A 72,089-nucleotide genomic window follows, 5' to 3' on the forward strand; every position below is an offset into this window, starting at 1 on the left:
CGCTCACTTGCCCAAAGGTTCCTTAACTTAGTTAATTCCAATGCCCTGAACCAGCTGGTTGACACCACCACAAGAGGCACCAACATCCTGGATCTGGTGCTCACTAATTAAAGGGATCATTGTAGCACCCTCACTGACCACAAATCGGTCTCATTCAAAGTAACTATAACACCTAACACCCCCCCCCCACCAGCAGCAAATAAACTAAAAAACTTCTCCAAAGCAGATTATAACCTCTTACGGGATAGTATAAATAGATTCACTGCACCTTTTCCCTCATATGGAACTGGCAACTATGCCAAGCTCTACACCAATGCTTTATACAACTACCTGTATAACTGCAATGACTTGGCTGTACCTGATAGGAAAAAAACAGGCTCCTTAAGGAAGATCAAACCTGCCTGGTGGACAACTGACATTAACAGGCTTTAGAATAAAAGGAAGAAATTGCTGTCTAACAGTAAGAGGGAGTGAGCCCTCCTAAACTGGAAACACTCCCACATCAGCATAAATAAGCAAATATGACTTCTTGTGAAGTCCTTCATTCTATAGTTACATCCTTAACCTAAAAGGAAAGGCCCAGATTTGCACAGAACTGGTAGTTAATCTTCTTCTTTCAGCTGCTCCTGTTAGGGGTTGCCACAGCAGATCAACTGTCCAGGGGTGGCTCGTGGCATCGGACTGCCGGACTGCAGCCCCCTCAGCTAAAAAGAAGAAGAAAATGTAAAAAAAAAAATACCTTTTCTTGTGTGTAGCAGATGTTTTTTTTTTAACTTTAATACAAAATTCGAGTCCGCGACTCGGAAGTACACGCATGCGCACTTTAACCGCCTCGGGCTGCGGCGGTTTTAAACAGATTTTTTTTTTGTTTTGATTGCAGCCCGGTGGAGTAATGAAGGCATCATTGTGATGCCCAGAAGTCTATGTGGTTCCAAACCGCATAGAATTGGAAGGGGCTCGGACTGCGACGTCCGCAGGCACGTCATGACGTGCTTGCTGGTCTAAATGCTGCTGATTGGTTGTCACTCTCTTCCTGGGCTTTATGTGCTGGGAAAAGAGTGAGAATCAATCAGTCAGTTGTGGGCTTGACTTGTGGATTGATTCGTGACCAATTTAATTTATTTGGCTTTGGATTTTAATTTTTTTTATTTGGGTGGATTTTGTCAGCTGTGCAGCCTGTGCTAGCCTGAAGGAAGAACAGAAGAAAGAAGAAGAAAGAAAAGAAGTTAGAAGAAGAACAGAGTGAAGGGGTGCAGAATTAAAGTAAGTATTGTAGCTCATGATTCACTTTTCCAGCTGCAACACAATTGTACATTTTTAATTTTTGATAATATTGGTTTGTGATTATGATTAATATTGTCCCTAATTCGGAATTCCATGTATGGTGAGTGTTTCATGTTATACAGGAAAGACCTCCAGAGGCATAGTGAACTGTGAATCAGCACATAACTCTGGGTTCTAGAGAGATACAGCACCAGTATGAAAGGCAAGAAACACATTCTGGAAGACTATGAGTATCAATGAGACCAGGGTGATTGAGGTATTACCTCTTTTCCTGAACCCTGACAGGTAAGAAGATGGCAGACCACTTAGAAAAAGCTTTACTTTTTAAGCAATAATGGTTTGAGATACCACCCATTAGTGCAGAATAATAATACTGAAATATGTGCTAAAGGAGATAAACTGCCAGGCTAGTACAACTTAACAGTGCTGGGCCACATGTCTGGCTCCCCTTCAACTCACAGCCACATGCTGACATTTCCAGTGCATGTTAATAATTTTGCACAACTAATACAGAACCAGCACAGTGGCAATCACATTTCATCAGTTTACAGTATTATATTTTAATTCATTGTTCCTCAACCAGCCATAAATGTCAGTTTACTAAGAGTGCTGGCATTCTCAGCACTGAAAGACTGTACAAGTTCAAGTTTATTTATGTGCTTATCTACCAAGCACCATTATAAGCATTACTTAAAAACACTCAGACACGGATCACAGCAAATGATAAAATAAACCATAAAAATAAAAATGTTGAAGTTTACAACAGCATGGCAAACCACCTAATTAATTATTTATGAAGATTTTGTTTGGAGCTCTCTTTCTAAAAGTAGATTAAGGGGAGACACTCATCAAGAGTGCCCATCTTCTGAATCCTATTCAAAATCTACTCCTTTTATTTGGAAAGGGTGAAGAGCAGCTTGGTTTTAGCCATTTGTCTTCAATACCTAGCATGTAGTCGCAGCAACACATCAGTTATACAAACCAGTATTACTCAGCAGACATTCACTGTTTAGGAAAGCAATTCTGAGAGTGAAGTGACAGCAATGGTTAACTCAGAAGTTATTGGAGATGTTGTCTCCATGGCAAGGAAGAATAAAATTCTGACTATGTTGTAGACTATTTAAGTTCAATTACCAGCTCAGTTATCCGTGGGAGCTGGCTGAGTAAGACTGGCATGACTGTCCACTGCTGGTTTGCCTATCCTGGGGAGTAGGGAGGTAACTCAGGACTGCAACTTTGGTGACACCCAGCAGAACATGAGGTGCCTCACCCATGGAGTATGAGCCTAAGCTGACTGTGAGGTCATGAGGCACCTGCTAAATCTTCCTCTGGAAAGTCACATTTGTGGAGCTTGGCAAGTCACCAAGGAGGAATGGGGTCCTTTGCATAAGGAGAGGGTAGGTTGTCCTACAGGAACATCAATGTGGGCCACTCCCTATTACCTGACTCTCAGAATCAGGGGAAAGGATGGCCCAAGCAGAAGGTTGTTGGTTCTACTCCCACAAGTGGTGAATGCTGCCATACTGAAAAAGTTAAATATGAGCCTGTTATCAGTTTGTCATCCATTTCCTATTGCAATATTACTAGCTTATCATTTTTAGTGTAATATAGGCAATTTATTCCTCAGGGGCATCAGACACTTTATTTTTTGATGAAACCATGAAATATAAAGTTGTTTGCTAGCAGCAACCTCTTCATTAATTACAGATTTATTTAATGTGTAATTATTTAGATGACTTTTTTACTTCTTCAGAGATTGTGCATACTTACTGATAATGGTGGACTGTAGAATTGTGCATATTTACTGATAATGGTGGACTGTAGAATTGTGCGTATTTACTGTTAATGGTGGACTGTAGAAGTTTGAGTAGAATTATGATGGAAATGTTCTGAACTGGGCAGTTTTGTCATTACTGGTGCATGCATTTTGTTTCATTGTTTACTGGAAAATGTTCAAAACAATAGGAAGGTGTATCAAAGAGCACATGTATGTTTCATATGCAAGGGGCCTATGATTTGAAAACAGCCCAGAATTAATCTTTATCTGCCACTGGTAAAATGTATTTTCTTTGAATGTGGGTTTCAATGCTGTTTCAATGAATGTGAGTTTCAAGGGCAGAGAAGTTTTAATGCTAAGTTTGTTTAGCAGATGTCTTAGTGTTTGTGCTGTAAAATGCAAAATAAAACTTTCAAACGAAGTCCAAATCCTCATAGAAGTAAATCAGTATGCACATTAGTGTTTATGGTAAATGGAGTGAAATAGCCAAGTAATGGATCATTGGAATGGCTGCAGGGGGAGGCTCCATGATTTTGTGAGGGGGAAGGATGGCAAACTTAGACAGCCCCAGCTGAACTATACCTCCCAACTGTCCAGATTTTCAAAGAATGAATAGATTTTTGCTTCTTATTTTTGGTTTGTTCCTCATAAAATTTGTGGTTTTCTTTTCTGGCAAAATCATTTAGGAATTAAGTCACTAAATGACACACTGAGTTTCAGACTTCATAACCTTCAGAAAAATGCATGCTAAAGTAAGACCTGTTGTTCTATCAACTGTCTCAGTTTATACAAGAGCAATTTTTAGTACTGTTTATATGTTCCCCCAATATATTTGGCCTTGTCCAGATTTATTGCATTAACAGGTTGAGAGGTACATGCAAATAAATTGCTTTATAGAATTAGGCATAGCCAAACCTCTCAACTGTTCCTGATTTTGGCTCAAAATGTTGCTCTTCCCCTAATAATCCCTCCGCAAAATAGCAATTTTGGAAGAAAACATGGGGGGTTTACAATTAAGAAATAACTGTAATAATCAGAGTTATAGATTACTTTTATTTCAGAAATGCATATAGATTCTTTTATTTTGTCAGCTACTCAAGTTAACAGTACTAATATTGAAGTGTCTCTTCTTTGACAGGTTCCCAGCTGTATTGCGTGGTTATTTTATATTTTGACATCACATTTTTGGTTCATTTTTTTTGGCAAATTAGTGACAAATCATTAAAGACTGAAGATAGAAAATAATGACAGACATTTGAGTTTCAGATTTTATACCCTTCAGAAAATTCATACTAATGCAAGACCTATTCTATTATCTTTCTAAGTTTATAAGAGCAATATTTTAAAAATTGTCCTTATTTTTGGGCCTTTGTCTCACTTCTTTGTATGGCTTTGTCCAGATTTCTTGCTCTGAGGTTGAGAGTTATGACAAATGTGTCAGGGCCATCACAGTTAGCCAGAGACATTTCAAATTATGACATACTTGTTGCATCCCACTCCCCCATGTAGTGACTCTGGATGTGTCAAAGCAAGGCAAGGGGTAGTTATGCAGTGTAAATGTGCAGAGTATCCCCCCCATCCAAGGTAGACACAAGTACTAGAGTGGCTTTTCATCTGTCCTTGATTTTTGCAGAGTGGTCTGGTTTCTGTCATATTTTTTGTACTGTTGATTTATGCTTATTACTCAAAGTGCCTGTTGCTCTGTGTTTAAGTAGCAATACTTTAATGACCATCATCAGGTAAGCTTGGCTGAGATTGTAAGATGCAAGTAAGCTTTAATAAGCATACTGTTAAAGAATTGCCAACATTGAAAGCTTTTCTGTTGTTGCCATGTAGAGAATACTTAACTAGATAATGTATAGGCCTCGGGTATTGAAATGCATATGATAGTATTTGTAATAAAGGATAGGATTGCATTACTTTAAGAAGCTCATTACACTGGGAGACTTCCAGTCATCTCTGCAGGTTTTACCCATAAACTAAACAGAATGCCAATTGTGTGGTCCATAACCTGTACAGTAATCCTTTTAAGCAATGTATCTTGAGCTTATTTCTTGTTTGCTTTTCATTTTTTACTTTGATCATGTTTTCCCCATGAAACAAATAGATAGTTCTCAGGCAGCAGGTCTTTTTTTGGATAAGAAAATTTTTACAAGTGGGGGCGTCAAAGATTTCTTCTTTCAGCATGTTACTTGGTACTTTAATAAAGCTGAATATAAATTAGAATTAGAACTGCAGTGCAAGAAGTGGTTTGAGTTGAGTGCTGCTTGTTTTTCTTATACTTGATTTTGACTGGCATTCCATTAATGTATTTAAAAAATAATTTATTTTTTCATGCCTCACAACCTTTTTGTTTACATCTAGATATTAAGCTGTCATGCAGCCAATGCATTGAAATATTTTTATTCTTCTGCACTTCATTTTGTTTTGATTGGACTCTCATAATGATGGTTTGGCACCCAGGGTAGTGTATTTAGTTAGTTTTTGTGGTTTTGAGCATAGCTCCTCCCCGTTCTAATTGGCCACACCCCTTCCCATTGACTCCACCCATTCAGCTGTCTCCTGCAGCCACCCTTTGATGTGAAGTCACCAGCCGCCACTGCAACTGTCTCCATTTCTTCCTGTCCTCTGCATCTTGCTCTGTCACACCAACCACCTGCATGTCCTCTCTCACCACATCCATAAACCTTATCTTAGGCCTCCCTCTTTTCCTGGTACCTAGCAGTTTTACCATTAGCATCTTTTTCCCAATATACTCTACATCCCTCCTCAGCACATGTCCAAACCAACGTAATTTTGCCTCTCTGGCTTTGTCTCCAAACCTTCCAACCTGGGCTGACCCTCTAATATACTTATTCCTAATCCTGTCCATCCTCGTCACACCCAGTGCAAATCTTAACATCTTCAACTCTGCCAAGTCAAGCTCTGACTCCTGCCTTTTTGTCAATGCCACTGTTTCCAACCCATCTAACATAGCTGGACTCACTACCCTCTTATAGACCTTCCCTTTCACTCTTACTGGTACTCATCTGTCACAAATCACTCCTGACACTCTTCTCCACCCACTCCATCCTGCCTGTACTCTCTTCTTCACCTCTCGTCCACACTCAACATTACTCTGAACTGTTGATCCCAAGTACTTATACTCATCCACCTTCACCATCTCTACTCCCTGCATCCTCACCATTCCTCTATCCTCCCTCTCATTCACACACATATATTCTGTTTTAGTCCTGCTGACCTTCATTCCTCTTCTCTCTAGAGCATATCTCCACCTCTCCAGGGTCTCCTCCACTTGTTCTCTACTCTCACTACAGTCATCTGCAAACATCATAGTCCACGGGGACTCCTGTCTGATCTTGTCTGTCAACCTGTCCATCACCATTGCAAATAAGAAAGGGCTCAGAGCTGATCCTTGATGTAATCCCACCTCCACCTTAAATGCATCCATTATTCACCTCACGGCTGTCACACTACCCTCATACATATCCTGTACCACTCTTACATACTTCTCTGACACTCCCGACTTTCTCATACAATACCACAACTCCTCTCTAGGCACCCTGTCATATGCTTCCTCTAAATCCACAAAGACACAATGCAACTCTTTCTGACCTTCTCTGTACTTCTCCATCAACACTCTCAGAGCAAACATCGCATCTGCAGTGCTCTTTCCATGCATGAAATCATACTGCTGATCACTAAGCATCACATCCCTTCTTAACCTAGCTTCCATTACTCTTTCCTATAACTTCATGCTGTTTCTGATCAGTTTAATCCCTCTGTAGTTACTACAGCTCTGCACATCACCCTTATTCTTAAAAATCGATACTAAAACACTTTTTCTCCATTCCTCAGGCATTCTCTTGCTTTCCAAGATTTCATTAAACAATCTAGTTAAAAACTCCACTGCCATTTCACTTAAACACCTCCATGCTTCGACAGGTATGTCATCTGGACCAACAGCCTTTCTGTTCTTCATCCTCTTCATAGCTATCCTTACTTCCTCCTTGCTAATCCACTGCACTTCATGATTCACTATCCGCACATCATCCAACCTTCTCTCCCTCTCATTCTCTTCATTCATCAACCCCTCAAAGTACTCTTTCCATCTGCTCAACACACTCTCCTCGTTTGTGAGTACGTTTCCCTCATTATCCTTTATCACCCTTACCTGCTGCACATCTTTACTAGCTCAGTCCCTCTGTCTAGCCAATCGGTACAGGCCCTTTTCTCCCTCCTTAGTGTCCAACCTTTTATACAACTCTTCATATGCCTTATCCTTAGCCTTCACCACCTCTCTCTTTGCCATGCACCTCATCTCCTTATACTCTTGTCTACTTTCTTCATCTCTTTGATAATCCCACTTCTTCTTAGCCAACCTCTTCCTCTGTATACTCTCCTGTACTTCTTCATTCCACCACCAGGTCTCCTTGTCCTCCTTCCTCTTTCCAGATGTCACATCAAGCACCTTGATAGCCATCTCTCTTACTAGCTCTGCTGTAGTTACCCAGCTATTCAGTAACTCTTCACTGCCACCCAGTGCCTGTCTTAACTCTTCTCTGAACATCACCTCACAATTACCCTTTTTCAATTTCCACCATTTGAACCTTGGTGCTGCCCTCACACTCATCCTCCGCTTCTTGATCACCAATGTCATCCTACAAACCACCATCCTATGCTGCCTAACTACACTTTCCCCTGCCTCCACTTTACAGTTTCCAGTCTCCTTCAGACTGGCCCTTCTACATAAGACAGAACTGGTAGTTAATGATACCACATATACTGAGTCTGTGGGCATAGCTAACTTGTTGGCTGACTTCACTCACTCCCCTGTCCCCGCCACATGTACCCCAAGACACCATAACATCCTTACCACCTGTCCTCTACCTTATATCTCTAAAGAGCAGGTTAATAAATGCCCTCTCTAAGGCCAAAAATACAGCATCTAGGGGACCTGATAACATCCCAGGCTGTGTCCTACATGGGCTCCAACATAAATTAGCAACACCATTGGGTACTCTTTTCAGTTATAGTCTAAGCACCGGCTTCATACTAGCTGAATGGAAAACAGCCACTGTTATTCCCTTACACAAAGGTGGTGCTTCCACTGACCCCAGAAACTATAGACCTATTAGCCTGACTAGCCTTATCTGCAAGGCCATGAAGTGAATCATCATTGACCTTATCAACAAAGATATAGGTAATCTCCAAACACATGACCCTACTCAGTTTGGATTTGTCAAAGGGAGATCATGCCTGTTAAACCTGGTGGACTTCTTCAAGACAGTCACCAAGGCCCTGGACAAGGGAAAATCTGTGCATACAGCCGACCTGCACTTAGCCAAGGCTTTTGACACTATCTCCCACTCAGGGATCATTGACAAAGTCACTTAACTAGACATCAAACCTTATATCATTGGGTTGCTAACTGGCTCGCTTATCGAACTCAGAGACAAAATAGGGGAATCCACCTCCAACTGAAAACCTGTAACAAGTGGTGTTCCATAGGGATCAGTTCTGGGGCCTCTACTGTTTGGAATCTATTTCTCTGAATTACAAGCAAAAACTATAGGTCTGTGGCTGACAAAGTTTGCTGATAACTGCAAACTGGGAGCGGTCATAGAATCTCCAAATGATGTCAACATTCTGCAAGAGGGTCTTACGCAAATGAATGATTGGTGCCAAAGTCATGGCCTTAAACTCAATGAAAAAAAAATGAATTAGAATTCCTTTCAGTAAAAGCAAGGTTCACATCAATAGCAACACCTTAAGTACACACTCAGTGGTGATAAACCTGGGCACACAGGTTGACAGCAACCTTACCTTTGACCACCATGTCTCCACAGTGGTAAGAAGGGCATTCTATATTGCTCAGCTCATAAGTAAGTTCATTGCCTCCAGAAAAAAAATAAGTTTTATAGCCTCCCTGTACTCTTCCCACATCAGGCCAATAATTAAGTACAATGCCCCTTTTGGTATGTACCTTTCTAAGCACATGCAGCAATTGGAGAAATGACAAATGTTCTTCACAAGGAAAATTCAAGGTCTTCAGCATCTGTCCTATGGGGATCATCTGAAATCACTGTTACTTTATTCCATTTCATACAGACTATTCAGAGGGGATCTCTGCCTTGCATATAAGGAAATCACTGACCCTACGTTATTGGAAATGCTTCATAAAGGAAAGTAAAATGGAACACAGGTTACTCACTCTAAAGACCTTAACCTGGTGTGTGACATTAATAAAACCTGCTGAAGGGACAGATTTGTCTCACAGAGGTTACCACACCTTTGGAACAGACTCCCACGTCATGTCAAACAGAGCACCTTATTGGCCTGTTCAAACACAATCTGGATGACTGGATGGGTGACTGTAAATTCACCCTGGAGGTTCCACCTGTGTCGCTCTTGGACGGGGGCAATAGGTGATAATTATGGAAATAAGGGTAAGAACTTAGCTAGGCTTGTAAGGGCCCTCGGGCCATTAGCCTAGTAACTTCCTGTGATCCTAAGAGTGTAGAAGGATGGAAGGAAGACATTTGTGGACGTATTTGGGAATGGATAAGGCAATATGTAAGGGAAATCAAAGTGGAAAAATGATATCATTGGATTAGAACAAAGTTGGAGTTATTAGTACCTTGTCTAGATCATCAGAAAGACATGCAGTAGGTAAATGAGGATGAGGAAATATAATTGTGGATCAACCAAGTGAAATACCCCTGTGGAGGCAGCAATGCAGGCACCCATGGAGGAGCCACAGTGTTACAGATCTTTTTTCTCAAAACAGTTGAAAAAACAGTGGAAACAAAGCCTTGTGGGTTAGTGGTTCCTCTCAGTGGGCCAGTGGGCACAGTCGCCGGTGCTACAAAAATCTCAGCAAAAATCTTAGTAAAAACCTCCACCCCTGGTGTTTGGGTGGGCAGGCCAATGGTACTGGCAAAATCAGGCTAAATCAACATGTAGACAAAGACAATGCAGACAAGACGAAGAATTCATAGACCGAATCTCTCAAGTAGTCCTCTAGTTTATTAGAGCCAGTCCGCTAGTTTATTAGAGTTGCTTTTTCAGCTGTTTTGAGACAAAAGATCTGTAACACTGCGGCTCCTCCATGGGTGCCCACATCACTGCCTCCACAGGGGTATTTCACTTGGCATTTTTCCCTCCCTGCCGGGAGGCCTGTACCCCTCCACCTATCAGCTACCTCACCCAGCCTTATAATTGTGGATCAGGAGAAAAATGATATGATGCGTACAATGTAACAAAGGATGGATATTTGCAGAGCTAGAAAGAGTTTTGTTTCCTGTCTTCTAGAAAATGGCCAGCTACAGTGAGAGAGAAAGAGAGAGGAGAATAAGGCACATTCAGAGTAGTAGTGCTTCATTAGATAAGAGGAGGGAAAGCACTGAGTTCATGGGGGGGGGGGGGGGGAGAGAAGAAGGACATTAAATGAGAAGTGTTTTCCAGGACTGGAATGGAATGGATAAAATTGGGGGAAAATGTGGATAAGGTAAAAAATAAAGGCAGCTTTTTATGATGGCAAAGGGGAGACTAGATATTCTGTGTATTCAGTAGGGAAGTGAAAAGGCAGTAAAACAAAGGTGCGTGGCCTCAGAGCCAGGTCTGTTAATTCATGAAATCCAGAACAGCGGGAGGCTAATTAAGACATTTGCTCCCTGAGGTCTTCTAAGCCAGGAAACCACTTACTTCCTGAGAGGTTTTCTCCAAAATCCTATACTGAAATCATTTCATTAGATAGATAATACCCGAGAAATTATGTGAACTACAAAAAATGTACAATATGATAGCTTGGTGTTAGTATCCAATGTCTGTCTTTAGATGCTGATTTTATGTTACAGGTTTATTAAAGAAAAACAGTGTATTTAGTTTTCTAGTCATACAAAGGGTTATACCTCTGTAAATGTGCAAGATGGAGCTATGACATCGGTGTGAGAATTATTCACTGTCCAAGAGCTTCCCAATGATGTGTAACAAGAGGGGATAGTGGATTGCTGTTTTGTGATATTGCTGAATCTATGCAAATTATGCATGTATGTTCATAATATATCAAAATAATATTAATCTGCACAATCATTTGTGTTAGAGATGGCAATTGTCAGTGGCAACAGTGTGTGCCTTAATTGTGAAATTAATGCCATTATGAAAATAGAAGTTATAGTGTATTATATTTCAGTTAATTATATATCAGAACATCTTGTCATTACCTAACATGTTTTATTGCCATTTGTTACTAACATCCACTGCATGAATATACCACCGCCAACATAATAGTATTGCACTCTGCTTTTGCGTTATTAATGTAAACATGGAAAATGTTACATTTTTCATAACTTTTTGCATATACTTCTTAACTCCATCTCTGTACATCATACAATGATAATTTCACTATGTGTGCTTTGCAAATTATGTCAGTTACTAGATGATGCTTTGTTGCTCAAGTTTTGTTTATTATGTACCCTTTCCAGGACTTCAGAAATTAGACTTTGAAAACAGATACAAGTACAATCGTTTCAGGAGTCCTGGGAAGTCTTCTATAAGATGAGTATACTGTTATAGGACATAAAGCAGATCTGCTATCCTGATGATTGCACTATTGTAAGAAGCAATAAGTTCGTTTTGGGGGGCACAGACTAAAATGGTATGTGAAGCGAGGTGAGACAGATTCTCCTGAAAACACTAAGAAATGCCATCAAAATAATAGTAGTCAGGGTCACAGCCTAGATTGCCAAGTGAAAGCAGCAACTTTTTAGAGCTCTGCAGTAAAATCAAACTAAAGAGGAAAATATTTATTTCTTAGGAAACTTACTTCACATATGATTTTACAATAGTGTACTCTTACTTGCCTCCAAATTTTGTGAAGTTTCATCATCTATTTTTTGTGTCAGTATCTTTTGGAGACATTGGCTGGAAGGAAAATTAGCAACTCAGGTGCTCCCACTCTAAACCATCTCTGAAGAAGGATATGCAGCTGGTGACAACATCAATTCAGGCTTTATCTCTGAAAAACAGATATGTTTTAGGATAACTTAGAAAGTTTGAAAAAGAACTGCTTAAAACCAACTGACATTTTTAAAGAGATGTTCCAATGGCACCAAACTAAAATATTTGACATTCAGCATACTCTAAATGCCAAGGAAGAAGAACATGAAACAGAATATTTATTAAAACAAAACACCTGGTTATTAAACAAAATAGACAACCTTGAAAACAGAGAAAGGAGATGTGACTTAAGAACATTTGGTTTACCGAAAAAAAAAAAAACAAAAGGAGATGACTTAGTTACTTTTTTTATCTTCTTGGATTCCAAAATTCTTAAACCTGCAGGAAGGACTGTACTATGGCATCGAAACAGAACGTAGAGATATAGGTAAACCCAAGCTTTCTACTTCAACCCCTCCAAGATGTGTAGTAATAACATTCCTTTCTTTCATTCATGAAGACTTGACTAATAAAACAGCTCAGTAAAAACTCCATTAAAATATGTCCAGAACAACATAAGATTTGATAATGATTATTCAGCTAAAACCTTAGAAATGAAGAAGAAATGTTGTCCTCTCATAAAAACTCTCAAAGTGGGATTAAATCTCAAATAATTTTCTCTGCTAAAATAAAAATTCTTCTGTCAAATGGTATCAGAATTTTCACCAATTTTAGAAGAAGCTTCTTCCTTTATAATGAACAATAACCTTTTATCAGCTACTGAAGACATAGACTGGATATCTCCCACCTTCAAAAGATTTCTTGAGAAGAACTGGTTTGACACAAAGAAGATGAAACTAAAACCTAGGGAAAAAAAATTGCTGTTCCGAAACACATACACACAACACAAGCAAACCAAACAAACAGCAATGTACACACATACAGCTAAAATCTTACACCTAACCCTACACCAAACTATGCACACATCACTATCTATCCACTTACCTTAACCCAAACCCTAACCCTAAGGTCCGTCACTATCGCACACTCACCTCACCCACGCCCTAACCCTAACTCACCTACCCCGCCCTAACCCTCACTTCCACACAATCGCACACTTACCTGACCCGTGCCCTAACCCTAACTCACCTAACCCGCACTCAATCGCACACTTATCTGAACCCAACCCGTAACTTTCCACCACAGCACTGAAAATACTGAAGCAACAGAAACAGACAACCGAATTCTTTCCCTAGGAAAAAAAATTGTTTTTTTTTTTGTTGCTTCGATATTTTCAGCTTTTGCTGAATAGGGGTCGATATTACAACATTCAAAGTTTTGAAACGTCGATGTTCTAATATAGACCCATATATATATATATATATATATATATATATATATATATATATATATATATATATATTTATATACACGTGAAGAACTCCAACTCGGATACTGACCAAGGCTCTTACCACCCTAGAGTGCCTTTTTTCGGTGGTGTTCCAAAGACCAAATTACCACCATAACAGCTACAAACAAATGCAATCTGAGGGTCATGCTGCTCAGCACTAGAAGTCTAAATCTCAAAATGCACTCACTCAAAACACTCCTTAAAATGGAGAACATCGACATTTGTGCTGTAACAGAGACCTAGTTCAAGGCTGCAGAAAGCACCCATGCACTGCCAGGCTATAACTCATTTCACACCTTTCAGCCCCGGAACATGGACAGAAGCTCAAAAGGTGGTGGTGTTTTCATATTCATAAAGGATGCACACATCTCCAGACTGGTAGCCCCACATAACACATCAGAGATACTTCAGGTGCAGTTAGCATTGGGTAAGACAGCGATTCAGGTAGTAGCCTGTTATAGGCCCCCAACCATGTCCCAAGACTCACACACCATATTCCCAAGCACCATGGAGAATATTAGGGTCCAACCTAACACTCCCATACTGGGCAACTTTAACTACCCCTCCATTAACTGGGAAAACTACTCATGTACCAATACACTTGCCCAACATTTCCTGGAATTCATTAATTCCAGTGCCCTGGACCAGCTCATTCTTACCCCCACTATAGGTAGCAACATCCTTGACCTGGTCATTACTAACATGGGCAATCATTGCTCTACACCAATAGTCATCTCCTCCCTGGTTAGATCTGACCACAAATTAATCACCTTGGAGATCCACATCCCTCCCACCTCCCAACCCCCGCAAAGGAAACCATCATGAAAAGCTTCTCCAAAGCTAACTTTGGGCTTCTAAAAAAAGAGGTGGTTAACTTCACAGTAACCATGCAAATGGAGAATAGTTGCATGACCACCAAGTCATGCACCAACGCACTGTACGAACACGTACACAAATGCATAGACCTCGCCATACCCAATAGAACCAAGATGCTCTCCTCCAAAAAAAGAAGCCAATCTGGTGGTCCCCTGCCATTAACAAACTCTACAACAGAAGGAGGAAACTGATGAAGAATAAGGTGAAGTCCCAAGACTGGAAAAACTCCCTTATCAGCCTCAATAAAAAGTTGAGATCCATCATCAAATCCTCTAAAGCTACCCATGAAAACAGAATTGCAGCAGATAGTAAAGACAACCACAAGGCCTTCTATAGTTATGTAAAGAATCTCCACGGCAATACCCAGATTTGCTCTGAGCTACTAATGGTACTTTTTATACTGAGCCAACAGATATTCTCAATATACTGACTGACAGATTCAGTGCCAACTTTACCCCTCTCTCCCTCCCAAGGACCAATCACAATACCAGTAGATTGGCAGGCACCCAGTATTACTGCTGCACAGGTTAAAACAGCACTGTTCAAGGCCAAGAATACAGCTTCTATGGGACCTAACAATATCCCTGGCTGTGTTCTACATGAACTACAGAGAGAACTGGCACATCACCTGTGTGCCCTGTTCAATCACAGCCTCACCTCAGGCTTTGTCCCTATCAAATGAAGTACTGCTATATTCATCCCTCCCACAAAGGAAGAGCGACTACAGACTCTGGGAAGTATTGCCCCATTAGCCTTACAAGTCTGATATGCAAAGCAATGGAACACATTATCAAGGACCTAATAAACAAGGATATAGGGAATCTCCAAACTCTTGATCTCACACAGTTTGGTTTTGTGAAGGGTAGCTCATGCCTGCTTAACTTGGTTGACTTCTTTGAGTCAGTCACCAGAGCTGTGGATGAAGGCAAGGTGGTTCATACAGCCTACCTTGATCTGGCCAAGTTCTTTGATACCATTCCCCACTCAGGAATCATAGAAAAACTCACTAAGCTAGGCATCAACCCCTATATCACTAGGTGGGTTGCAAACTGGCTCACAGATAGAACCCACAGTGTGAAAGTAGCTGACTTCAAGTCAGACTGCCAACCAGTCACAAGTGGAGTCCCACAGGGATAGGTCCTGGGTTATCTCTTGTTTAGTATCTACTTCTCAAACATCCAGACTAACTTGAAGGGCCTCTGGCTGACAAATTTCGCAGATGATTGCAAGTTGGGAGCCATTATTAACTCCCCCAGTGATGTTGACATCCTACAGGAAGGCCTCACTGAGACCAATGACTGGTGTCAGAACCATGGCCTTAAGCTCAATGCCAAAAAATTTGTCGTCATTCCCCTTGGGAAAAACTCAGCTCCCATGAATTACCACATTGATGATAGTCCATTGAACACAGAAGACATTATACTAGATCTGGGAACACAGGTTGACAAGCAACCTCTCTTTTGACCACCACATTACCACTGTGGTCAGAAATTCCTTCTATGTGGCACATCTCATTACTATGGGTTTTTCATCCAGGAAGAAAGAGGTCATTGTCTCCCTCTACTCTTCCCTCATTAGGATAATCATCGAGTACAATGGCCCATTTGGCATATACCTCACTAGACACATGCAACAACTGGAGAGGCCACAAAAGTACCTCACAAAGAGGATCCTAGGCCTTAAACACTTGTCCTATATGGACAGACTCAAAAAACTCCAACTATTCTGTCTCATATCGCCTACTTAGAGGCAATCTCTGCTTGACTTACAAAGCCATGCCTGACCCAGCTCTATTAGAAATGCTACATTTAAAGAAGTCTCAATCCCTTCGCACCACGTGCTCCAGAGACCTCAACATCATTACTGCAATCAACAAAATGTGTGGGAGGGGCAGGTTCATAACCCAGAGACTGCCCATGCTATGGAATAGATTTCCCATGCATGTCAAACAGAGCACCTCACTGGCCCTCTTCAAGAGAAATCTTGATGAGTGGTTGGGAAATAGAAAATTCAACCCGGGGATCATGCCAGTGGCTCTACTCGATAGATGCACTGGGATCTAAGGTCGGGTGGCACAATGCCAGCATAATCCTATGGGCTAGGCTTGTAAAAGAATTCCTTAACATTGTCATATCAAATATTCTCCATAAACTCCATTCACTTTTAAGCAGTAAGTAAAGGGAACATTGGAAGGAAATGAAGGGGAAAGCTGTAAAAAAAAAAATATATATATATATATATATATGTGTGTGTGTGTATGTCCCTATCGGATTAGTGAAGTTTCAAAACTTCAAACATCATACTGCCAAGCCCATATGATAGAAGTTTTGAAACTTCAAATGTTTTGAATGGAGATCACCATACAGCACAGAAATCAGTGCAGTACGATCTCAGATTTGGAATATTTAATTAGCAGGGTGCAGGAGGGCTTGCCCTTCTGCAAAAACATTTAAAAAAATGTTTTATTTATTTATTTATTTTTTAAATTTTAGTTGCAAAGTTTAAAAACTTTGATCAAATGGTCTCGGCTGTATGATGTTTGAAGTTTTGAAACTTTGGTAATCTGATAGGGACCCATATATATATATATATATATATATATATATATATATATATATATATATATATATACTCTCATCATATAGATAATTGTTTTAAATATAACATATGTCTTGTCACTCTCCTCTAAGTTTTTTGATTTATAATGTTATTTTTTTCATTTTTTATTTCTTCATAGTTTAATTCTCTTAAGTACTGTTTGATTACATTTAACTCAATTGTCATTTTCATAACATGTTCCTTAAATGTGTGATACATGAAAATAATCTCTTTCATGTCATCTTCTGTTTAACGTGCTTAACAAAATAAAAATATATATATATATGTGTGTGTGTGTGTGTGTGTGTGTGTGTGTGTGTGTGTGTGTGTGTGTGTGTGTGTGTGTGTGCACAATTCTCTGATAATAGAGCTTTTAGTTGTATTGGGAAGGGGGAACTGGCTTTGAGCTTGGCATGAGTTGCTATTTATTGCTGTATTGGTCAATGTTTCCTTTGAGTGCTGTGAAATGTACCAGTTTGCTTTCCCTTAGGAAATCACACCTCAAAGGTATTTTTCCCTCTGTGTTGGTGCATTGTGTTTGCTGCACTTGGCACAAGCTAATCTTATTGATTCTCTAATAATTGTAATCTATCAACTTATGCTGAGAATGCTGCTGAGGATGGAGGGAGGTTGCCTTTCTTTAACCTAATTATTTAAATCTTCTGATCATAGTGAATGTAGTTTTAAGCCATAATGGGGGGGGGGGGTGAAAGGGATAAGAGAAAAAGGAATATATAAATATATATATATATATATATATATATATATATATATATATATATATATATATATATATATGTATATATATGTGGATCTAGGGCATTTCACTGAATTCACATTTCACCGAAAGTTAAATTAGTGTGCACTTTTCACCGAAAGCTCAATTCACCAAAAACACAATTCGCCGAAACACATTTGACCGAAAGTGATATATGGCCTTGTCCTCACTGTAGTGCAACCCTGGAGTTGGTATATATAGTAGGGGGGTGTGGGGGGCACCGCCCCCCACATCGGGGGTGTGGGGGGTGCAGCCCCACACATATTTTAAATGTGTTAAACTATATACATGCATACATGCAATTGCAATATATTACTCTTATCCAGACATGATATGTACTTTAAATATGTGGAGGGCTCTACCCCCACACCCCCCTACTATATATACTAACTCCAGGGTCGCACTACAGTGGGGACAAGGCCATATACTACTTTTGGTGAAATGTGTTTCGGTGAATTGTGTTTTCAGTGAATTGTGCTTTCGGTGATTTGTGTTCAGTGATATGAGTTTCGGTGAAATGTGCATTCGGTGAAATGTCCTAGATCCATATAGATATATATATATATATATATATATATATATATATATATATATATATATATATAAGTGTGAAAAAAGAAAACATGGGAAAGATGAAGGGAAATGCAATAAATGAAAGATAAAAGAGAGTGAGAGGGATGGACAGTGAAGATATCAAAGGAGAGAGGAGAATAAGAAAGGGAATAAGGTGTGTGGATATACATATTTATATATATATGTGTGTGTGTCTGTGTATGTGCGTGGATAAATATATACATATTGGCGGCATAGTGGTGCAGCGGTTTGTGTTGTCACCTCACACCAACACATACTCTGGTTTGATTCTCTGTTGGGTTGCCTTCTGTGTGGAGTCTGCCTGTCTTCCCTGCATTTGCGTGGGTTTCCTCTTGGTGCTCTGGTTTCCTCCCACATTACAAAGACAAGTGCCTGGAGCATTTCTCCCCAGGCCTCTGCTGAAAAACGTGTCATTCCAAGTTGGACTTTCCCCAGTAAACAAATAATCCATAAATAAATAAATATATAAAATTAAAACATATTCATCTGAACTTTGATATTTAATATAACAGAACAAACACACATTTATCATCTCATCTCTCCTTCTCATACCCAAATTGATTCAGTTGTCTCATCCACTTCTAGTCTCACTATCTTCCCAATGGAAAAAAACAAATCCTTATAATTCATAGATCTCCATATTATTAGACTTCTGCTGCAGAGTTCTATTAATCCTATTAATTCTCTTCTTTGATAAACTCTAGGTTGTTTTCAGAGTGAAGGATAGTCTAGTGGATCTTATATTTACTAGGCTACACATTTTGTGAATTCCACGTACTTAGAATTATTCTCTTTGGTTTATTACTATTTTTCCTTTTTTTTTTTTATCATGCCTGAAACATTGATTTTTAACTCTACAAAAAAGATTACAGGATGTATAATTATACAATATTTATTTCATCAACTTATGTTGATGATTATACTGTTGTCTTAACATATTTTATAGTTGGACTTAACTCTGTTACCTTTGCTTGTCAGTAGTTTTAATAATCCAAAGGAAAAAAATCTAACTTGTTTTATTATTTAAAAGAAAAGAAGGCACAAGTAATATCCCATCAAGAAACACACTTTATATATGCAGATAATAATGTACAAAATATCAATAGTTATTCAGTTTTGGTACAATCCTCATTTAAAAGCAAGAGAAGAATCATTCATAAATATGAGGACCAAGCTATCCTCTTAACTCTCATTGTTATAAAACATAATAACAGATTATTGGCTCTGGTAAATGGGTATTGGTTTACTGGGATAGGATGAACGTTAGCTAGAAAGCATATAGACATCATTCTTAATGAATACAAAGGCACTTTAATAATAGGAGGTGACTTTAATTGTTTATTAGATTATTCAGATTCTAGGAATGAAAGAAAACTAAGAATGACTTCAACTGAAAAAGTGCTTAAAAAACAAGATTTAATATCTTAACTTAAAAGATAGATTCACTCTGAGAGACTTCAAATCATTACTCTTAACTAGTTATTCCTATAAATATGATACACAAACTAGAACTGATAGAATATTAGCATCCCAGGATAACATTTTCAAAGATATCCACATTCAATATCATACCCTGTCCTGTTTCAGATTATTTTGCCTTTATTCTGAAATTCCACACATTCTTCAAAAATTACTGTATTTAACCAGAATACCTGCTTATATAACAAAATTAACAGATTACAATCTCCATCTCCTTTCTGAACTGAATCTGTATTTATAAACAAATAATGCTGATGGAGTTGATATAGTTATGATCTGGGATTCTTTAAAATCTTATATTTTTTGGTATAATTCTAGTTTGGTTGTTGTTGTTGTTGTGTCTTTCGGCTGTTCCCAGTTAGGGGTCACCACAGCGGAACTCCGGTCCGCTAATGATTGGCAGTAGATTTTTTACGTGCCAAGTTGCCGGCCCTGATGCACAACCTTCAATGAAGGTACGCCCATTCACGCATGTCTCCACACAGAAGACGATCTTGCTGAGAATCGAACAGGACAACGTCTTACTGTAAGACGACAACGCTACCGCAGCACCACCACCGCAGCTAGTTCGGTATATGCAGAAAATAAAAGAATGGGAATCAAACATGCAATCACAACGTTAAGAGACTAACACTAAATATAAAACAAATGATTAGTCTATAGTAAAATTAATAGAAAATCTAAATAAGATATACACAAATATATTGTCATATAAAACAGCCACAGCTTTAGAAAAATTAAAAGTACTCTCTCATGCTATGTCTCCCAAACATATGCACAATCCAACTAAAAGAGCCAAAATACAATTAAAATGCAATAATATCAAAGAAATAAAATATATTAATCATAATCATACACAGACATCAAAAATCCAAAAATGAAGACATTGGCCCAAAGCTAGATCTTAATTTGTCCCTTTTTTAAAAAGATGCTATCTGAATTAAAAGACAATGTACACAAGATTACTTTTAAAGAAATCTTGGATAATGTCAAGCAGTTTAAACCTAAAAAACTCCAAATGTGGATGGACTAATAATAGAAATATATAAATGACTCCCCCATCTATTTCACTTTTCCATAAAACCCTTATAGAATTTCATATACACATGAGATAATTCTCTCCTCAAGGAATATTCACTAATCATACCCATACTAAAAGAAAACAAAAATCCTCAACTCTGTTTTTAATCAGACCAATATCACTTCTTAACAGTAATTATAAAATGTTAATGTATGTCCTTTCAAATAGATAAAAAAACAATATTGCAAATCATTAGTTAAGACCAAACAGATTTGTATATATTTATATATCAGACAAACTCTATGAACAAATGCATGATAATATTAAAAAATGATTAACCCTTATAGATTTTTTAAATAACAAAAAAGAAAGAATTTCTTCTTATTAGTCTAGACATTGAAAAAGCCTTTGATTCTTTAAATTGGAATTATTTATTTAAAGATTTTAGAATCACCTGATTTTCCTTTTCAGTTCATTCCCCTAATTAAAAATATTTATAAAGGTACCAAAGCATACATTAAATTAGGGTTTTCACATATGAATCCATTTGCCTGACTAAGAGTAATAAACAAGGCTGCCCCCTTGCTCTCTTTTTATTTGTTATAGATACTGAAGTTCTAGCAATTTTAATTTGAAATAATACAAATATCAAAGGTATAGAAATATCTGAAAATTATACTTCCAGAATTATGGACTTTACATTTTACTGGCATTTGCTATTTGGTTTCCCCAGAAAAGAGGCAACATTTTCAGCTTGGCCATGGAGCAAACTGTCAGTCCCATGGTCAGTCCCTCTTCCAGCCTCAAAAAGAAAAAGTTAAGCAAAAAGTCTTTGACAACACAGCAGTCTAGTAATTTGCCTCCATCACAGGTGGGTAACCCTGCTGTGGCCATTAGTTACCTCAGACCACTCATCTTTTACCTCAGATCCCGCTGTGGTAGCACCTACAGCCACTATGAATTTGTCAATGTCACATCCTCTGTGGCTGTTGGTGTCCTCTTAGTGAGTAAGAGAGAGACAATCTTGTTGCTCCTGTCAGAGGGAAAAGGCAAGGTTCCCTGTTTTGTCAAAATATTGTCCCCATCCTTAAGTTGCTGCTGCCACTAATAACACAGGTGGCACAAATTTTCCTGTCAAAAAAAACCCCATAAAATGAAACATGTATCTACTCCTCCTTAAATTTCCTTAAACAGGAGTAATTTATTGTGTCTAGCTCACAGTTTAATTCAGGCTATTGATTCTTCTTATGAAGTAGTTTCTGATAAAAGAAAGAGTGATGCCTCTTTTCCCAGCAAGATTCAAATTTCTGATTCTGGGCAGGAAGAAGAAGGGACAGATATAGAGTTTTCCTTTTAGATTTCTGCGACTTACTCAGAGGAGAACTCAGTTTCTGATTCTCCCTCTGGGGGCCTATTTGTCTCTGAGACTATTTTGAGACTGTGTTAGTGTTTTTAGTGGGATAAAACTGAGATATCTCAGTCCCTCAAAAATACTATGAGCTGTTACTGAAGGATTTTGCAGAGCTTGCTTCCATTCCTCCACTTCTGTGAGATTTGGAGAATGTGTGTTACTTCCTGCAATTTTCTTTACAGTCTTCAAGCTGCCCCTAAAAAGACAGATAGGATGTATAAAGTTCCTCAATCTTTTAAGTTTTATACACACTTCCCAAACCTAACCCAGCAGCTGCAGCTTTAGTTAACACTACCACTGCTAAACATTTAGTTAACTCCAGTCCTACTCATTTTGAAAACGATGGGCAGATTATTGATAAGTATGGCAGGAGTGTATACTTCTGCAGCTTTAATTTTAAGAATTTTGAATTGTCAGTCTCACATTTTATTTATTTATCTATTTATTTATTTATTTGTTTATTTATTTATTTGTTTGTTTTTTTTTATTTATTTATTTTGACTAATGGCAAAAGTATGAGGAATGTCTTGTCTACAGTTGTTTCTTCTAATGAAAACTCTGCTTTAAATGATTTAGTTTCCTCTTTTGTACAAGTCATTATTGATTGTTCACAGTGTCTGCATGACTCTGGTGATATTTCTTCCAGGCTATGACCACTGGTATTGTTTTGAGGAGGGTTGTGTGGCTGTATTCTTAGAACCTCAAATATGATGTTAAAACATGTAATTTTAAATTCTTCTTTGGCTAGAGGTTTAGGTTTTGGCCAGTCATCTGCCAAGGTAATCAAAAAGGTGTGATGGAAGGGGTAAGCTGTTACTGAGAATCTCTAAGATTTCTTTAACACTCTTTTTCCAATTTTTCTAACGGAATGTCTAACCCCTCATCTAATTTTGGCAAATATATAAATAAATAAATAAACAGTCTCAAAAAATACATGTAAACAAATGTTTAAGAAGAAATGGCAGGGGGGTTCCAAAAAGAATTATGGAACCTACCAAAGCCAAGGACAGTTCAACAAGTCAGAATGGGTACTTTGCCCCCTCCAACCCTAGCTGCCCTATTTCCCTTCCAGAAAGTCTGAATTTCAAGATTTCTCATAGAAAAAAGACAGCTTTAGACAATTGGGTCACTTATTCAGGTTACAGATGGCAGTGAGAGGGAATTATTTATTTCCAGGGGGCAATCCCTCATACACCAGACCAAACTCTTTTATTTCCCCAAGTTCTTCATCACATACTGCCCTAGGGGTGATAGAACCAGTTCCTCCTCCCCAGGTAGTAAAAGGTTTTTATTCAAGGATATTTCTAGTACCAAAGAAAGAAAAGTATTGGAGACAAGTTCTGGATCTTTCTTTCCTAAACTGTGATAGTGCCGAAGTTCAAAATGATGTCACTTTATAACCTGTTACCTCCTCTTCCTCATTCAAGTTTTCTGGTCACACTAGATTTATAAGATGCTTATCATCACATGCCTACTCAACCAGGCTTCAGGGTTTTCTTAAGGTTTTGTGTGTCTGGATTACATTACCACTTCTCTGCCTTACCTTGTGGACTAACCTCTGCACCAAGAGTTTTCACAAAGTGTCTAGCTCCAGATATAGCTCATTGCAGGTTACAGGTTTTCCACATTTTTCCTTTTTTAGATGACTTGCTTATCTTTGCAGAAACTCTCTCTCCAGAAGGGTGGAGGTCTAGTATTGATGATTAGTACTAATTATTCATGTACAATGTTCCAGTTGTAGAATAACACTGAATAATATAGCAGGCCATCTAAAAATTAGATTAATATTGCATATAGAAAAATAGATGCTATGTTGTATGATTTATTACTACAGGAAAGCATTTCCTATGAGTTAAACAATTTTTAGAGATACATAAGAATACCAGACCCCCCCCCCCTCCCCACAGACCTATAACTGTTACCGCTGGATCAAAAATCCAATCTTTAGCCATTTTTATTGACAGGGAAGTCAGACAATTTTACATGAAGTTCCCCAACATGATAAGGGACTCCTAGGCTTTCCAAGGCAACCTCAAACAAGAATATCATGATGATAGCATTATATTAGCTACCACTGATACAGAAGACTTGTTTTCAGTTATACCTCATCAGGAAGGTCTACAATGGTTTGAGGCGGCATTAGATGAATGTGAGTTTCTTCAGAGCATGTATATACAGGTTTCATTAGCTCTTATGAGTATGATAGCTAACATGAATTATATATATGCAGGAGAGTACTATAGGTAGGGGAGTGGGGTAGTGGAGTAGGTGTAGTAACTGCCCATACCCCTGTATTTGCAAACATTGCATTATGGGAAAGGGTATATATATTTTTTCCTCTATATCAAAACAAGCAACAAGGAAGGTACAAACACGGCCGAGCAGAAATTATTTAGCTTTCATGTCCAGTTGACGCTTTCTCAGACTTTACAAAAAACTGCATATCAAGCCCCCAATTTAAAAACAGAACATACAGCTCAAATCATCCAGTCAAAATAGATAAATTAAACACTGAAAACATTTAAAAAGACATGTCTACATCAGCTCTATAAAACATATTATGACCACCAAAATACAACTATTGTACATATTAAGTGTTTTAGAGTATTTTAACACTGTTTATGTGTTCAGCGAAATTTAGCAGTTGGTTACATTTTTCCATTGCTGTTATGTATATAGTTAACATTTTCTACGAAATGTCTTGAAGCTATTGTTTGATTTTGGCATGTAATCTGGATTTTGAGGTATAATATGTGATGGGAAGTGTTTGGTTCTGATAATTTTCGGAGAGATAAAAGCACTTAATTACCATGTTGTATGGCCACAAAAGTGTAAAACATTTCCAACACGGTCAAACATTTTATTCCTGTGCAATTCCTTGTGGTCTATGCCACCATTGCACAATACATAATACACACCACACAATCTAACAGCCATGAACCATAATAGTATAATTTTATTATAATTGTCCTGTTGTTTTACAATAGAATAAAAAGTCACACAATCAGTTCAGTTTTACCTCTCATACAGAAGTCAAAGAAAGTGTCAGACAGCAGTGATAATGAGACCTGTGACTCAAGGGCCATCTACAACCAAGAAGAAAACTCATAAATTGAGATTAAAATAATTCTTGTATCTTCTTATGGTTTCCAAACAGACCTTAGATTACCTTTAAAAGTTGGGATATAGGATGATTAGGCTTTCCTGACAGTGACACGTGTATAAACCTCAGTTACAAAACACAGGATTCACACTAAATATGAGGTTGTCTATGAAGATTTACGAACATCATTATGTCCTAATAATAAACTTAGGATCAGCAACTCTCACGTTAAGTTGATAAATAATAATAATAAAATAGTCGCATTTAATAATTGTCTACATATAGCTACCTCGGTGGACATTAACTATATTAACAGGATATTAAACATTAAAAAATACATTTATAGGATTTTATCTTTAAAAATGTCTTCTTGTTATCTTGTCTTGAAACATTACTTTATGGTTTACTCATATAATTAATGGTCTAAAAGACAATGGAATGAAAAGGGTCTAATTTATTGGTCAAACTGTATTAATAATACTTAAATGAAAACTAAGCTTAACCCAACAACAAAGAATGGTTAAACAGTGAATTACAGCTATGAGGCACTTAGAGGCTAATTTCTGTGGTACGGGGTTTGAATCCCTTACCCTTTGTTTGTCTACTATATGACCTGGAACAAGCCACTTAACCAGACAGGCCTTCAGGTTAATTGGAATTTGGGCTAAGTTCATTAATGGTCAATTAGACTGCATGCCTAAAAGCTACCTATGAATCTATATAGAACCATTTTTGGAAAAAAAGTTCATAATTTTGTTTTCACTGCTCCTAAACCGCTTTTATCTGAAAACAGGATTTTAAACCATTCATTTAATGCTAAAGATATATCTATAGGTCACCAAGTTTACATTTTCAAAGTACAAGATGTCCAGTTCACAAGGTATTGAGGGTCAAACTACCGATGACTGTTTTCAATAAGAAATCACTTTCAGTAGAAGTTCTGTGTATCCATAGGAAATTATTCCCTTATTTTGTGAGATTTCTCCCTTGTTTGTGTTTTTACAACCATGAAAATTGCATATTTAAGTTTAGGAGTGAGGAGGTTCAGTGGGGCTAATCAGAAGCCCAGAAACACTTAGTGTGAGCTTTTGCCCTTGTGATGTATCAAGCATTTTTGTTTGTTGATGCAGTTCTTCATCCAGTTGTATTTCAACATCTCATAGTGAACCAAGTGATAATAAATCAAATGCGTCTCCTAGGACAGCTCAGTGGTGCAGCAGTAGCGTTATCGCCTAACAGCAACAGGGTCTCCGGTTTGATTCTCAGCTGGAGTGCCTTCTGTGTGGAGTCTGCATGTCCTTCTTGCATTCATGTGTGTTTTCTCTGGGTACTCTGGTTTCCTCCCATGTTACAAAGACATGTGTCTGGAGCACTTCTCCTGAGCCTCTGCTGAAAATTGGCTTTATTCCAAGTTGGACTTTCCCACTTAATAAATAATTATTGGAATTCTATGACAAATAGCTTTAATTCAAATGTAAATGACTAAATAATCAATTATTCTTAAATCGCTTTAGGTAACATTTCTGTTTTTATACTTATTTATTTCAGAATATATACATAAAACTTTTTATACACATATGCATCAGTAAAATGTTTAAAGATAAAGCATCAATATGTTGCAGATATAATAGTTTTATTTGATATTTTTATATACAATTTAGTTTTTTAAGCATTTGAATAATATAAATGAATAATAAATATGACTGGTATCATATAGTTTTGATTGTTCATTAACTAAGACACGTGGATAGATATAGATACTTTTGAGCAAATTATTTGTTGTGATGATTTTGATATATATATCAAAATCAGCACAACAAATAATTTGCTCAAAAGTATGTATATCTATCCACATGTCTAAGTTAATATACTTCCAGTGTAATCTAATGTTTCAATGGCATCTTGTGTTATAAATGATCAAATTTCATTGGGCTTCTGATTAGAATTTCAAGACGTTTTAATGTGAATTCCAAAACTCTGAAAAAGTAAGTGCAATCCCTGGAATATAATAGTGAAATGTGAAAATCTGTGTTATACCTAAAAAGCATTTTCGGAAGAAGGCAGGACTCCCAACATCTCCAAAGTGGGGACTAAGCCCCTACATATCTGACACTTAAATATAGTAACTCTAAGACCACTGTACCTTGGAGAAGATGAAATACTTTGAAATACAGTAATTTTAGCATTATTATATATTTAGCTATAATTGAACATAAAATTACAGACCTCAAGCAAGGAATAGGAACCCATTTCTTTGAGGTTAATAATTTTGGCAGCTGCAAGGAAACTGTAAATTGGAATAAGCCTGTTTCACCATCTTTCAAAGATTTTTTTAAATATCACTAATATATGAAATAAAGAAAATAATAGATTACTGTTAATATTTAAAAACAGCTATCAGTTTCAGAGTTTGAACTACATTTCATATGCTACTAGATAAATCTGAAAATAAAATAGCAAATAGTGACTATAATCATTATTTGACAACCCTTATATTAAGTCCAGTAATCATAAGCTTCTTTTATTTTTCACTTTTTCTGCTTTTCTTACCTTTTGGTTAGATAAACTTAAATTCAAATAGTATTAGTTATAATTGTTCCTAGATTCCTAGCTTCATAGATTGTTAATAGGCTTACCACCTGGGGGTGGGGGGATTTCTAAGCCTAGACAAAGAATAATGATGTCCTGTATCCAAACAGGACATTGAGGACAGGGCATTTATAAGCTTCCTCTGTCCATAAGGGACATGGTTGCCAGGCCCAGTGTAAATTTCCTATTCCCCATCCACTGGTCAAATTTAAACTGAGTAATAGATGTACTCGGGTTCACATGGATGGGAAACCTGTTCCATAAGAGAGACAGTCTCTGGAACACACATCTGTCTCTCCAGCATGTTGTGTTTAAGTCACAGACAAAATTCAGGTCCTTAAACCTTGTATTTCTGGTACTGTTTGACTTATGAATATGTAGGAGATTCATAAGTGTGGGGTTTGTAGATGCCATATAAGCCAAGCATAGATCACCTTCAGCATATCCATAGGAGATTGAGTAGAGGAAAAGGGCTTTAAGGTTCTCTGTATAAGGCAGGTTTGCTACACCTTGTATTCTTTTTGTAAGGAACCCCTGAGGTCACTGTAGTTGCTGCATATGCCTGGTCAGGTACATACCAAAGAGAGCATTGTACAATATGATTAGTCTGATAAGGGCAGAGTACAGTGGGAAAATTACCTCATTGGACCTAGATTCCATGCCCTTACTTATAGGTTGTGCAACATAAAAGGATTTCCCTATCATTGTGGCCAGGTGTGGATGATGCCATTTACAATATGTTCTGCACATTGTTACATATTTCCACTGAGGTTATGGACATAGCTGTAGAAAGCAACCTTTGTGGTTGTCCTTTGTCTGAAAAGCTAGTTTTTCTTCAAATTTAGCCTTTGAAGTATTAATTAACCCTCTTAACTGTCTGCTTAGACTGGTCAGGGGATTTTAGTATGGATGGCATTGTTCCTCTTATGCTTGACCAAGATTTTTTTCTTTTGTTGTTGAACCAGTTGACATTGTGATCCCACCAGGGTGGCTTATCTTTTGAGTTTGTTTTATACTTAATATGAGTAGGCACAACTCTCTCTATAAAACTATCAATAATGAATTACCAGATATTTTGTAAATAGTTTAGCATGTGCTATAGAGTTTACTGGATTTGGGAGTGCTTGGTATTTAGCCAAGGTGTCACTTAGTAGAGAGAGGTTAGCCTTGGAATAGTTCCTAAAGTTTTTTTTTTTTTTTTTTTCGCTGAATCCCATAAATTATTTTTATTTTAAACAATACTACAGATCTGAAGAGAAAAGACATTACATTGGGTGAGGAACATCACCCCCCCCGTGTTCATGAGAACAAAGATATGGACATTTATACCCCAGTAGGAGAATGGGCCAACTGTTTCAGGATGTTGGCATTAACAAAGTTTGGGAATAGCTGGACTTGTACCTTAGAAGTGATGTATGATTCCCAGTCTATAGAGGGGTAGTTGAGATCCCCCATGAATATCATATTGGGTTGAACAATGAGGGATTCTAATACATTAAGATAGGCAGTATAGAACAATGATATAGTACAAGATCCTGTTTATGGTGAGTTGCTTATGTATGAGTTCCAGTAGGTCATGCACTCTAACTAGTCTGGATGTGAGTTTGGTTTTAATGCAGACTGGGACTTCTCCACATTTAGTTACATTCTGTGTAGTAGCTGGTCTAAAGGTGTGAAAAGCATTATGACCTTGCATTTCTGGGATACTTTCTGTGACTTTAAATCATGTCTCCATTACTACATAGATGCCTACACTCTCCAGGGAGAAGAAGGTTTGCAAGGAGTAGAGTTTCTGGTTAAGACTTCGAGCACTGGGCGGTACTACGTTCAGATATTTCTTCATAGGTTCAGTTAAACTGGGAGGTTTTATCACTTTGGCATTGTCTAAAAAGGCACTAGGATGGGTGAAAAAGGTCTTTGCCAATATCCAAAAGCCTAGAGGAAATAAGTGCAGACCGTCCCTAGCAAAACAGCATGGTCTATCAACCATGTCTGCCCAGGCCATCAAATATCGTACCTCCTTGGAATGACACTTGAACCTAAACCAAATGTTACAATCAATCATTTACTGTTAGTAACGTGACATCATCCCTAGAGAAGGTAGTATGCTGCTCAGTGCTAGGCTTGTACCTACCTGAGACACATAATCAGACAGCTTGAACATGTCTTGCATTATATAGTCAAGGGAGCTACATTTCAGGTCATTAACACCCACATGCACTGTGACAGAATCATACTGGTAACTGTGATTCAATGACCTGGGTGTCTATGTGACTAGACAGATCCTAGTCCTGGAAAGGCAGCTAACTGTGACTCTCTCCTTACTCAGTCTGGTGACAAGGACATTGGTGTGCATCACTATGGAGTGATCAATGACCAGGAAAGCAGGCTGTGCTCTGGTTTATCTTAAGGACTTAGCAGTAGAGGCACTATATACAGTGCTACTATGCATAGCTGTAAGTGATGTTTTAGTGGAATGTTTATGTAATGGCTAAGGACCATTTTTGATTGTGCTATGCAGTGAGTCTAAGTGTTTTAGGAAGGTTACCTGTAAGTTCCTCAGCATAAGCAGATGTATGTGTAGGGTTTTTACCCTGTGTGGTAGGCATGGTATAATTTTCACTGACAACCTCTGCATGATTAGTTTTGATTGTATGAGAGAGTTTTGCTTCCAGCATTAATATTTAAACCTCTCACATAGTGTATTTGTTTTATTAAAAATAAGAGGATTGTCAATGTACATGAAGCAATTACTACAATGCTTCAAACTACTCTTAGTATAATCAGACTACTCGCTATATTATAAGCCTAGCACTTGTTCTCAAAACTTCTCTACTAAGTAAGCACTCTCATACTAAGTAAGCACTACATCCACCTACCACCCCTGTGAATATCCACTTCCCTTAAAGGCACAGCACTCCCTTATACTGTTCTAGCATGTCGAGTGGTAGATTACTGGCGTCCTCTCCAGTTCAGCTGGTTAATCTGGGTATCTTGAGACAATGCTACAATTGTCTCCTGTACACAGACAACCCTCCTCCTCCCAACAAACACAAATACATGAGAGATGCAACTATATAGCCAAACTGGAGGCTGAACTCTCTCAACTCAGGGCTGGCATGACCAGACAGGAGGAGATGGTAACCACACACACAACAAACCCAGTCCCACATAGACCTACCACAACTGCAAACCAAACACATAAAAACACAAAGACATATTCGGAGGCTCTAATAAAAAACTTACCAAAACAACAGAGGCTCCCAAAGCAGGCATCCAAAAATCCACCACCTCAAAACAAAACACATGCAACACATACTTCAATAAATCAGTGTGTCAATCAATCACAGCCCTTAAGGCCAAACACCATGCCTGATACACTAGTAATAGGTGACTCTATAGTAAGACACACTGATGTCCCGCTTACCAGGCTGAACAAGGAGAGGGTGACTGTGAGCTGCCTATCGGGAGCTAGGATCTGCCACATAACACACGCACTCAGGTCATTCCAAAGCAAGTACAAATATGACTCCGTCATTGTCCATGCTAGCATGAATGACCTGAGACGTACCTCCCTGGACTACATGAAAAGAGATATAGAGGAGCTCTCTGATTATGTAGCCCAGGCTGGTATGACCCTGACCCTGAACAGCATCTTGCCCTCACCAAGAATGATGCCACAATACAAAGACAAGATGATCAGCTTTAATAATTGGCTCAAGTACTGGTGTCATTCTAAGGGGATCCAATGTCTGTCTGCTTGGGATGACATGTTGGACAAGCCATGCTGCTTCACAAGGGACGGCTTGCACCTGTCATCACTGGGCTTCTGGATATTGGCTAAGGCTCTTGCCACCCCCATAGTGCCTTTTTTAGGCAATGCTCAAAAGACAAACCCACCTCCTTAGAAAACAAAAATGGAAAAAAACTAAGGGTAATGCTGCTCAACGCCAGAAGTCTAAATCTCAAGATGCAGGCACTCGATGCACTCCTCAGTATGGAGAACACTGACGTCTGTGCAGTAACTGAAACCTGGTTCAAGGCTCCTGAGAGCACCCCAGCGCTACCAGGCTATACCTCGTATCATGCTTTTCGGCCCCAAAACCCGGGCCAAACCACAAAGGGAGGGGGAGTGTCCATATTCATCAAGGACACCCACACCTCCAGGTTAGTAGCAACACATGAAGCATCGGAGACCATACAGGTGCAACTAACCATAGGCAAAACTGCTATACAACTGGTAGCATGTTACAGACCACCCTCCCAATCTCAGGAACCCCACTCAGCCTTCCTAAAGACATTGGAGGATATGAATGTATCACAAAATACCATCATACTGGGAGACTTCAACTACCCTAACATAGATCGGGTACATTATTCTAGCCCTAACACCCTAGCCCAAAGGTTCCTGGAATTCATAAATTCAAATGCACTGGAACAACTACTCACCTCTCCCACTAGGGGAGATAATACTAGACCTGATCATCACAAACATGGGGACAAAATGCTCCACACCAGAGGTATACCCCTCACTAGTGAGATCTGACCACAAACTAATCACCCTGGATATACATATCCCACCTTCACCCCCAGCACAAAAGACCACAGTGAAAAACTTCTCAAAAGCAGACTTCACTCTTCTTAAGACTGAGATGGTATCCTTTAAGCCCACTGGGCCAGTGGATACCACATCCCACAATGCTGAATCCTTCACAAATGCTTTCTATGGACATCTCCAAGAATGCATGGATCATGCAATCCCAAATAAATCCAAGTCCCTCTCCACCAAAGGCAAGCGTCCTGTCTGGTGGACCTCAGCCATTAACAAATTGTATAACAAAAGAAGGAAGCTACTGCACGACAGAGCAAAATCCCATAAAGGGAAGACATCTCTGATCAACACTAGCAGAAAACTACGTTCTCTCATAAAAACATCCAAGGCCAACTTTGAGAGAAAAATCGCTAAGGACACTAAAGATAACCACAAAGCCTTCTTCAGCTATGTTAGAAACATGGACGGAAACCCTCAGATATGCTCAGTTAGTTCACAACAACAAAAAATACACTGAACCCACAGATATTGCCAACATTCTGGCTGACAGGTTCAGTGCAAATTTCTCCCCTCCCTCACCCCCAAAAGAAGAAATACTTATCCCAGCTGAATGTAATCTCCCTGTCATCTCAGATGTCCAGATGAGAGCCACCCTCAGCAAAGCTAAAAACACAGCATCAATGGGACCTGACGGTATCCCGGGTTGCGTGCTACGTGAACTCCAAGAGGAGCTAAACCCACACATAAAAATGCTATTTAACCTTAGCCTTACTACAGGATATGTACCTGAACACTGGCGTACAGCAACAGTGGTCCCACTCCACAAAGGGGGTACCTCTACAGACCCTGGGAACTACCGCCCCATAAGCTTAACCAGCCTGGTCTGCAAAGCTATGGAAAGAATCATTATGGAACTCATAAACAGAGACATTGGGGACCTACAGACACTTGATCCCACCCAGTTCGGCTTTGTAAAGGGCAGATCCTGCCTTTTGAACCTGGTTGACTTTTTTGAAACAGTCACTAGAGCCATTGATGAGGGCAAAGCAGTCCATACAGCCTACCTGGACTTGACTAAGGCCTTCGACACAATACCCCACTCAGGCATCATAGATAAGCTCAACAGCTTAAATGTAAACCCTTATGTCACTAGATGGGTTGCAAACTGGCTAAAGGACAGAACCCATAAAGTTAAAATCACTGGAGAAATGTCAGACTCAAAGCCAGTCATAAGTGGTGTCCCACAGGGATCTGTCCTGGGACCCCTCTTGTTCGGCATTTATTTCTCAGATGTTAAAGAAAACATGGGAGGGTTGTGGCTGACAAAGTTCGCAGATGGCTGCAAACTAGGCGCCATAGTCGATACACCAGTGGATACATACATCCTACAAAAAGGCCTCACAGAAACGGACAACTGGTGCCGGAGTCATGGCCTTAAACTAAATGCCAAAAAATGTATAGTCATCCCCTTTGGGAAAAACAAAGTACCCACAAATTATCACATAGACAGCAACCCACTGAGTACGGAAAAAGTAATCAGAGACCTAGGGACCCAAGTCGACAGTGACCTCTCATTTGACACCCACGTTGCCAAAGTGGTTAGAAAGACATTCTACCTTGCACACCTTATCATGAAGGGATTCACATCCAGATCCAAGGATGTCATTGTACTCCTATACTCCTCCCTCATCAGACCCATGATTGAGTATAATGCCCCATTTGGTATGTACCTCACCTGGCATTTGCAACAGCTGGAGAGACCACAAAAGTACCTCACCAAGAGGATCAAGGGTCTCCAACATATGTCTTATTCTGCCAGACTAAAGAAACTCCAGCTCTATTCAGTAGCATACCGCCTGCTCAGAGGTGATCTGTGCCTGACGTACAAGGCCATGTCCAATCAGGAACTGATGGACATGCTCCACCTCAAAAAATTCAAATCCATCAGAACCACGAGAGCTAAAGACTTAAACCTCGGCACAAGTATGAATAGGACATGCTGGAGGGATAGATTCATAACCCAGAGGCTTCCCATGCTCTAGAACAGAATCCCAGTTCATGTTAGGCAGAGCCCCTCACTAACTCTCTTCAAGAGAAATCTTGATGAGTGGATGGGAGATCGTAAGTTTACCCCAGGGGTCACATCTGTGTCACTACTAGACAGGGGCACAGTAAACTAATTCTATTATATAAGGGGACCTTCACTCTGTCACTACTAGACAGAGGCACAGTATTCTAAATCTATTCTGTGCATTTTTGTACCATTTCATGGGGTGGCGAAAGCCACATCACTATGGCTAGGCTTACAAATGCCCCAGGGCAGATAGCCTAGTACTAAACTATGAAACTATGAAACTACCCATCTCAACTAGATTGTCCACAGAGAGTCAGGAAGTACATATCCATGGCTAATGATCTACGTGGGAGGAGAGAGGGAAATTTAAATATTGAAAAGGTCAATAAGACAAAGAACTTCATACGCCACCCTCAGCTATGTGCAAAACAGATGATTTAGTGATTAAAAAAACTGTCAAGACACTAAGGGTACTTTGAGGGAACCTTACACTACAAGAGATCTGCATCTACACAGATTACAAGGGTGTGACTGATGAATAAATTGTATTGAATTTGAAATGAATTGGTCTCGACTATTTCAGCACACTCATTTCTGGTTTATTCATTACAAGGGGGAATTATGCTGCAATCGCTCAATGACTATACAGATCACTGCTAGATGCCACTATGTGGAGAGCAGTGGTTCTAACTAAGTACTTTAAAAATAGTCAAAAAGTACATATAGTTAACACAGAAACAATTAATGCAGCTGTGACAAAAAATGTGGAAATAAGTGCCAAAACAGTGGATAGTGTAAAGTAAGTCTTAGCTTGCTCATTACATATGAGCCAAGCATTGTGCAACTGTGGCACTTAAATAGCAGAGGAGATTTGATAAAAAAAAACACACACACAAACAAAGCCCTATGGCCAATCAAAAATAGCATACTTATCTTTACTTTACACTATCCTGGGCCAGAAAATAACTCAGGTCCTCTCTGCTCTCACTAAAGTAGAATAGGCAGTTCTAACTAAAGTATGTAAAAAAGGTAAAAAATACAGATATTCTAAACACTCAATTAATGCAGCTGTGACAAAAACAATGATGGAAATAAGTACTGAAACTGTGAATATGGTAATGTAAGTTTTAGTTTTTGTAGAGCTTAACAGAAACCAGCAACACTCTTCTTCTCAAGTAGTGTGGTCTGTAAACATTGCCAAACATGCCAGCACAGAGATTTTAATTTTTAAACAAGCTAGTCCTCTAGCCAATCAAATAAAAGCACAATAGGCTTTCACCAGTAATTCCCAGCTCAGAAGAGTACACTCTCCAACTACAAGAGTGTTGACAACAAACGATAACACAAAATAACTGGTTTGGAGACCAAGAGTGAAAGCCAGAACTAAGAAAATTTTAGAATAACAGACACAATAAGCCTTCAAACATCAATTCACAACTCAGAAGGGTGTAAACTACCTCTCCTGCCAGAAGAGTGTAGCCCACTAACCTTCCTTATTTAAGATAACTAGTTTGGATCCCAAATGCTTAAATCAGAACTAAGAGGCGTAGAATAAAAGTGACAATGTAATCAGGCTACTAACAAGCAGTAATAAATAGAGTAGATTAAATGCAACTGAACACTTTAAGAATATGCAGTAAAAAGCTAAATAAAGTAGGAAGAAGCACAAATACAGGAAAAGTAGCTGAATAAAGAGCATTTTTTTTGTTTTTTAGTAAATGGGAAAGTAAGAAACAGAATATAATTCAAGTTTAAGAGACTAAGGTTGAGAGCCTCTTTGGTTGATCTATCACTGCTCAATAGAATGCGCTGATGAGATGAGACTGGGAGGAATGCCCACAATCAGATTTATAATAGGGGAGGGCAACTTAAAAGCTACCAAGTTTAAAAGCACAACAGCAGTAAGGCAGGTGGGTAGGAAAAATCAAATGCAGACAGAGATCAGCAATAGTCAGGCAAAGAACAACAAGTCAAACAAGCACTACAGCTAAATAAAGATACCACTAAATATTTGTAGTTTAATGAGGATTATTATTTCTCACCTTCTCCCACTAATTAGCTGGATATCAATCACTAACTCCTAAAGAATTCTTTTCTAATTGACCCTTCCCAAGACCTCTTAAAACTCCAAAAAATCAAAAAACTGGAAAACAAAAAAAAAACTGCAATATTAGCCAAAAAAAAACAGAAGCAACCAAACCATAAAGGAATAACTCCAGTACAAAATCAAATGCAGACAGTGATCAGCAATAGTCAGGCAGAGAACAGCAGGTCAAATACTACTTAGTAATAAATTGCAGTTAATTTAATTTGCTTTTAAACAGTTAAAGTATTTATATTTCAATTTGCTGCACATATTACTGTACTGTAGTAAAGTTTTAGTAATCATTTTTTTTGGAAAAAAGTATTTATGAACTATTCCTAGCTTCTCCATCAAAAATAGCATAAAGCATTTTCAGCATTAGAAATCATTGTTTTCTTTGCCCAGCTATCAAATTCCAGCATTAGGAAACAATTAAGAGTTCTGCTAAATTTTTTCAAACAGCCCGTGTTAAAATGTTAAAATTTTCTGTCTAATAAAACAAATTCTTTTTTAATTTCCTTGTATCTAGTACTCTCCTTTCTTACAAAGGAATGCATAAGTACTTTTTGCTAGCTCCACAGTCTCACCAGACTGTCATTTTCCTAAAAGGCATTAGTAATTTCAACCAACAATAGATCACTATCCAACCTGCATCACTCTGCAGGTAAGCCAACATCACCGGTGTATGTCAGTGCGACGTTCTCTCAGAGCTTATAAAACCTTCAATACAATAATCCTCATTTGATCACAGAGTTCACCAAACATCACATTCATATTCAACAAAGCCTGACCGTATTTCTTTACTTTTGCCACAGCATCCATCTCTAATTATACTGTTCCCATTTGACATGTTATGTTGTTAAATTCCTTTTTTCCTCTTGTCCTATCAGAAAACCTCAGATGGTCAGACTGTGTACTTCCTAACTTCAGGTGATCGATATTATACTTCATAACATTATATAATTTCATAAATTCCCAACATCCACAAAGCCTCTACTCATCAAAGATTTGGCAGATTCTCTTACAATGTCAGCTTTTAACCATTCTGACTCCATATTTCATGATCTTCTCATCCAGTTACTCAAGCTTATAAGAAATGACAACATATCTGTTTTCATCTCATGCTAATAGATCCAGTTACTGTCAAATAATTCAGAAGTTGCTTTTCTGTCTTGAATGAAATTTCTAGTGCAATCTGCAGTGTCAGCTTTCTTACACAACATGTTGTCATTCTTCTATCCCATCTTGCCTCTTCTGTGAAAACCATGATAATACATACCAAGTTATGATTCAAAATTATTTTCAGTACTTTTTATTATAGACCTCACCCTAAGCACAGGTATAGTTACAATGTATTCACTGTAAACTTATGTAAAACATTTTGCTTGTAAGTCTTATAATTTACCTATCCATACAAAAAATTGAGGACCTTTTCTCCCCAGGCCTTCACTGAAAATGGGTCATGTGATTCAGTCAGACTATCCTGGTTAACAAATGTCAAATTAAAAAAAATAATAAAAATAAATAATATCACCAAGCTTTACAATAAAAATAAGCTAATTTTGACCAAAAGCAAGAATAGCAATTCCCAGAATGATAAAACCCTTGTGACTGAAATAAATAAAAATTTCAAGAGCTTAATAAAGTACACTAAAGCCACATCTGGGACTAAAACAGATAACCAAGCTGAAGACAATCACAAGACCTATTTTAGTTAAGCTTGTCACTGAGATGATTGTTAATGATGTTACCTACACTGAAGTTGAATATATAGTGAAACCACTGGCTGTTAAATTCAGCTCAATCTTCCTGTATCCATCCATCCATCCATCCATCCATCCATCCATCCATCCATCCATCCACTACCCCTGTTCCTATTTTTGCACAAGGGGTTGGAGTGTCACTTCAACTGTGACAATCAACTGCAGCCAATATCCCACAAAATATACATGAAACCAACTTGCCTCCAGCTATCACACAAAACCAAGTCCTAAAAGTGCTATCAAAAGTGAAAAATACTGCATCAGTGGGTCATAAGAATATCTCAGGGTGCATCTTATTTAGCATGAAGACCAATTTAGTACCCCATAATAACACTGTTCAACTTCAGCCTATATATTTTTTTGCACAAGGTGAATGAAGAACAGCTACAGTCATTCTCCTGCATAAAGGTGGACCTTCTATTGTTCCAAGAAATTACAGACTCATAGGTCTGACCAGCCTCATGTGCAAAACCATGAAAAGATTTTTCATGGAGCTAATCAATAAGGACATAAGGAACCTCTAAACATTGGACCTGTTTCAGGTTGGATTCATCAAGGGCAGATCATCTTACTCAACCTAGTAGACTATTTTGAAAAGGTCACCAGAGCAATGGATGAAGGTAATACTGCATACTTTTTTTCTCACATTTTTTTTTATTTTTCAAATACATTTGAATGAATTCCATAGTCTTTATACATAACATCTTAAATAACTATGTACACTATTTACATTAGCTTGACACTATAACAGATCTTAATGTATACAGTTTTAAAAGTATGTCAAATCCATTATCAGAGTGTCTGATCAATTATTGTATCGTGTCAATCAACGATAAGACTTTTCCCCAAGGGTTGTTGATAAATGGCTTTGGATAAATTCTTAGTTCTTTAATTTTAATTTCCAATAATGCTGTGGTCTTCAGTAGGCTGTAGAAGTCTTCCAAAGTTGGTATCGTGTTTGCATTCCATCTCCTTGTTATACACGTCCTTAAAATTACAAGTATAGTCTATACTAGATACATGTTTGACCTATTCAAATGAGAACCTTCATTCACATTTAATAATACAAGAGCTTTAGTTAAATAAAATGATTCATTAAATAAAACTTGTAGAAAGATATTAATACTATTCCAAAATGGCTTAATTTAACACAATCAAAGAAAATAATGTTGTGAGGGTGGCCTAAAATGATGGGAGAGTGGCCTAATGGTTAAGATGTTTGCCTTACAAACACAAGGTGCAGGGTTTGAGTCTCACAAGGGATAATTGGCTAGGCTTAAAATGTCACAAGGGCAGTTAGCTTAGTACTAATCTATGAACCTATGTTTTTTCTCCCACCATGCCCCAAGATTCTCACTACACCTTTCTAAATATACTGGAAAAGATTAAGATAGAACCAAACACCCTAATACTGGGTGAATTTTAACTACCCTGCCATTAACTGGGAAAACTACTTGTGTACCAACACCTTTGCCCAATGATTCTTGGAATTCATAAATTCCAACGCCGTGGATCAACTAATCCATATCCCACCAGAGGCTCCAATATCCTAGACCTGGTCATTACCAACATGGGAAATCGATGCTCCACACCTATGGTCACCCCCTGGTTAGTCAGGTCTGACCATAAGCTAATCACCCTTAACATCCACATCCCACCCGCACCCCCAGTAAGGAAACCTCCATAAAAAACTTCTCCAAAGCCAACTTCATGCTACTTAAGTCAGAAGTGACAAACTTCATGACATCCATGAAGACGGGAATTGAAAGTTCGACTGCTGAATCCTACACTAAGGCACTGTACGAGCACATCCACTCATGCATGAATCATGCCATCCCAAATAGAAACAAGCTGCTCTCCTCCAAAAAAAGGAAGCCAATCTGGTGGTCCCCTGCCATAAACAAACTTTACAACAAAAGGAAGAAACTGTTGCAGAAAAGAGGAAAATCCCAGGATGCAAAAAACTCCCTTTCCAGCCTCAGTAAGAAACTGAAATCCCTCATAATATCCTCCAAAGCTAGTTATGAAAATAAAATTGCAAAAGATTCCAAAAACAACCACAAGGCATTCTATAACTATGTCAAGAATCTAAATGGCAATGCTCAGATCTGCTCTGAGCTAAAACAGAATGGCATTAAATATACTGATCCCAAGGATATTGCCAATATCCTGGCAGATTGATTCAGTGCCAACTTCACCCTCCTCTCACCCCCTAAACGGCCCATCTCAATACCGGAAGATTGCCAAATTCCGGTAATAATGGCCACACAGGTAGAAAACACACTCTCCAAAGCTAAGAATACAGCATCCATGGGACCAGATGACATCCCGGGCTGTGTACTACATGAACTACAATATGAACTGGCACCTCACCTAAGTGTCATGTTTAATCATAGCCTCACCTCAGGTTTCATGCCCACTGAGTGGCACAGAGCTACAGTTATCCCACTCCACAAGGGGGGATCCACCTTGGGTCCCGGAAACTACCGTCCCATCAGTCCGATGAGCCTTATCTGCAAGGCCATGGAGCGTATTATCATCAAACTTATAAACAAAGACATTGGCAACCTTCAAACACTGGACACCACCCGGTTTGGGTTTGTGAAGGGCTGATCTTGTCTCCTGAACCTGATTGACTTCTTCGAATCAGTCTCCAGAGCCATGGACAAGGGTAAGGTAGTCCACACAGCCTATGTAGACCTTGCCAAGGCCTCTGACACCATCCCCCACTTTGGAATCATAGATAAACTTACTAAGCTGGGCAATAATCCCTACGTCACCCAATGGTTGCCAACTGGCTTACTGACAGCACCCACACTGTAAAGGTAGCCGACTCCAAATCCAGCTCCAGACAAGTGACAAGTGGAGTACCTCAGGGTTCAGTCCTGGGACTGCTCTTGTTTGGCATCTACTTCTCTGAAGTACAGGACAACACTAAGGGCCTCTGGCTAACAAAGTTCGCAGATGACTGCAAACTGGGAGCCATTATTGAATCCCTAAATGATGTGGATACTCTACAAAAAGGGCCTTACAGAAACAGATGCTTGGTGCCAGAGCCATGGGCTGAAGCAATGTATAGTTATCCCCTTTGGGAAAAACATGTACCCATGAATTACCACATAGGTGGCTGTACACTAAACACTGAAAGTGTGATAAGAGACTTAGGGACACAGGTGGACAGTAGTCTCACCTTTGATAATCACATTGCCACAATAGTAAGGAAATCCTTCTATGTGGCACACCTCATCACTAAGGGCTTTTCATCCAGAAAAAAGGAGGTCATTGTCCCACTGTACTCATCCCTCATTAGACCCATTATAGAATACAATGCCCCATTTGGTATGTACCTCTCAAGACATCTGCAACAACTGGAAAGGCTGCAGAAATACCTCACTAAATGAATCACAGGCCTAAAGCAGATGCCCTATGCTGACCGCCTTAAAAAACTCGAGCTATACTCTGTCGCATATCATCTACTCAGAGGCGATCTCTGCTTAACATACAAGCCATGTCGAACCCAGAGCTGTTGGACATGCTACACTTAAAGAAATCCCAATCCCTCAGAGCCACACGCTCCAGGGATCTAAACCTTGTCATCACAATAAACAAAACATGCTGGAGGGATAGGTTCCTGACCCAGAGACTCCCCGGACTCTGGAATAGACTGCCCATACATGTCAAGCAGAGTGCCTCTTTGGCCCTCTTCAAAAGGAACCTTGACGATTGGATGGGAGAAAGGAAATTCACCCCAGGGATCATGTCAGTCGCCCTGCTAAACAGGGGTCCAGGGAAGTAAATAGTGTGGGAAGAAATAGCCAGGGAATTGTTATGGCTAGGCTTGTATAGGCCCTAGGGCTGATAGCCTAGTACCAACCTATGAACCTATGAACCTAAAATGTGGTTCCAATCTACATTGTGTGCTTGCTCACATCGCCATCATATTCGTTTTATGGAAGAACTAATGTTACTGATTCTGTCTGGGGATAAGAATGCTCTGTGCAAGCATTTCCAATTAAAAATGTTCCAGTATTGTGTAAAGGATGTATATTTTATCGATAATAAGATATTTGTTTTAATATCTTCAGTTAACTGCATTGAGTGTTCTGTTGTTATATATTTCCAACATGAGGCTTTGGATGTTGTTTTATAGTTTATCAATATTTTGTAAAATTTTGAAATACTGTTTCCCACGTCAAAGTCATTATATATGATTTAATATATGTATTTCATAAATTTAGGTATTTCTTTAAATGAGGAATTGTTAATTATTCTACTTAAATCTTGCGAATATGACAGAATATTCTGTAAAGTTAGCCAGTCTTGTTGTGGAATTTTGTATATTGTTTTTATTACTTGAATATTTAAAACTTTTAGTTCTTTGATACATTGGAGCCAACAAACAAATCCATTCTGTTCCCAGGAATTAATAATTTCTTTATATATTTTATGTGGAAAGTTCTTTGTGACTGTAAATGGTGTTAAAATATCAAACCAGATTTTTAAATCTATATTTGCATTAATAATTATCATAAATGAGTCAATATAATAATGAATTATATGAGTTTTAGTAGGTTTAGTTATGTTATATTGCGTACTACTACATAATATGTGCCATGGCAAATTGCTTTTATCTGTTACTTGAATTTTTTTTTTGTAAATCAAATTCATTTATTGATATTACAGTTAGTAATTCTTTCCACTTTGCAGACTAATTTGGACTTATCCAATCTGAGATTGTTTTATATATTAATGCTTTTATATATGTTTCTATATCAGTAGAGTTTAATCCTCCCTGTTTCCATGGTCTGATATGATGTATTAAAGTTATTCTGTTTCTTTTGGGAAACCATAAAAATGTTATTAGGCATTAATTTATTTCTTTAAGTATATTCCTTGCATTGCTAAGGCTATATATAGGCTCTTGGGCAGTAAAACCATTTTTATTAAGTGCAGTCTATCTTCAAATGTTAATATTATTTTGTTCCATTTTTCCACAGAGATTTTAATTGAGTTGATGATATTATTGCAATTTTTTGAGACTAATTCATTATTATCCTTGCATAACTCAATTCCTAGATATTTTAAGGTAGGTTCTTGTTTCCCTATGATGTGATCCCCCCTTAGTCTGCAGTTATTTTTTTTTATTTAAAAATAAAAATTTTGATTTTGATTTATTGAAATGGAGTCCTGAAATCATGTGGAATTTGTCAATTAATATATCTAATTCTTCTAATGTCTCTTTTGAAATTAGATAATGTTAGTAATATGTCATCAGCAAATAGCAAATAGCATTACTTTAGAATTGTATTGTTCATAAACATCTATTCCATTGATTTTTATATTGTTATTAATTGAATCTACCAATATTTCAATAGCCAGAGCAAATAGAATTGGTGACATGGGACATCCTTGTTTAGTGCCTTTTGTTATATGTATAGATTCAGAGGTAAAAGGACCTAACTTGACATACGCTAAATTATTTGTATATATTCTTTAGGAGATGAACAAAGGATCCAGGAGATTCAAATAGCATTAGGATTTTGAATAAATAGTCCCAATTTAGGGAATCAAAGGCTTTCTCTATATCTCAGCCAATTATGAGTCTTTCTTTATTTTCTTTATTAACATAATCTTTAAGAGAAATTATCCTTTTAATATTGTCATGTGTGTGTCTATGATATACAAATCCAGTCTGATCATTATTTATTGTTTTGGATAGTGGTATTTTCATTCTGTTAGTTAATATTGTCATAAATATCTTATAGCCATTATTTAATAATGATATAGGTCTATATGAGGTACAGAGGTTTGGGGATTTGTTTTCCTTTAGGATTGGTGTGACTAAGGAATATCTCCAAGAGAGTGGTATTAAAGCTTGTGACTGGATTTCTAATAGAGTTTTACGAAAGAGGGATAGTATCTTTGAAGGAAAAAGTTTATATATTTCCATAATTATGCCATCTATACCTGGAGCTTTATTAACCCAGCCACTGGGGATGCACAAGCCAGTGCATTTCGTTGTGCCAGTCCCAAGCCCAGATAAATGGGGAGGGTTGCGTCAGGAAGGGCATCCGGCATAAAATTTTGCCAAATCGTACATGCAGACAAAAGTACACATATACATACCTGATTGGTCGAGGCCCGGGTTAACAACGACTGCCACCAGTACTGTTGGCTAACAGGATGCTGGTGGAAATTGGGCTACTGTTGGCCGAAAGAGGAAAAGAGGCGGAAGGCATGGCCGAAGGCAGGTAAAGGCTAGGACTGTGATAGTGAGGGCCGGAGCTTTGAATGTTGGCAGTATGACTGGTATAGGGAGAGAGCTAGCTGATAAGATGGACAGAAGGAAGGTTGGTATATTGTGTGTGCAAGAGACCAGATGGAAGGGGAGCAAGGCTAGGTGTATTGGAGGCGGGTTCAAATTGTTTTATCATGGTGTGGATGGGAGGAGAAATGGCGTAGGCATTATCCTGAAGGAACAGTATGCTAAGAGTGTTTTGGAGGTGAAAAGAGTGTCGGATAGAGTGATGTTTATGAAGCTGGAAATTGATGGTGTAATGATGAATGTTGTCAGTGCATATGCTCCACAAGTTGGGTGTGTGATGGATGAGAAAGAAAAATTTTGGAGTGAGTTGGATGAAGTGGTGATGACTGTACCCAAAGGTGGGAGACTGGTGATTGGAGCAGATTTCAATGGGCATGTTGGTGAAGGGAACAGAGGGGATGAGGAAGTGATGGGTAGGTATGGTGTTAAGCAAAGGAATGCAGAAGGTCAGATGGTAGTGGATTTTGCAAAAAGGGTGGACACGGCTGTGTTAAATATGTATTTTAACAAGAGGGAGGAGCATAGGGTGACATACAAGAGTGGAGAAAGATGCACACAGGTAGATTATATATTATGTAGAAAGACCAGTCTGAAGGAGATTGGAGACTGTAAAGTGGTGGCAGGGGAAAGTGTAGTTAGGCAGCATAGGATGGTGGTTTGTAGGATGACATTGGTGATCAAGAAGAGGAGGATGAGTGTGAGGACAGCACCAAGGATCAAATGGTGTAAACTTGAAAAATGGTAATTGTGAGGTGATGTTCAGGGAAGAGTTAAGACAGGCACTGGGTGGCAGTGAAGAATTACCGAATAACTGGGTAACTACAGCAGAGCTAGTAAGAGAGATGTCTAGAAAGGTGCTTGGTGTGACATCTGGAAAGAGGAAGGAGGACAAGGAGACCTGGTGGTAGAATGAAGAAGTACAGGAGAATATACAGAGAAAGAGGTTGGCTAAGAAGAAGTGGGATTGTCAAAGAGATGAAGAAAGTAGACAAGAGTATAAAGAGATGAGGTGCATGGCAAAGAGAGAGGTGGTGAAGGCTAAGGATAAGGTGCATGATGAGTTGTATAAAACGTTGGACACTAAGGAGGGAGAAAAGGACCTGTACCGATTGGCTAGATAGACGGACCGAGCTAGTAAAGATGTGCAGCAGGTTAGGGTGATAAAGGATAATGAGGTAAATGTACTCACAAGTGAGGAGAGTGTGTTGAGCAGATGGAAAGAGTACTTTGAGGGGCTGATGAATGAAGAGAATAAGAGGGAGAGAAGGTTGGATGATGTGCAGATAGTAAATCATGATATGCAGTGGATAAGCAAGGAGTAAGTAAGGATAGCTATGACGAGGATGAAGAATGGAAAGGCTGTTGGTCCAGATGACAAACCTGTGGAAACATGGAGGTGTTTAAGTGAAATGGCAGTGGAGTTTTTAACTAGATTGTTTAATGAAATCTTGGAAAGTGAGAGGATGCCTGAGGAATGGAGAAAGTGTTTTGGTACCGATTTTTAAGAATAAGGGTGATGTGCAGAGCTGTAGTAACTACAGAGGGATTAAATTGATCAGTCACAGCATGAAGTTATGGGAAAGAGTAGTGGAAGCTAGGTTAAGAAGGGAGGTGATGATTAGTGATCAGCAGTATGGTTTCATGCCAGGAAAGATCACTACAGATGCGATGTTTGCTTTGAGAGTGTTGATGGAGAAGTACAGAGAATGTCAGAAGGAGTTGCATTGTGTCTTTGTGGATTTAGAGAAAGCATATGACAGGGTGCCTAGAGAGGAGTTGTGGTATTGTATGAGGACATCAGGGGTGTCAGAGAAGTATGTAAGAGTGGTACAGGATATGTACGAGGGTAGTGTGACAGCAGTGACTGTGGTGGGAGTGACAGATGCTTTTAAGGTGGAGGTGGGATTACATCAAGGTTCAGCTCTGAGCCCTTTCTTATTTGCAATGGTGGTGGACAGGTTGACAGACGAGATCAGACAGGAGTCCCCGTGGACTATGATGTTTGCAGATGACATTGTGATCTGTAGTGAGATTAGGGAACAGGTGGAGGAGACCCTGGAGAGGTGGAAATATTCTCTAGAGAGAAGAGGAATGAAGGTCAGCAGGACTAAGACAGAATATATGTGTGTGAATGAGAGGGAGGATAAAGGAATGGTGAGGATGCAGGGAGTAGAGGTGGAGAAGGTGGATAAGTTTAAATACTTGTGATCAACAGTTCAGAGTAATGGTGAGTGTGAAAGAGAGGTGAAGAAGAGAGTACAGGCAGGATGGAGTGGGTGGAGAAGAGTGTCAGGAGTGATTTGTGACATACGAGTACCAGTAAGAGTGAAAGGGAAGGTCTACAAGAGGGTAGTGAGACCAGCTATGTTATATGGGTTGGAGACAGTGTCATTGACAAAATGGCAGGAGTCAGAGCTTGATGTGGCAGAGTTGAAGATGTTAAGATTTGCCATGGGTGTGACAAGGATGGATAGGATTAGGAATAAGTATATTAGAAGGTCAGCCCAGGTTGGAAAGCTTGAAGACAAAGCCAGAGAGGCAAGATGTGTTGGTTTGGACATGTGCTGAGGAGGGATGCTGAGTATATTGAGAAAAAGATGCTAAGGATGAAGCTACCAGGTAACAGGAAAAGAGGAAGGCCTAAGATAAGGTTTATGGATGTGGTGAGAGAGGACATGCAGATGGTTGGTGTGACATAGCAAGATGCAGAAGACAGGAAGAAATGGAAACAGTTGATCTGCTGAGGCGACCGCTGACGGGAGCAGCCGAAAGAAGAAGAAGAAGATACCTGGAGCTTTATTATTTTTACCCTCTTTTATTGCATCTATAATTTCTTTGAAGGATATTGGTGCTTGCAGATCTAGTTTTAATTTTTCTGGTAATTTTTTTTATATTAGAACATTTTTCATCTAGACTGAATTGATCAATATGTATATTTTCTTTTTGGAAATGTTCCACATTGTGATTTCTATAGGCATCAAGAATGTCACCTATATACAAGACATTTTTCCCTTTCTTTTCATGGAAGATACTTTTAATGTAATTAGCTTTTGATTGTATATTGATTCTTGTGGATAAATTATGTAGCTATTTGGAAGAAGGTCAAGGTATTAATTTTTAGTTTTTCTAAAGCTAAACTAGTTTTATGTGTTACAATTTCATTATTGTTTAATGCTTCTACTTTCTTTTTATATCCAAATGATTTTGATTTTTTTCAGCTTTTACTGGCAAATTTGGATTGTAGATCTAATAATTGGGGTTGGGAGGGTGGCTTAATGACTAAGGTGTTTGCCTTACAAACACAAGGTGCAGGGTTTGAGTCTCACAAGGGATAATTGGCTAGGCTTAAAATGGCTTGCAAGGGCAATTAGCTTAGTACTAAACTATGAACCTATGAACCTAATTCAGAATCCAATTCTCTGACTTTTTTTATACCAAGTTACAGTTTTACCATGTATGTAAGCTTTTTATGAGTCCCATATCATTATTTTATTTATCTCTGTGGTGTAATTAATATCTAAGAAGAACTGTAATTGAGATAATAACCAGGGTTTAAACTCTTTAATTTTAGTTATATATACTGGAATTCTGGAGTTAAAGATTAATGGTTTGTACCTATTTTGAAGTTTTAATATCAATGAATTGTGATCTGAAAAGGGGCAGGCAGTGATTGAGAAATTAATGATTTTTGCATGTAAGTCATGGGCAGCAAATATTTTATCTATTCTAGTTTGGGTACCAAATCTATGATCTTGATGGGAAAACAGCAAAGATTTATCTTCTTTAAATTTGAAAGTATCTACAAGATTAAATGATTCTACCCACTTGTTTAAAGCTTTTGTTACAGCAGATGTACGCTGAGGTCTTTTAATTGTAATTTCAGAAATATCAAATATACAGTTAAGATCTCCTCCTAATATTAAGTTGCCTTTATAATTATTGGAAATGAAATCCAAGTTTTTTTTTTAACAGTTCCTTTTCCAATGTCTGGGAACCAGTATAAATTGGCTAGGGTCCATATTCTGTTATTATATTTAACTATTACTAACACCATAAGGCCTTCTTTGTATTCTTACTTATAAATGATTTCTGGGTTAAATACATTTGTTTTCCATAAAGTTGGTACCCCTTTTGTCTTTGTCTTATAAGTGGATTGCACCAATATCATATATTCCTTAGGATTCCATTTGTAATTGTCATTTGTTTTGAAATGATTTTCTTGAAGGAAATCAATTTGTGCTTTGTTCACTTTTAAATATTTCAGTAGATTTGATCTCTTGCTAGGATTGTTTAAGCCATTGGTATTTAAAGATAATAAAGTTAAATCCCGCTAAGGTTATTTAGACTATGTATTTTTTGTTTTATTGTGACTATTAAACATTTTCCTCTGATAACTATAAAGTATATGTTTGAGCCTTTAAAGGAAATTTTTATACTTTGAGTGTTTACCAATAAAGTGATGTTTTGGTCAGGCATACTAAAAATAATTTTGTGAAATAAATTTAAATTAATAAATGTTAACAAAACTAAGATCCGCACTAGCCATGGAATGAAAATCATTCCTAATCTGATGGATAAACCTAAATCCATCAGATTATCACTCATGCCTTGACAATCCAGAACATCTGAGCTCCATAAATTGAATTATCATATGGAAAATATTTGTAATAGGAATAAGCAATATTTATATTATTTTGAACAGATATAGTACTATTGTAGATTAGACAGAATTCTAATACAATATAAATGTTTACTCATTGTATAAGCAATTAATATTTACATGAAAGACAGATGACAAGCAATTCAATCATAGTAAAGTAGGATATATCATATATAAAATCTCAATAAAAGATTATAGCACACAGTTAACATATTCACCCTTATTGATGAAGTCTTAAAAAACTTATTACTTAATATAAATAAATGGCAATAATATTTATACCTAATTATAATACAATGTATTTTACTGGCTATAGCAGAAGTTATATTTCATTGTTTTCCAGCATTTAAGTAATCATTTTGTTTGTTGCTAACTTACTTAAAGCATCAAGTTTGTTTTATGTGAACATTGATGAAAGTTAGTGCATTTTAATTATCAGTGCATACATCTTCCCCTATTTACTACACATAAGGATTTTCATAGCTGTCATTTCTTATTATAAAATTAGTGAAATTATAGGTTAAAAACAACACATTCACTTATTGTGATTAATGATTACAAGTTCCCTTTCCATATTCATAAATTGCTATCTTATGCCATATACTGAACATTTTTTGATTGAAATGGCAACATTCTATTTTCTATAATCAGCAAAGGTTAAACTAAGTGATTATTGTCAAGTTAATCCTATTTGTTCAGAATGTGATTGTTACATTCTGTGACATTCCTAGTTCAGGCTTCTATTGTTTCCCTTGAACAACTTTGTCAGTTTGATATCATGTATAAAACATTAGGTACCTTGGTAACAGCTTAAGTATTATCTCCATCTCTCCAGGGTCTCCTCCACCTGTTCCCTAATCTCACTACAGATCACAATGTCATCTGCAAACATCATAGTCCACGGGGACTCCTGTCTGATCTCGTCTATCAACCTGTCCATCACCATTGCAAATAAGAAAGGGCTCAGAGCTGATCCTTGATGTAACCCCACCTCCATCTTAAACGCATCCGTCACTCCCATCGCAGACCTCACCACTGTCACACTACCCTCATACATATCCTGTACCACTCTTACATACTTCTCTGACACTCCTGACTTCCTCATACAATACCACAACTCCTCTCTAGGCACCCTGTCATATGCCTTCTCTAAGTCTGCAAAAACACAATGCAACTCCTTCTGACATTCCCTGTCTTCTCCATCAGCACTCTCAGAGCAAACATCACATCTGTAGTGCTCTTTCCCGGCATGAAACCATACTGCTGATCACTAATCATCATGTCCCTTCTTAACCTAGCTTCCACTACTCTTTCCCATAACTTCATGCTGTGACTGATCAGTTTAATCCCTCTGTAGTTACTACAGCTCTGCACATCGCCCTTATTCTTAAAAATCTGTACCAAAACACTTTTTCTCCATTCCTTAGGCATCCTCTCACTTTCCAAGATTTCATTAAACAATCTGGTTAAAAACTCCACTGCCATTTCACCTAAACACCTCCATGCTTCAACAGGTATGTCATCTGGGCCAACAGCCTTTCCATTTTTCATTCTCTTCATAGCTATCCTTACTTCCTCCTTGCTAATCCATTGTATTTTATGATTCACTATCCTTACATCATCCAACCTTCTCTCCCTCTCATTCTCTTCATTCATCAACCCCTCAAAGTACTCTTTCCATCTCCTCAACACACTCTCCTCACTTGTGAGTATGTTTCCCTCATTATCCTTTATCATCTTTACCTGCTGCACATCTTTCCTAGCTTGGTCCCACTGTCTAGCCAATTTTTAGAGGTCCTTTTCTCCCTCCTTAGTGTCCAACCTTTCATACAACTCTTCATGTGCCTTAGCCTTAGCCTTTGCCACCTCTCTTTTTGCCATGCACCTCATCTCCTTATACTCCTGTCTACTTTCTTCATCTCTCTGACAATCCCACTTCTTCTTTGCCAACCTCTTTGTCTGTATACTCTCCTGTACTTCCTCATTCCACCACCATGTCTCCTTGTCATCCTTCCTCTGTCCAGATGTGGATACCAAGCACCTTTCTAGCCATCTCCCTTACTAGTTCTGCTGTAGTTAACCAACTATTTGGTAACTCTTCACTGCCACCCAGTGCCTGTCTTAACTCATCCCTGAACTGCACCTCACAATTACCCTTTTTCAATTTCCACCATTTGATCCTTGGTGCTGCCCTCACACTCCTCCTCCTCTTCTTGATCACCAACGTCATCCTACAAACCACCATCCTACGCTGCCTAACTACACATTCTCCGGTCACCATTTTACAGTCTCCAATCTCCTTCAAACTGGCCCTCCTACATAAGATATAATCCACCTGTGTGCATCTTCCTTCACTCTGGTATGTCACCCTATGCTCCTCCCTCTTGTTAAAATACGTATTCATCACAGCCATGTCCTTCCTTTTCACAAAATCCAATACCATCTGACCTTCTGCATTCCTTTGTTTAACACCATGCCTGCCCATCACTTCCTTATCCCCTTTGTTCCCTTCACCAACATGCCCATTGAAATCTGCTCCAATCACCACTCTCTCACCCTTGGGTACAGTCATCACCACTTCATCCAATTCACTCCAAAATTTTTCTTTCTCATCCATTGCACACCCAACTTGTGGAGCATATGCACTGACAACATTCATCATCACACCATCAATTTCCAACTTCATAAACATCACTCTATTCGACACTCTTTTCACCTCCAAAACACTCTTAGCATACTGTTCCTTCAGGATAACCCCTATGCCATTTCTCTTCCCATCCACACCATGATAAAACAATTTGAATCCACCTCCGATACACCTAGCCTTACTCCCCTTCCATCTGGTCTCTTGCACACACAATATACCAACCTTCCTTCTGTCCATCATATCAGCTAGCTCTCTCCCTATACCAGTCATACTGCCAACATTCAAAGTTCCGACCCTCACTACCACAGTCCTAGCCTTTCTCCTCTCTTCCTAAATTCAGCAGACTGCTTTATCTTATATGAAGATTATATATTTTATGTCTAGATTTACTAAAATCATACATTACATAACTATTGTGTGTGTGTTTTTTTTGTTGTTGTTGTTTTTGGCTGTTGCTTAGTTATTTGAGAGACCACAAGCTGTAATGCTTATTCTTATTATTAGCAACTTCCAAGCATGTTTATACAGTCCATAGACTTTAAATTATGAGACCCTTCTAGTTTCTTATTTGTTATAAGTATATTTCCATCCTTACATACACACATATCAGTACTTCAAGCATGGGCAACAATGCCCATCCAGTTTTGCCAGCATACCATTCACTAGTTCATGTGGTGTGTTTCCAGGCTGTTCTTAAAATATCCAAACCAATATTTGTCCTGTTCCATTTTACCAGCCTGTTCCATGCAGTGGCCACTCTGCCAGTGAACCACTCAACACACCTTCCATTCCCACAGATATTTCCATGAAAGAAATCTGATGACTCTCTAACACTTCCCGTCAACCCCAAATGCCCATAGAATCAGCTATCCCCATATGCCCAACACTTCCGAGCAAGCTCACCTCCCAGACCACTGCAAAGGGTACTGCACAAGACCAAGTGCTTTTAGTCTTTCGCAATAACTCAGACTTCTACTCTTATGTAAGTCCTTAATTTGTTTGGACCAAAATACATTTTAAGTATAAAATTGCACTCATTATTTTGTTTTATTTAATATTTTTATCAAGAATCAACTTAATGAGGTAAACAAAGTGTTGGGAGACCATCAATATGTCTACATGTGGTTTAAAACAGCCCTTTTATTATATATATATATATCTATATCTATATCTATATATATATATATATATATATATATATATATATATATATATATATATACATATACATATATATATATATATATATATATATATATATATATATATATATGGATTTAGGACTTATGCACGAATGTGCAAAGTCTCAAATCCATAATCACCGAACATATATTAACGAAAGAACTTTCACCGAAAAAGCGCTTTCGTTAATATATGTTAAAAAAAAAAAAGAAATTTACATATATGCAGGGGGGCTTCGCCCCTCTACACCCCCCACATGCCCCCTACTTTAATATTCTCACTCTGAGACTGCACTACAGTGAGGAAAAGGGAATGTTCCCTTATCCACACCATAATGCGGTCTCACAAACAGACATATTTACGCGAATGTGCTTCTTCGGTGAAAAGCACTTTCGCGTAAGTATGCCAAACCGTAATTAGTTTCAGTGATTATGTCTTCAGGGATCTGTACGGATCCCATATATATATATATATATATATATATATATATATATATATATATATATATTTTTTTTTTTTTTTTAAACCAAAAACTTCATTTCCAAGAATGATCTCGGAGGCTCCTGAGAGCCATTAAGCATTATCATCACTCTGTCTCCATTACCATAGCAACCTGGGAGCATCTGTTTCTGTTAGTGTGTCTGTGTACTGCATACCAGAGGCTCACAATGTCACAATGCACCTGAAGCAAAGCAACTTCAAGCCTAAATTCCCTCCCTTTCAGTGAGGCAGCAGCCAGGAAAAGAACGGAGAGCAAACAGATAAAAAAAGAAACCTCCCAACAAGCCACCACAACAAGAGATAACACATTCTTCCAGCCTTTCCACATCTCACTCAGCAGATGTATAAACAAACTATTCTCTGCCAAAATATCCCAAATCACAGTTTTATCCACCCCCTTCCCCTGGATCCAGGCTAAAACACCAAATGTCTCTTCCTAATACACAAGCATCAGTAAATCTCGATCACAAGCTGCAACCCACAGCTTCCTGGAGATGAAAAACGGCAACATACAGCAGCTGTCAGACACAGCTGCATCCACACACACCATGTCAGGCTTAATCAAACAACACTTGAAGCTATGATACCTGTCATAATTGATATTAACTATGTTTAGACAGAGCAATAATGACATTTGTACTAGCTGCCAGAAACGGCTGCATCCACACACACCATAACAGGATTGATCAAACAGCACTCAAAGCTATGATACCTGCCATAATTGATATTAACTATGTTTAGACAGAATAATAATGACATTTGTACTAGCTGCCAGACACAGCTGCATCAACACACACCATATCAGGATTGATCAAACAGCCATAATTGATATTAACTATATTTAGACAGAATAATGATGACATTTGTACTAAGAGCTTGCTACTTTTATTTAACCAGGATATACATGGCATTTCTAAATCATACTTTAACTGAAGAAGGCATTAGTCTCCATGACAGCATTTTTTTTCAAAACACTTTACTGTTACTGCTATTATATATGATGTTAATTTGTTACATCTGAGTCTGAACTCTGATGAATGGTACCTTGTTGAATTAGTTAGTTAATTACTTAAATTATTATTAGTAAAATCAATGAAAAATTAACAAGATAAGTATTCGATGAGTTCACGGAGGGGAATAGAAACTTCTATGTTTGTATTATATGTTGCTTTGTTTGGCTTATATATAATGTAAATAGTAACCCATCTTGACCTACCTTTGTTTGTGAAGAATTATTGGTCTCTTTGAACATTCTGAATAAATCATTACGGTTTCTCAGTTGTTTAAGAAACCCTCCTTTTTTTCAAATAAAAACAGATGACAAGTGATGTACTATATCAGTTAATACTTTGAGAGATGTAGTTGTAAGAGTTATTTTTTGGGACAGCTCTCTTGGAATCAGTTTTTTGTTTCTTCTTTCTAGCATCAGTCCAAGGATTTGTTTCTTTTATTCTTTTAAGAGTAGGGGCCATCCATTCCATTTCTTCTGGGATAGAGACTATGTTGTTGTTTTTGATGCATATTGTAGCTTCTTCTAAGTCATTAAAGATTCTCATCTCATTGGCAAAAAGTATTTTTATCTTGGCTGGAAAGGCCAGCTGTGCTTTAATGTTGATTTGTTTCAACAGTTTTATTATTGGCCAGACTTTTTCCTTTGTTCTGGTATTCTGTAAGAATAATCATTGTCAAACCTTATCAGGCTTTGATTGTATTTTAAGGGTGAATTTCTCCAAGCAGATTTTAATATTAGTTCCTTGTCTAGAAATGAAAGAAATTTTATAATGATGGATCTAGGTGGAGTATTTGTTGAGTTAGAAGCAGGTTTCTTCAAATGAAAGTCCCTCTTTTAAGAATAAAAATTCAGGAATCCAGGTTGTTATGAATGAAATAATGTCTTCTCCTTCATTGTTTTCAGGCAGACCAAAGATCCTTATGTTGTTTCTCCTTTCCCTGTTTTCTAAGTCATCTATTTTGTTAAGCAGCCGTGTATTCTGTTTAAGCAGAAATTCTTTTTGGAATTCTTCCTCTTTGAGTCTCACTTCAATGTCATTTAGAGAAGTCTTTATATTTGTTATTTTTGTATGTTGTTGCTGTAATAGTTCCTTAAGAGTATCAATCTATATTTGAGAATTTGATTTGAGGTTTTCTAAGTTATTTTTAAAGCCATCCATCTTCATAGATAGTTCCTGTAAGGTAAATGTCATTAATTGCAGTTCTTTTTTCAAAGCAGCATCTGGATGAGAATTCCTGGAGTTGTTCATATTCATTGACTCAATATATCTTCAAGTTACTTAACAAGAAAATCTTTATATAGCTCCACCAAAATTGATATTTATGTAGTTTAGTAGTTTATCTATAGATTTTTGTTGTTTTATACTTGAAAATAATAAAAGTTTTCCTCTATTATTATACTAGTTTATGGAGCTCTCAAACTTCACTGCTCTCAGTTGGCCATCTAGGCTCCGCCCCAACATTGCATACTTTGACCTGCCCAAAGCTTTTGACACATTCCCCACCCAGGTATAGTAAAAAGCTAAATAAACAGGGAATAAACCTCTACATCACCCTGTTGGATTGCCATCTGGCTCACAGAGAGGATACAGCAGATCAAAATAGGGGAAGCTACCTCCATAAAGAGACTAGTCACCAGTGGAGTCCCCAGGATCTGGGTCTGGTTTCATTGAAGTTAAAGCCAACACTATAGGGTTCTGGCTGACTAAGTTTGCAGATGACTACATGTTAGGAGTAGTCACTGATTTTCCAAATGAATTAGCCATCCTGCAGGAAGGTTTGTCCCAAACCAAAACACGTGATGCCAGAATCATAGACTGAAACTAAATGCCAAAGAATGCATTATTGTATCTTTTGTAAAGTTGTCCACCCCCAGGGAGCTACCACAGTGACAATATGCCCCTATAAGTTGACCCAGTCATTCGGGATTTGGGAACTTATAGGTTCATAGGTTCATAGATTGGTACTAGGCTATTGGCCCTAGGGCCTATGCAAGCCTAGCCATAACAATTCCCAGTTCCCTGGATATTTCTTCCTACAATATTTACTTCTCTGGGCCCCTTATGTGACCTAACTTTCAAACAAAGTATATTCAGTGTTGTATGAAAGTGCTTCTTTATTGCATAGCTTATAAGCAAAGGGATTGTGTATAGATCAAGGAATGTCATTATCCCACTTTACTCAGCTCTCATTAGGCCAATCATTAAATATAATGCCCCCTTTGGCATGTATCTGTCCAGACAAGTGCAACAACTGGAACTCCCAAAGAGATATCTTAATAAAAAATAGAAGGCCTAAACAATAAATCCTACAAGGACCACTATACATCCCTGTAACTTTACTTGGTATTCTATGGATTGCTATGATGTGACCTGTCTCCTGCATATAAGACATACAATTACATTATTTATGGATCTACTCCACATCAGCAAGTCAAATGGCATCAGAAATATTTGGTCCAGGAGCTAAACCTCTTTTGTAAAATCAAGAGAATTGTTTGGAGAAACAGGTATAGCTCGCATAGGATGCCCCTGCACTGGAACAGACTCCCCATTCAAGTAATACAAAGCTCATCCCTGTCTATCTTCAGGCACAACTTAGATCTTTGGATAGGTAATAAAAAATTTACCCCAAGACTGCACCCTGTATTACTAATGGAATGACATCACTCATGGATCCCCACAAATTATCTAAAGTGTGATCTTTGTTATTCTTACTAGGGGGTAATATGTAATTATTGACCAGTAGATGGGTAAGGCCAGACTAACACCAAATGGGATAGGTTAGTTCAAGCAGCAAAAGAAAAATTAAAATTGCCTGCAAGGGCAGCTTAGCCTTGGACTTACCTGTGAACCTATCAGCTGTAATAAAACTAATTAATTAGGTCAGCTGCAGTTCCTATCTCTGCTTAGAAAATGCACTAACTCTCAAGCTGTGCAAATTCTGACCAAAGAGAATATTTTTGAAGAAAACAACTATTACCTTTACTTTAAGGTAGCATGAGCTTGAATGTATGTATTTTAATGTATGTAGTGTGTCTGTATGAAATTATCGATGTTAAAGTACCTCAAGGAGATAATGTGTCTTTGATCATTCCAATCTATTAAACAATGTACAGATTAAACAAAATGAAGAAAACACTGCTTCCTTGTCCTTCCCTCACCCCTGCATGCAACCGTTTTGTGTAGCCACTGAAAAGAGGCTGTTAGCCTAGTAGGACTAGCCTGGTCAAGAAAGTGTAAATAAATAAATAAATAAAGTTGCATATACTCACTCCTTGATTAAATAGCAGTAGAAACTGTAGTATCTGAACTATTCTGCTCTGTAATCTACAAAATCTTGCAATGGGCAGCTATATTTAAACCATATCTATAGCACACACAATCCAACAGTTCTTGATATACCTTATAGGTTAGTACTAAGCTAACTGCCCTTGCGAGCCATTTTAAGCCTAGCCAATTATCCCTTGTGAGACTCAAACCCTGCTCCTTGTGTTTATAAGGCAAACACCTTAACCATTAGGCCACCCTCCCATCAGCACTGACAGCATTCATATATACTACAATTTAAATTCCCAAAAAAACACATTATCTCATCAAATATAAGTAAACCAGCATCTAATCTAACACCCTAACATAAATCCCAACACACAGATAATATCATATACTACTACACCAACCTACATTCAATCTTTCCAGAAGTAGTGTGAAGCAATAACACCTAATCACAGCAGGTCATAATACAGCTGCCTATAGCTAACTTAGCTCACAACATCCCTACACATTACCAGTTTGCACACATTAGTTAAATGTCATCCAACAAAATGCATCGGATATGCAAAACAATGAACTTCAAACTAATATAGTCCATTTCACTCTATTTCATATATGGGTATACAGTACAGCCCCCAGTGTGCTGGAGACCTTATTAATCAGCTTATCTTGTTTTCAGTTCCTTTATAAATTCTGTATAACTGAGTGGCTGTAGGCTCATTTATATAAAGTGAAGTATTTTTATTGAATAATCAAACTTTTATAAGCTATTTATACTACACTGCTATCTGTATCTTTAAGTTTGTTTGTAGTAACATTCCTTTACTGTGCTTTTATATTAGGAAGACTGGGATTATTCATATAGTGACAGTAGCTGTTTACCTAGTCTATCTGAGATGGGAAGCACACAAAAGAGCTCTAAGTATTTTTTCTGCAGTTCCCTTATAAACTGTGACTGCACTTTAGCACTTTCAAAAAATGTACTGTCTGCTGCTGCTTGAAGTAGTTAATTGCATTGCATTACATTGTATCTGTTAGTTGTATGGCTGTTGTAGGTAGTTTGCATGGTCTTGTTACACTTGGTCTCCAAACCAGCTATTCTACATTAAAGGAAAACTCCACCTTAGAACTCAAAAACCATATGTTTTCATTGTATCTTTGTTTTTGAGCTATTTTAATGCCTCAAAATCACTCCAAGTGATTATTTTACAATTTTAATGTGTTTCTTTCAAAATGGCAGATGATGGGGCCTGCCTTGGTAACGTGATCTTGTTTTCTTGCTTTCTTTCCTTCTTCCCAGAATACATTTCAAGTCCTCTTTGGATGACTCATGCCAGACATAAGGAAGTGGTGCTGTTTTCTCATGCCATTAAAATATAATGGCAGGACTGTGAAGCACTGCCATCTGAACACACCTTCTGTAAAAGACCTGCTTCTCTGTTTACCTGACTGAGCCTCATTTATCTCTCTGACAGAGCTTGTTCTATGCTATAAATAGCTGTTAGCTACATGCAGCAAAAGAAATTAGATAAAAAAATGTTTTTTGTAAAAGGAGTCTTTTGTAGTCCAAACAAACTTGATAAACCCTCCCCCATACTCTCATGCCGAGGTGTGAAAACTCTCACTGCAGTAAATAATCCTTTCTGTACATTTACAAGTGACAAGTAGTAGGACTCTAAACTTAGTCTGTCTGCTACTTTCCAATGCCTTCAGTGGGAGGATTTTTCTCTCTCATGAATGATGCAGACTTAAAATGTGCTTTACTAGTTCCTCAATTATTTCTGTCATGTTTTCTCTCTCTTTTTTTCTATTTCATATTTATTTATACTTTGGAAACAAGGAAAATTATCTGGTCCCAGGACCCTTTTCAGCCACAACATAAGCTACACTGGCAAAGACAATAACAATTATTAAATGCACTTATCAATACAAATAAAAAAATACTGACAGAAAGACATTGACCAAGATTGCATGTGGAACACATAGCCAATGTGTGACATTGACAAAGTAAATCATTTTGCAACATTTACTAGAATGTATATATTAATAATGCTTACCTATACTATGTTATTTATTATAAATAATTAATTGTATGCACACATATTGCACACACACACACACACACACAGACACACACACGCACACACACACACACACACAGACACACACACACACACACACACACACACACACAAATATATATAGTGTGTGTGTGTGTGTGTGTGTGTGTGTGTGTGTGTGTGTGTGTGTGTGTGTGTTTCTGCATACGTGTATGTATATAAAGTGCATGTGTACAAAAGCGTGTGTGTGTGTGTGTGTGTGTGTGTGTGTGTGTGTGTGTGTGTGTGTGTGTGTGTGTGTGTGTGTGTGTTTCTGCATACGTGTATGTATATAAAGTGCATGTGTACAAAAGCGTGTGTATGTGTGTGTGTGTGTGTGTGTGTGTGTGTGTGTGTGTGTGTGTGTGTGTGTACGCATTTAAATAGGTTCATAGGTATGTACTAGGCTATCTGCCCGAGGGCATTTATAAGCCTAGCCACAGTGTGTCGGCTTTCGCCACCCCATTGATAAATTAACTGATCCTCTGTCAATCAGAGCCAATTAAGTGATCCCAGGGGTGTATTTTCTGTTACCCATCCACTTGTCAAGGTTTCTCTTGAAGAGTGTTAGTGAGGGGCTCTGCCTAATGTAGTTTGGAATTTTGTTCCAAAGCATGGGGAGTCTCTGTGACAGGAATCTATCCCTCCAGCATGTTCTATTTATTATTGTGGCGAGGTTTAGCTCACTAGAGTACATGGCTCGCAGTGACTTGGATTTCTTTAGGTGGAGCATGTCCATCAATTCTGAGTTGGACATGGCTTTGTAAGTCAGGCAGAGATCACCTCTGAGTAAGCGATATGCCACTGAGTACAACCAGAGTTTTTTCAGTCGGACTGCAGAGGACATATGTTTGAGGCCAGTAATCCTCTTGGTGAGGTACTTTTGTGGTCTTTCCAGCTGTTGGAAGTGTCTTGTGAGGTACATCCCAAATGGGGCATTGTACTCTATGATGGGTCTGATGAGTGACGAGTAGAGGGGCACTATAACCTCTTTATTTCTAGATGTGAACCATTTAGTAATTAGATGGGCCTCATAGAAGGATTTCCTAACTACTTTGGCAATATGATTGTCAAAGGAGAGATTACTATCTACCTTGGTCCCCATATCTCTTATTACCTCTTCTGTATTAAGGGGGCTGCCACCTATGTGGTAATCCGTGGATGTTTTGTTTTTCCCAAATGGTATGACTATGCATTTTTTGGCATTTAGCTTCAGGCCATGACTTTGACAACAGGTGTCTGACTCAGTAAGTCCCTTTTGGAGGAAGTCCATGTCAGCTGGAGAGTCAATTATGGCTCCCAGTTTGCAGTCATCAGTGAATTTGGTTAGTCGTAGTCCTCATGTGTTTGCCTGTACTTCTGAGAAGTATATGCTGAACAGTAGGGGTCCCAGGACCGAGCCTTGCGGGACACCTCTTGTGACTGGTTTAGAGTCGGACCTGGAGCCCACTATTCTTACAATTTGAGTTCTGTCTGTAAGCCAGTTGGCAACCCATCTCATGACGTAGGGGTTTATGTTCAGGCTGGTGAGTTTTTATGTAATAACTGAGTGAGGAATGGTGTCAAAAGCCTTGGCGAGGTCAAGGTAGGCTGTGTGAACCACCTTTCCCTCGTCTATGGCCTCGGTGACTGTCTCGAAAAAGTCATCCAGGTTTAGTAGGCATGATCTGCCCTTAACAAAGCCAAACTGAGTCAAATCAAGTGTTTGGAGGTTCCCAATGTCTTTGTCAATGAGTTCCATGATGATGCGCTCCATAGCCTTGCAGACCAGGCTAGTCAGGCGTATGGGGCAATAGTTACCAGGGTCAGTTGTGGCTCCTCCTTTGTGGAGAGGAATAACTATTGCTGTGCGCCATTCTATGGGCACATAGCCTGTGGAGAGGCTGAGGATGAACAGCATGTTTAGGTGGGTGGTTAGTTCGTTCTGTAGTTCGTGCAAGACGCAGCCTGGGACACTATCTGGCCCCATTGACACTGTGTTTTTGGCTTTTAAAAGGGCTGTTTTCATCTGTGCATCTGTGATTTCTGGGACACTACACTTTTCAGGTATTGTTGTGCGCCCTTTTGGGGGTGTGAGGGGGGTGAAGTTTTCACTGAATCTATCTGCCAGGATGTTGGCAATATCAGTAGGTTCAGTATATTTTGTGCTATTTTGCACTAGTTCAGTGCATATCTGCGAGTTGCCACTTAGATTCTTAACATAGCTAAAGAAGGCTTTGTGGTTATCTTTTGAATCCTTGGCTATTTTTCTTTCGAAGTTAGCCTTGGATGATTTTATGAGGGACCTTAGTTTCTTACTGATACTGATCAGGGATGTCTTTCCTTCATGGGATTTGTTTTTTTCTGAACTAGTTTCCTCCTTCTGTTGTATAGCCTGTTTATAGAAGGGGTCCACCAAACTGGTTTTCTTCTCTTAGAGGAGTGAGTCTTGGTTTTGCTAGGGATGGCACAATCCATGCATCCTTGTAGGTGCTCATAGAGTGCATTTGTAAAGGTTTCTGCATCTTGGGCAGCATTGTCCTTTAGCGTAGGGGCTGTGAAACTTAACACCTCTGTCTTAAGTAAGGTGAAGTTTGCTTTAGAAAAGTTTTTTACTGTGGTTTCCTTAGTTGGCTAGTGGTGGGGGTGGTGTGGTGTGGACATCCAAAGTGATTAGTTTGTGGTCTGATCTAACCAGTGACGAGTTGATCTCCGGTGTGGAACACCTGTCGCCCATGGTGGTGATGACCAGGTCCAATATGATTCACCTCTGGTAGGGGAGTTTACCAGCTGATCCAGGGCATTTGAGTTGATAAATTCCGGGAAGCGCTGGACATGGGAGTTTGTACTCGAGTAGTTTTCCCAGTTAATGGTAGGGTAATTGAAATTGCCCAATATCAGGGTGTTTGGTAGGACCTTCACATTTTTCAGTGTCTCCAGAAGGTGGAGTGGTGGTCCTGGGTCATGGAGGGTGATCTGTAGCAGGCCACAATTTGCATTGCAGATTTGCCTGATGTTAGTTGCACATGGACGATCTCAGAGGTATCATGCTATGCCACTAACCTGGAGGTGTAGGTATCCTTAATGAATATGGATACACACCCTCCTTTTGTGTTTTGGTCTGTGTTCTGTGGCTGAAACGTGTGGTATGAGTTGTAGCCAGGTAGTGCTGGGGTGTACTCTGGAGCCTTGAACCAGGTTTCAGTTACTGCACAGATGTCAACTTTCTCCATAGTGAGGAGTACTTCAAGTGCATGCATTTTGAGATTTTAAACTCCTGGCGTTGAGTAGCATAACCCTCAGTTTTTTGTTAATTGTGCTGTTTACGGAGGTGGGTTTGACTTTTGAGCCTTGCCTAAAAAAGGCACTATGGGGGCAGCAAGAGCCTTGGCCAGTATTCGAAAGCCTAGGGGTGACAGGTGCAAGCCGTCTCTTGTGAAGCAATGTGGCTTGTCGAGCATGTAGTCCCAGGCTGACAGACACTGAATCCCCTTTGAATGACACCACAAGCTTAGCCAATTGTTGAAATTGATCACTTTTTCTTTATACTGAGGTATTACTCTTTGTGAGGGCAGGATGCTACTCAGGGTCAGGGTCATACCAGCCTGGACTACATGATCAGAGAGCTCCTCCATGTCTCTTTTCATGTAATCCAGGGAGGTACGTCTCAGGTCATTCACACCAACATGAACAATGACAGTCATATTTGTACTTGTTCTGGAGTGAACTGAGTGCTTGTGTTATGTGGTGGATTCTGGCTTCAGACAGGCAGCTAACAGTAACCTTCTGCTTATCCAGCCTAGTGAGTGGGACGTCAGTGTGCCTGACTATAGAGTCACCTATTACTAGTGTGTTAGGTATGTTATTTCACCTTAAAGGCTGTGATTGTGTGGCACACTAATTTTGTGTTTTATGTGTTGTCTGGTTTGTGACGGGAGGTGCAGGTTGTTTGGGTATCTACTTTGGAGGTCTCTGATGCTTTTACAGGTTTTTATTTAGAACCTCCGAGTATTATTTTTTGTATTTATGTGTATTTTTTGCCAGTGCTGTTTTAGTAGGTCTGTGTGTGGCTGGAGGTGTGGTGCAAGTGTTAGCCTCCCCTCTTGACTGTCTGTTCCAGTCTTGGGTGGAGACAGCTCAGCCTCCAGTTTGGCTGTATAATTGCATCTCTCACATATGTTAGTGTTTTGTGGTAGGAGGAGAGGGTTGTCTGTGTACATGAGGCAGTTGTAACATTGCCTCAGGATACCCAGACTCACCAGCTGGACTGGAGAGTATACCTGAAATGTCCCTTTGGTCATGCCTGAATAGTAGGGTGAGATGAGCTCTTGAATCATGTGGCCCAGGCAGGTATGACCCTAGCCCTGAGTAGCATCCTGCCTTCACCCAGAATGATACCACAGTATAAGGACAAAATGATTGACTTCAACAATTGGCTAAGCTTCTGCTGTCATTCAAAGGGGATCCAGTATCTGTCTGCCTGGGAAGACGTGATCGACAAACCGTGATGCTTTGCCAGAGATGGTCTGCACCTGTCACCCCTGGGATTCAGGTTACTGGCTAAAGCTCTTACCTCCCCATTAGTGCCTTTTTTAGGCAAGGGTCAAAGGAAAAAACCACCACCATAACAGATACAAGCATGCAAAATCTGAAGGTAATGCTAATCAATGCTAGAAGTCTAAACCTCAAAATGCACTCTATCGAGGCACTCCTAAAAATGGAGAACATCGATATCTGTGCAGTAACTGAGACCTGGTTCAAGGCTCCAGAGAGCACCCCTGCAATACCAGGCTACAACTCTTACCACACTTTTCGGCCACAAAACCAAGACCAAAACACTAAAGGTTGAGTAGTGTCCATATTCGCCAAGGATATCCACACCTCCAGGCTAGTTGCCCAACACAATGCATCTGAAATTCTCCAGGTGCAACTAACACTAGGTAAGACTGCAATCCAAATTATAGCTTGCTACAGATCCCCCACCATGCACCAAGATTCTCACTACACCTTTCTAAATATACTGGAAAATATTAAGATACAACCAAACACACTAATACTGGGTGATTTCAACTACCTTGCCATTAACTGGGAAAACTACTCAGGTACCAACTCCTTTTCCCAACGTTTCTTGGAATTCATAAATTCCAACACCCTGGAAAAACTAATCCATTGTCCCACCAGGGGCTCAAAATCCTAGACCTGGTCATTACCAACATGGGAGATACTTGCTCCACACCAGTGGTCACCCCCTCATTGGTCAGGTCTGTCCATAAGCAAATCACCCTTGACATCCACATCCCACCCCCCACCCCCCAGTAAGGAAACCTCCTTAAAAAACTTCTCAAAAGCCAACTTCATACTACTGAAGTCAGAAGTGACAAACTTCACAACACCCATGCAGACTAGATCTGAAAGTTCGACTGCAGAATCCTACAGTAAGGCACTGTATGAGCACATCCACTTGTGCATGAATCATGCCATCCCAAATAGAACCAAGATGCTGTTCTGCAAAAAAAGGAAGCCAGTCTGGTGGTCCCCTTCTATAAACAAACTATACAACAGAAGGAAGAAACTGTTGCAGAAAAGAGGAAAATCCCAGGATGCAAAAAACTCCCTCTCCAGCCTCATTAAGAAGCTGAGATCCCTCATAACATCCTCAAAAGCTAGTTACGAAAATACAATTGCCAAAGATTCCAAAGACAACCACAAGGCATTCTATAGTTATGTCAAGAATCTAAATGGCAATGCTCAGATCTGCTCTGAGCTACAACAGAATGGCATTAAATATACTGATCCCAAGGATATTGCCAATATCCTGCAGATCGATTTAGTGCCAACTTCACCCCCCTCTCACCCCTAAAGGGCCCATCTCAATACCAAAATATTTCCAAATTCTGGTATTCATGGCCACACAGGTAGAAACCATACTCTCCAAAGCTAAGAATACAACATCCATGGGACCAGATGACATCCCAGGCTGTGTACTACATGAACTACCAAATGAACTGGCACCTCACCTAAGTGTCATGTTTAATCATAGCCTCACCTCAGGCTTTGTGCCCACTGAGTGGCGCACAGCTACAGTTATCCCACTCCACAAGGGGAGATCTACCTTGGATCTTGGGAACTACCGTCCCATTAGTCTGACAAGCCTGATCTGCAAGGGCATGGAACGCCTTATCATGGAACTTATAAACAAAGACATTGGCAACCTTCAAACACTGGACCCCACCCAGTTTGGGTTTGTGAAGGGCCGATCTTGTCTCCTGAATCTGATTGACTTCTTCGAATCAGTCTCCAGAGCTGTGGACGAGGGTAAGGCGGTCCACACAGCCTATCTGGATCTCGCCAAGGCCGTCAACACCATCCCCCACTCTGGAATCATAGATAAACTTACTAAGCTGGGCATAAATCCCTATGTCACTCGATGGTTTGCCAACTGGCTTACTGACATAACCCAGACTGTAAAAGTAGCTGACTCCAAATCCAGCTCCAGACAAGTGACAAGTGGAGTACCTCAGGGTTCAGTCCTGGGACCACTCTTGTTTGACATCTACTTCTCTGAAGTACAGGCCAACACTAAAGGACTCTGGCTAACAAAGTTTGCATATGACTGCAAACTGGGAGCCATTTTTGAATCCCCAAATGATGTGGATATTCTACAAATGGGCCTTACAGACACAGATGCCTGGTGCCAGAGCCATGGGCTCAAGTGTAATGCCAAGAAATGTATAGTTATCCCGTTTGGAAAAAAACATTTATCAATGAATTACCACATAGGTGGCAGTACACTAAACATTGAAAGTGTGATGAGAGACTTAGGGACACAGGTGGACAATGGTCTCACTTTTGATAACCACATCGCCACAACAGTCAGGAAATCCTTCTATGTGGCACACCTCATCACTAAGGGCTTTTCATCCAGAAAAAAGGAGGTCATTGTCTCACTGTACTCATCCCTCATTAGACCCATTATAGAGTATAATGCCCCATTTGGTATGTACCTCACAAGACATCTGCAACAGCTGGAAAGGCCACAGAAATACCTCACTAAAAGAATCACAGGCCTAAATCAGATGCCATATGCTGACCGTCTAAAAAAACTCCAGCATATCGTCTACTCAGAGGCGATCTCTGCTTAACATACAAGGCCATGTCAAACCCTGAGCTGTTGGACATGCTCCACTTAAAGAAATCCCAATCCCTCAGAGCCACACACTCCAGGGATCTAAACCTTGTCATCACAATGTGCAAAACATGCTGGAGGGATAGGTTTCTGACCCAGAGACTCCCCATACTCTGGAATAGACTGCCCATACATGTCAAGCAGAGTGCCTCCTTGGCCCTCTTCAAAAGAAACCTTGATGATTGGATGGGAGATAGGAAATTCACCCCAGGGATCATGTCAGTCTTCCTGCTAGACAAGGGTCCAGAGAAGTAAATATTGTGGGAAGAAATATCCAGGGAATTGTTATGGCTAGGCTTGTATAGGCCCTAGGGCCGATAGCCTAGTACCAACCTATGAACCTATGAACTTGGTTGGTGAGGGGTGAATAAAGAGCCTTGCCCTGCTGGGCAATCAAGTGTTGCTGTTAGGTCTGAGCAAGTGCTGGGTTGTAAGATGCTTTTTGAGTGCATAGGTTGAAAGTTAGACTAGTTTCAAGGGAAAAACCTGAAGAGGAGACTTAGTGGAGCCGGGAATAATTTAACTGTAGCTAACCAGCACTGCCCAGCATGCAAAATCATGCAAATGCAGTTTTTATAGTAGGGAAATGAAAGAGATAGAAATTAGCCCAAAATGACCAATAAACTACTAACTTCTGAGATGCAGCCACTCCTCCAAGGGACAGATAGGCTGCTCAAAAATCCCCTCTCTCACAGGTGAACAGAGAAACTTCCTTCTATCCAAGTAAGTTATGGGCAACTCAGAAACTAGAATCACAGCCCTGAATTCAGCACTAGCCTGAAAACTGCACTATACTAGCTTAGAAAGGTGGGAAACAAGGATTTTTTTTTTTTTTTTTTAAAGATAAGGCAAAAACAGTAAAAAAATACACTTAAAAACAGCTTTAAATGACTGCAGATGATCAGAAAAGGCTATCGCACTTTAGTGTGTAGCCTACAACAGTTAAACAAATTATTTAAACAAAAAACAACTTTTTAAAAGTGCAGGCAGTCAATTAAGTACAATATGTGAAAAAAACAAGCTTTTAAATCACAATAAATGCTGGAAATCTGCATTTAGGTGGAAAACAGTTAAGTACAGCAAGAAAGTACAGAAAACTGATACTTAATCACTCCAAAGTCTCTATTCTAAGCTAGAAGGCTTGTTTCAGTTTAAGGCTTTCTAGTGCTACCCAGTAGATTAGTTACAGGAAAGATGGGAAACAAGTGCAGATGTGGTCTTTTAAACCAGAAAGTTGAAAGAGATGGGCAAACTATCCAAATGGTCAATAAACTACAATTTCTGGGCTAAGAACCACTCCTCCCGTGGTAGACAGGCTAAGTAGTGCTTGCCACTCCCACTAAGCTAGAAGGCTTTCCTCCAACACAGAAAGGCTTTCGGGGCTCAGAAGCTTACCAACAGTCCTGGATACAGCAACTCTGTATCTGGACTAGGCTAGTTACAGGAAAGGTGGGAAACAAGCGCAAGTGCAGCTTTTAAACCAGAAAATTGAAAGAGATGGAAAAAACTGCCCAAATGGCCAATAGCTACAATTTCTGGGCCAGGAACCACCCCTCTTGTGGTAGATAGGCTATCTAATGCTTACCACTCCCACTGATATGCTAGAAGGCTTCCCTCCAACACAGAAAGGCTTGGAGGGCTCAGAAGCTTACAAAGAGTCCTGGATACAGCAAATCTGTATCTGGACTAGACTAGCTACAGGAAAGGCGGAGAACAAGTACAAATGCAGGCTTTTAAGCCAGCAAGTTGAAAACGATGGAAAACTGCACAAACGGCCAAATAAACTACAATTTCTGGGCCAAAACTCCCATGGAGGATAGACTACCTAGTGCTTACCACTCCCACTGATAACCTAGAAGGATTCCCTCCAACACAGAAAGGCTTTGGGGGCTCAGCAGCTTACTAACAATCCTGGATACAGCAACTCTGTAACCGGGCTAGGCTAGTTATAGGAAAGGCGGGAAACAGGCACAAGTGCGGCTTTCAAACCAGAAAGTTGAAAGATATGGAAAAAAACTGCTCAAACAGCAAATAGCTACAATTTCTGGACCAGGGACCACTCCTCTTGTGATAGATACTGATGCTTACCACTCCCACTGATAAGCTAGACGGCTTCTCTCCAACACAGAAGGGCTCGTGGGGCTCAGAAGCTTACCAACAGTCCTGGATACAGCAAATCTGTACCTGGACTACACTAGTTGCAGGAAAGTCGGGGACCAAATGCAAAATGGGCTTTTAAACTAGAAAGTAGAAAGACATGGAAAAACTGCCCAAATGGACAATGAACTACAATTTCTGTGCCAAAACCCACTCTTCCCATGGTAGATAGGCTATCTAGTGCTTATTACTCCCACTGATAAGCTAGCAGGCTTCCCTCAACACAGAAAGACTTGGAGGGCTCAGAAGCTTAGCAACAGTCCTGGATACAGCAAGTCTGTATTTGGACTAGACTAGACTAGTTACAGGAAAGGCAGGTAAAAAGCTTAGAATTTTTTTCTTTTTTTACAGAAAAACAGCTAAAACAGCAGTAAATACAATTCAAATTGCAACTCAGGCTAGCACACTAGAGTGTATGGCAACACTATGGCAAATACAGTTCAAATAAATGTAATTAAATTAACAAATGACTAAAAAACAAGTGCAGAAGGCAGTAAATTAGAAGGCTATTAACAAGCAGTAGTAAGTGCAGAGTAAAAGCGACTGAACAGATAGCACGCAGAACAGCAACTAAGACAGTACAGTAAGAGCAGATGAATAAAATATATATTTTATATATTTATTTACTTATTTATTTATTGATTTATTTATTTTTTGAGGGAGGGAACAGAGCAGGATTATGAGGCTACAGGGGTTGTCCTTCCCAAATGCTATCTTTGTAAAAAGTAGGAGTGCCTGAAGACAGAATATGATCTCACTGCACTCAGTTGAGTGAGCAAATGAGATGGGCTCAGAAGGAGTATCCAAATACAAATCTACAAGAGGGGCAGGCAATTTCAAAGCCAACAACATTAACACCAAAACAAGAACAGGGAAGGTGGGTGCGGAACTAACTGCAGAGAGACAGACACAACTTCAGTTCAGTTAATATTCAGTGAGAAACAAATAAATAAATACAGTACTATATGAAAAAGAGCAGATAAAAGTGTACTTAAATTCACTTATATGTCCAGTTGATTTCAGGTAGATCTTAGCTGGCCAAAGCTCAGATATTAAGCAGAGATAACTCAAAATGTACCACTTATATAAGGCAGGACAGAATATCAGTGATGAGGTGAAACTACCCCCACTGCTATCAATGGCTACACAGAAATTCTAACAAGTACTCTGTAGAGAGACAGCCACAACTTCAGTTGAGTTAATATTCAGTGAGAAACAAATAAATAAATTAAATACAGTACTATATGAAAAAGAGCAAATAAAAATGTACTTAAATTCACTTATATGTCCAGTTGATTTCAGGTAGATCTTAGCCGGCCAAATCTCAGATATTAATCAGAGATAACCCAAAATATACCACTTATATAAGGCAAGACAGAATGTTAGTGATTAGGTGAAACTACCCCCACTGCTATCAATGGCTACACAGAAATTGTAACAAGTACTCTGTAGAGAGACAGCCACAACTTCAGTTAAGTTAATATTCAGTGAGAAACAAATATATGAAAAAGAGCAGATAAAAGTGTACTTAAATTCACTTATACATCCAGTTGATTTCAGGTAGATCTTAGCCGGCAAAATCTCAGATATTAAGCAGAAATAACCCAAAATGTACCACTTATATAAGGCAGGACAGAATGTCAGTGATGAGGTGAAACTACCCCCCACTGCTATCAATGACTACACAGAAATTCTAACAAGTACTCTGTAGAGAGACAGCCACAACTTCAGTTGTTAATATTCAGTGAGAAACAAATAAATAAATTAAATACAGTACTATATGATAAAGAGCAGATAAAAGTGTACTTAAATTTGCTTATACGTCCAGTTGATTTCAGGTAGATCTTAGCTGGCCAAAGCTGAGATATTAAGCAGAGATAACCCAAAATGTACCACTTATATAAGGCAAGACAGAATGTCAGTGATGAAGTGAAACTACCCCCCACTACTATCATGGCTACACAGAAATTCTAACAAGTACTCTGTAGAGAGACAGCCACAACTTCAGTTGAGTTAATATTCAGTGAGAAACAAATAAATAAATTAAATACAGTACTATATGAAAAAGAGCAGATAAAAGTTTATTTAAATTTACTTATGCTGCACATTCATAAATCAAATTGCATGAGGGTCACTCGATCCAGGGATCTGAACCAAGCTTCTGGCATGAACAGATCATGTTGGAGAGATAGATACATATTCCAGAGACTGCCACTTCTCTGGAACAAGCTTCCAATTCATGTGAAACAGAATCCCTCCCTGACTGTTTTCAAATGCAACCTAGATCAATGGATAGCAAATTCACTCCTGGGGTGGTGCCCATGTCCTTCCTGGACAGAAGAAATTGGCATTAGCTACCATAGACCCTTACCTCTGCAAACTTCACTCACCTAACCACTGACAAATGGGGTAAATCCAGATAAATATGGCTAGGCTTATAAGGGCTCTAGGGACATTAGTCTAGTAACCTTCTATGAACCTATGAACCTGTCAGCAAGTGACAAATCTTTCTGCAAGAAAAATTAAGCAACTTATTCTTTCACTGATCCCTACAGTATCTAAGTAAACAAAATACTTTTGTCATTTTTGCAGTTATTAAACTATTAATAACAAAAAAATGTGAATTTTAATGTATTTAATTTTGCTTACATATTTCAATAGAAATTTCTGAAAGTTTAAGTATATGATGTTTCTACTTGTTCCCTTCATTAAGACACCCAAACACCAAATGCAGTAC

This window comes from Protopterus annectens, chromosome 1.part1, assembly GCF_019279795.1.
Source record: "Protopterus annectens isolate FY-2018-M chromosome 1.part1, PAN1.0, whole genome shotgun sequence".
Taxonomy (NCBI): Eukaryota; Metazoa; Chordata; order Ceratodontiformes; family Protopteridae; genus Protopterus; species Protopterus annectens.